Consider the following 69110-nt stretch of genomic DNA (forward strand, 5'->3'; position numbering starts at 1 on the left):
TCCTCCGTCGCCATGGCTTCTGGCGTCTCTTCTTACTCCGACGAGGCTGGTCTCTCATTCTCCTCCACAACACCAGCTGCTGTCACAGCGGTCTCTGCGACGTTGCTGTCACCAATCAAGAGCTGGACCGTCCGCAACAGATTCATACATCATTAACTTATTCAACCCACTTTTCTTTACATTACTTAAAACCCGAGCCATAAATAAGATTTCTATTGCAAAACGGATGGAGTACATAAAAATGATAATATTTCATACAAAACTTTAGTTTTACTATATCAAATTCGAACTATATATTTATATTAGCTAATATTATATTATATGAAAAACGTAAAAAGAATATTTTCAAGATTATAAAAAAATTATCCCAAAAGGTTTATAAGAATATATTTATTTTAAAACATAGTCTGATAGAGAGAAATGGATAAGAGAGCAAAATGAAAAGATAGAGATGTGAGAGAAGATATAGAAATGAGAATAAACAAATATAGTCAAATTTAGCCTTGAAGCTAAAAAGGGCAAAATGGAAAAGAACTAATTCTTTGAAATGAAAATTTGTATCAAATGAATTAAAACCAATGTTTTAAAAACCGGACCGGACTGGCCGGTTCGACCGGTCGGACCGCGAACTGGTAGGTAGTCCGATCCGGTGCACCCCTTTAAACAACCACTGCATTGAACCGCCGTGAACCGGTGGAACCGGCCGGTCGGACCGGTTGGATCGAGAACCGGAAACCGATTTTCTATTTTTTTTTTCAAAATTTTTTAAAATTTGTTGTTGGTAGAGGTTGAACTCATGACCTCTCTTCTAGTTAAGAAGACCTCTACCACTCCACCACATGGGCTCATTGAACAATTTGAACATTAAATATTTTTATACACTAACCATTAATTTTATCTACAAAACTAATAATTCATTTTAATTTTATTATTCTTAATATAATTGTTAATTATAATATATATAATTATCATCCTTTATATTTTAATGATGTTCTACTTACCACCTATATTATTATTAGTACCATATAAGATTCATTATTTACTATAAATAATTTTTTTATATTACATACTTAATTTATATACCCTAGCTATTGACATTAATGAATAATCTTATCTAAACTAATTAATAAGTACTTAATTCGTATTTAATTATATATTATTTTACGAAATAAATTTTCTTAAATTAATATAAACATTATCTATTTTAATACATGAAATATTAAATTTTTTTATCTAGACTAACTAATATTAAGTGTATATATATATATCTGAATATATTTACTAAATTTTAATATTATTTATATTTATACATCACCAATTATCTATAAGGTTTAATGTTTTGTGATATATTATTAATTGTAAATCATTTACTAAATTTAATATATTTTTATATATATTTGCAACAGTAAAACGGTTAGACCGGTGGTTCGACCGGTTGAACCGTGAACCAGTAACGTCGCCGGTTCGCTTGCCGGTCCGGTTTTTAAAACATTGATTAAAACCTTAGTTTGGAGACCATGTGTGCAATTTATTTTCGTAAAGTACCTCCGTCCACGAATTTAAAGCCTAGTTTGACCGGACACGAATTATAAGAAATATAATGAAATGTGAATGGAATAAGATAGTGAAAGAAGTCTTATTTATATATATATTAATTTTATAATAAAATATTAAAATATGAATGAAATACAACTTAGTGGAATGTAGGGTCCATTATCAAAAGTAATAAAAAACTAAATGAGATATTTATTAGTTGAAAAAAAATGTGAAAGTGAAATAATTATTAGTGGATGGGGGGAGTATCAATGTATCATAATATATTTATCAAATACCAAATTTGTACTTCACTCAATAAAAATCAGGAAAAAAATAATAAAAAAGAAGAAAAAGAAAAAGTAAAAGTAAAAATTCAAAATTCAAAATTACTTTAAACATAGTACTACATAAACAATTTAATATCATTTCATGTATTCACTCCAACAATCATAAATGTGCAAGTAGCAAATAGGAGTATAGACGTAGTTCTCCTTAAATAAATAATGTAACCTATTTCAGTCTTTTAGACTTTGTTTGATGAAATATTTCCTATTCTGCAATCTGCACTGTCCTAAATTGTGAAATTCCAAATATCTGAATGAATTTGAATGTGGAATTTTATACAGTATATCTTAATGTGAATTGTACGTATAAAATTCTATAAACAAAATGCATTTAGTCACTGTTTCGCAGATATGGATATTCGTTTATTGGAATTAATTTTCCATGAAAATATGTTGGTGAAATTACTAATTACTACTCCTATTTATTAAAAGTTTTTATGTATAGATCTCTCAGAGTTATACATAACTTGCATTAACTTTTTTTTAAAACTTGATTTATACACTTTATTTCACTTTTATATTACGAATTACGCAATAAAACTCAAAATGAGAGTATACATCACATAATTTGTTAATAGAATAATAATTTTAATATCCCACCAATACTCAGGATTTAGTACAAAGAATTAAATTCGTTGTTGCCCATAAACAATCAAGTCAATGGATGATTTATTAAGAGGAATATCATCCGACATATTAATAATTAATTTGGATAAGACGGACAGAAATTAAAAATAAAAAACAAATAAAAATGAGAGAAAAGGGTATTTTGGGAAATAAGAAATGGCAGAGTGGCAGGCGTAGTATAGCATTTACGAGCGGAATCACTTTGAATTATGTAATCCAAGAAAACAACTCATCTCTCTCATCGCCTATACCAATTCCAATTACAGTGATCCTTTCTTGACCAGTTGCCATTGTTTCTTCCTCTCTTCTCCCCTAATATATACGAAATCAAATGTCGCCATCTTTCTCCCCAAACAAATCCAAACTACCAGCTCAACTTCACCCTTACTCCCGCACCTGATTCCTTCCTCCTCCTACATTTCTCCCTGTTTTCATCGCTGATTTTTTCATTTTGTTTTTTTCTTTCTCCAGAGAGAGACAGAGAGTGTGTGTGTTTATGTGTTTCTGAAGAAGAAGAGAGATGGGGATAACATTAGTTGGTCAACAAAATTTCAGCAAAGTATTATTCAATTTTCTCTCTGTCCTGGCTTTTTTCTTTTTTCTAGATGTGTTTTGATTAAACTTTTCGGTGTTTATCTGCTACTTTACCTGGAACTTCCTGCTGATTTAGACTAATTGTTTTTTGTTGACAAAATCGCGAGGCGAATTTTTGACTCGTGCTGTTTTGGAAACTACTGAGATTGACGATAACGCATGAATCTCCCGGTCTATTTGTTCCGCTGTTGTTTGTTGATTATCTTGTTGTTGTTGCTTACACATTTATTCTTTTTCGACGTTCTAGACCCCTAATTCACAAGTTGCATATCTTTTGTTGATTATTTCCTCATAGAACTGTGTAACTGTCATGCATCTGCAGCGCAATTTCATAGGCATAATTAAAACCAAGGGCTCCGCATTTATGGTCTTGAGATCCTATCTGAAGATTATTTGATTTACTAGTTTTTCATGAATCATTATTGCTACTGTCTTGCAGTCACATGGACGGATTAGATAATAGGGTTGAGGAGGTTGAGTTGTAAAGAAAGAGATGGAAGGGGAATCATCTGGCTTAATTATCGGGTTATCGATTGGAGTGGTGATCGGAGTGGTTTTGGCTGTAACAGCATTTTTTTGCTTCAAGTATCATAGGAAGAATTCCCAAATAGGGAATAGCAGCTCTAGGAGGAATGCAACGATCCCTATACGTACAAATGGGGTTGATTCTTGTGCAACAGATTCATCGCTTGGCACTGAATCGCCTAAGTCTGTGATGCCGAGTAGTATGCCCTTGTGGCTTAGGGGGCTTAAGAAGGTGAATTTAGTCACTGCAACAGGCATACTGGAGTATTCCTACAAGTAAGTGTTCTCACGCTGAATCAATTGCAATATGATCTTATGCAACAAAGGTCTGAATAGTGATTCGAAGTTGAGTCTTTAAACGAAGATGATTTGCCTGTAATCATCTATTCCGTATTTGTATATTCAAAATATCATAGATGTATTTACCATTTAGGAACTAAAAGGAAAAAGTAATTTGCCTCAAGATGAAATAGCAAAATTAGTGCCTGGCATAAATAGTCTACATGGGTATTTTATGTACATGTCATTGTTTTAGCCTTTTTCTAATGATATTATTTTATTAATCTACGAGCAGGGACCTGCAGAAAGCAACATACAATTTTACAACTTTAATTGGTAAAGGGGCTTATGGTTCAGTTTATAAAGCTCAGATGTCTGCTGAAGAGACTGTTGCTGTTAAAGTGTTGGCTACTGATTCAAAGCAGGGTGAGAAAGAGTTCCATACAGAGGTACTTCCATTTATCAACTAACATAGTATATGGCAGTCAAAATGTGCTTTATTTTAGACTTTTAAATCAACATAATAATCTTATAACTAAATTATTAGCTATACCTCCCATTGAGTTCTAAGAACACTAAAAGGCTTACTCTTCCCTGAGACATCATTCCTCTTGTTTAATAGCCACATATCACTTATGTTTAAAAGCAGATCGGCAATTGCAATGTCAATGTAGCAGTGTAGAAGGTTGTGTCGATAATCTTTCCCCCGTCATACTTCTGTTCATATAATGTACAACTACATATTACCAGCTTCAGTTCCAACTCAACAAATGGAAAATAGATAACATGAGAGCCGAATAATAACTATAACGAAGTTCTTTGTTCAAGATGGGGTGTTAAACTATAATCGTCAATGAAATATCATATAGAAATGGTTGGATGGGAGATCAAGAACAAATTATTGAAAAAGAGGAAAAAACACTATATGGCTTTGATAACAATGATAGTGTTTCATCATGTCCTTCTCCAGTGAGAAAGTTGTACGCTGCTATTAGTGCATGATTTGAAGATTTTTTGTGACTACATTACCATATTTATTCTTTATCTTCTCTTGTGCTCAGGTTATGCTATTAGGAAGGTTACATCACAGGAACCTTGTGAATTTGGTTGGGTATTGTGCAGAGAAAAACCAACATATGCTTATTTATGTATATATGAGCAGAGGAAGTTTGGCTTCGCATTTGTACAGTAAGTGCCTATAACATTGCTTTCAATTTAAGAAATGAAATTGTTTTTGTTCAACAGTATGTTCAATGTGCTATTTGCTCCCTAAGCCCACACCTGAGCGGCTGAGTCATGATCTTCTATCCATGGCTATGCCTAGGGTTTTCAGTATTTGATGAAGCCCACCTGGGTCTATCTCTTCAAGTCTTGTCTTCATTGCTATCTGGATCTTGATGCAATTTTTATGAATTCCTAATTTACAATATAAGAAATTTGAAAATGGAATGTAACTTTTGTTAATCAAACCACAATGTCTGTTGGGTTGGAAACTAGATATTTGAGAAGATAACTTGTAACATAGGTAGTTCCAGCAGACTATGAACTTAACTTTTGCATCCTTTGCCTGATAAGTTTTCTCTAAGAATTTGATCCGCATTGCTTAAAGTATATGATACTCCCTCCGTCCCACTCGAATTGTCTCATTTATTTACAAATGAGCACATGTATGAAAAGGTGATTAGAGTATAAAGTGTATCGGCTAACATGTGTTTTTAGAGAGAGAGAGGAGTGAGACAACTCAAAAAGGAAAGTGAGACACTTTGAATGATATGTACAGAGTACTCTTTATTGTAACTTTAATCTGCTTCTGGCTCAAAGTAGGCCGTTATTTACTACACATTTAATATTTTTGTAGGCATATTTTGGAATTTTTACTCTGCCTGTGTCTTATATATCTTGTACTCGAGTAAATTGAAAATCATGAACCTGTCAGTATCCATTATCTAAATTTGCGAATTTTTACTTGATGGTACTTTTCCATTATTGCTGAATCATTACCTTTTTTTCGCATGTTCTTTTAGATGAGTTACTTCAGCCTTTGAGTTGGGAATTAAGGGTTCAAATAGCCCTCGATGTGGCTAGGGGCTTGGAATATCTTCATGACGGGGTAAGTTGGATAACTTATTTTTATGCTCGCAACAAATACTAGTCTTTTATGGTTATGCATATGTTTGCTGCCTTGTTGTCACAAGCTTATCTTCTGCTTTTGCAATTGCTTACAGGCAGTTCCATCTGTGATACATCGTGACATCAAATCCTCAAATATTTTGTTGGATCATTCCATGAGAGCCAGGGTAATTCTTTGTCAGTATTCCATTATTCTTATAAAAAGATGTTCAAAATTTCTTATGACGTACAAGTGCGTTTTTAAGATGTTCATACTATGCATGGGCTATTTCATAGGTGGCAGACTTTGGACTTTCAAGAGAAGAGATGGTTAACAAGAAAGTCACTAATATTCAAGGGACTTTTGGGTATCTTGATCCTGAATACATATCAACCCGGTCATTTACAAAAAAAAGTGATGTTTACAGCTATGGGGTGTTGCTTTTTGAACTTGTTGCGGCAAGAAATCCCCTCCAGGGTCTTATGGAGTATGTTGAGCTGGTAAGCTGTCTCCATAGTCTTAGATTGTCTCACAATCTTATGATCACACCGACTTTTGGCATATCACATGTTCCCCTCGCATCATTTATGTTTTCTGTGTTTTCACTGTTACTCTTGCACTGGGAAATTAGTCATGCAGGAATATGTTTTCCATATTTTCTCAAGTTTCATGCATCTTATATAATAATCGTGGATCTGCTTTTTGATTTCGGATAAACGAATCTTTTCTTCTTTTCTCTTGTTCCTCTGCCAGCATTGGTGTCACTCTATCTGCATCTTTTGTTAGATCATTGTTTTCTCTAGTTGATTTTGGTGAATATATATGATCACAGGCAGCCATGAACACTGATGGAAAAGTTGGATGGGAGGAACTTGCTGATCCTCGTCTAGATGGGAGAGTTGATGTGGAAGAACTCAATGAAGTGGCTGCCCTCGCACACAAATGTGTGAACCCTGCAGCTAAAAAGAGACCAAGCATGAGGGACATAGTTCAGGAGCTCTCAAAGATTCATAAATCCAGGCATGTTAGGCGGAAGCAGAAAGAATCCAGGACTCCTAGGGCAGATTCTGTCATTGTCAACATGGAACAATTAGATCGTCGCAGCCCAACTTCTCAACACCAAAGAGTGGAATCACTAGACAGCACGGCCGACTCCATTGATGTTTAAAGGGCTTGCTTTTCTTTTATTCCTTTCTTTCGAATTTAGATTTTGATCACACCACAATCCTTAGCTTTTGCTCAAACAGCGCCCAGCTGCTTCAGATAGGCCTTGGGATATCTTTTTTCATTTTCCTTTGTGTATAGAGTAGTAACTTCTCCAGATTGACCTTTTTTTTTCTTTCATCGCTCTAGTTGTATATCTCCACAGGAATTTTTGATCTAATGATTATGAAAGCAATCCATGTTGTACATATATGTTTTACTACTAGTATTTCTTTTCTTGGGAAATTCCGGACTAGAATTACACGTCCTCATAGATTTACTGTTTCTTTTCGAAATTGGGGCGAGAAGCCAAACAAAAACTATGTGCCAAGACTTATACCTTTGGTTCTAGCATTCATTTTAGCTAATTTTATAGTCGTATGATCAAGTGTGTTCGGTCGAGTAATAAATTTTGTTGGACTAAAGCTTTGATACTGTCAGCCATGTTAAGATGTTAAATAGGGGTATATAAAATGAGATATTCTCTTAACTTTTTCATCCATTTTTTGTATAAAATCAAACAATTTTTTTAAAACAGAGTCAAAACTTGGAAATTAGGAGTATTAAATTTAGTACATGTACCATTATTTGTTTTTAAATCATAATATTACAAAAAAAATATGGCATTAATGAAACAGTCTTGATTTGTTGAAAGTAATTGCCAATATCGTTAGAGTGTCCACTATAAGGCGGACACGCCCAATAGCTCCGCCCCAGTTTTGTTGTCCATAGCCCCAGTTTTGTTGTCCATAGCCCCAAAATTCTATTTCCGCCACTATAGTGACACCTCCAATAGCCCTCAAATTTTATTATTAAAATAATCGCAGTGTAAATAAATAGAAAACGAGGTAATTAGGGCCGAATATTCGTTGTATTGCAAACCGGTAAAATTATACAACGAATAATTAAAATAAAATACAACTAAAAACTTCGCCACCGTCTACTCGGTGTCGGAGTCGGCTTCCTCGTCGTCTTCTTCTTCTCCTCATCCTCCCTCGCTGCTGCCGGCCGCGGTTTCCCCAGGATCATTATCAACGCTCCCCAGTCGTCTCTCAATCCGAGTGATGAGCCGCTTGTAGACGTTCCTGAGGTACGGGTCTTTTTCCCCTGCGTATTTGCTGCATACATCTTGCAGTTGTTGCATCAACGTTACGTCTGTGTTATTGATCAATACCTCGTGGGGTTGCACCGTGGGATGTGGGATTGGGGCAGACTGGGGGATGCGCGATCCGGACTCGGCCGCCCTTAGGCGGGAGGCACTTCTACCCCTCTGGCGCTGCGGATAGAGGCCTGTTGTCCCGGGGGCCGTCGTCGCCTAATGTGAGTCGCGGCTGGCTCTTCGACTTGCTCGTCGGACTGCTCGACCTCGTGCGAGCCGCTCCCACTGCTGTATTCCCGGGCAAGGTTGTGCCTTGTGCGCTTCGGGCCAGGAGCTGTGCCCACCTCTTGCGCCACGATCGACCTGAATTTCGGACAATCCGCGAGGACAAGATACTCCTCCCACAAGGTGAACTTCGGCGCGCCCGTCTTGTGGTATTGGCCCTCCGATAGGGTCTTCACATCTGCTACGCTTCGGCCACTCTCGGCGTGGCGAAGGTTGTTCTCGTATATGGACGCAAACAGCTTGGTAGCCCGCAGAATCCTACCGAACTTTTTTCGGATCTGTTCTGGGTCGCGCTTCTCGGCGCCGTCGGGCTTGAATTCCTCGTATGCCATCATGACGCGCCTCCAAAAGCTCCCTGACTCCTGATCGGTGCCCACCACGGGGTCCGAAGTGATAGAATCTCACGCCTTCGCCACGGCAATGCTCTCTCGTCTTTGGTGTATGGCTTGCCGCGGCTGGAACCCTCGGCCTGATTAGAGCCACCGCTACCGCCGCGTCCACTGTGTCCACTATGGAGTGGACGCGGCTGTAGCCACGAGGGTGGGCGAGGGGGGCGAGAGGCGGCGGACGCGCGATAGCCGGGTGCGGGGCGAGGACGCGGCGGGGGGCTATAGCCGCGCCTATAGGCGCGGCGCCTATAGTGGGCGACATAGCCGCGGCGAATTAGCCGGTTGCGGGGAATTTAAATTTTTTTTACACTCCCTCTATAAATACCACACCCCCTACTTATTTTTCACCATTTTCACAAAATCCATCCACTCACTATCCACACAACCACTCTCTAAAAAATGAATCGAGGAGACGACGACTCACCCGACTCTCAGGAATCGGGATATGACACCAATACATCACACCCGTCGGGTTTTGCCGGATATGGCACGACTCCGTCCCAGTATTGGAATTGGAATCAATCTCCCCCACCGTGGGCATCGAGTCCACCCCTTCCTCCATCTCAGCCGTGGAGGTCTTCTCCAACGCCGCCACCTTTACAGCGGAATCTAAGTCGTTCCGCATTTGGAGATTACAGACCCAACCTAGACACGCTTCACCAGCCGCGGCCGGGTTCCCCTTTCCAAGTCAGCCAATCTCCGATCACCGAAGCAGATCAAGACGCATTTGATACTATGATGGGTCTGCTCAGTTCCGACATCCCAGATATGCCGGCAGCGCGGGTGGAAACGCCCGTTCCGACCCGAGGAGGTAGCGGCAGTCGGGGCACTGGTGGCGGTAGGGGCGGAGGCGGCAGTCGTGGCACCGACAACGTCGGTGGACGCTCGGGCAGCTGGCCTGGCATTGCGAGTAGCGAGGGCAGTGGCGCCAGCGGTAGCGGTGGCTCTAATCAGGCCAAGGGGTCCAGCCGCGGCAAGCCATACACCAAAGACGAGAGCATTGCCGTGGCGAAGGCGTGGGATTCTATCACTTCGGACCCCGTGGTGGGCACCGATCAGAGTCGGGGAGCTTTTGGAGGCGCGTCATGATGGCATACGAGGAATTCAAGCCCGACGGCGCCGAGAAGCGCGACCCAGAACAGATCCGAAAAAAGTTCGGTAGGATTCTGCGGGCTATCAAGTTGTTCGCGTCCATATACGAGAACAACCTTCGCCACGCCGAGAGTGGCCGAAGCGTAGCAGATGTGAAGACCCTATCGGAGGGCCAATACCACAAGACGGGCGCGCCGAAGTTCACCTTGTGGGAGGAGTATCTTGTCCTCGCGGATTGTCCGAAATTCAGGTCGATCGTAGCGCAAGAGGTGGGCAAAGCTCCTGGCCCGAAGCGCACAAGGCACAACCTTGCCGGGGAATACAGCAGTGGGAGCGGCTCGCACGAGGTCGAGCAGTCCGACGAGCAAGTCGAAGAGCCAGCCGCGACTCACATTAGGCGACGACGGCCCCCGGGACAACAGGCCTCTATCCGCAGCGCCAGAGGGGTAGAAGTGCCTCCCGCCTAAGGGCGGCCGAGTCCGGATCGCGCATCCCCCAGTCTGCCCCAATCCCACATCCCACGGTGCAACCCCACGAGGTATTGATCAATAACATAGACGTAACGTTGATGCAACAACTGCAAGACGTATGCAGCAAATACGCAGGGGAAAAAGACCCGTACCTCAGGAACGTCTACAAGCGGCTCATCACTCGGATTGAGAGACGACTGGGGAGCGTTGATAATGATCCTGGGGAAACCGCGGCCGGCAGCAGCGAGGGAGGAGGAGGAGGATGAGGAGAAGAAGAAGACGACGAGGAAGCCGACTCCGACACCGAGTAGACGGTGGCGAAGTTTTTAGTTGTATTTTATTTTAATTATTCGTTGTATAATTTTACCGGTTTGCAATACAACGAATATTCGGCGCTAATTACCTCGTTTTCTATTTATTTACACTGCGATTATTTTAATAATAAAATTTGGGGGCTATTGGAGGTGTCCACTATAGTGGCGGAAATAGAATTTTGGGGCTATGGACAACAAAACTGGGGCTATGGACAAAAACTGAGGCGGGGCTATTGGGCGTGTCCGCCTTATAGTTGACACTTATGAAAAACTTGTTGAAACAAATGTAAAATTACGACTTACTGCTATTTATCATCTATATTCAGGAGAGACACGACTCTTGAAGACAAGTTTCAACTGTAGAAACCGGACTGCAGGCCACTGGATAGAAAGGGGTTCTGCAACATTATCTCTATCTCTATCTCTATCTCTATCTCTATCTCAAGTCACTCCGCCTAGTCAGACAAATCCAACAATGGCCGCTCTTCAGAGCTCATTCACCTCGCTAAATCTCGGCACCAGTTCCTTCCTCGGAAAAAGCGTCGCTCCCTCCCTTCACCTGCCTCTTGTATGTTTTTTTTACCGCTGTATTATCTATTATCTTCGTCAAATCATCCAATAAATTCCTTCAAATTCAAATTTTAATATGCTAAAGTGAGAAGGAGGTTTAACAGAACACGGAGTTATAAATTCGCTGTGTTACTCCGTGTGTCAAAACCCTGGTTGACTTATTTGAACTCTTAATGAATTGAATAGTGTTATGATTGCTATCCCCATTGTGAAATGGCTTATTTTCGCTTGTGATAATTGATTCTAGTGTTTCTGACTAAGCAATTGAAGAGTTCCTGATGTTATCATGTTTGAAGGTAAGGAGTGAATTGTTGAAGAAGCTGAATTGACCTCAGTATGCTTCTTTTAACGCATTAGGCTAAGATGCCAATGCACATGTATGAAGCATGCTTTGTGAACTTGTGGAGTTGTTTTTGGTGCAATGTGTGAGCTTTCCCGCTATTATTTTGTACTATTCCAGAAGCCTTGGAACAAGATGCATATTTGGTTTATTGTAATAACTTGTGCTTCTGCTTGCAGGTTAAGTTAACAGAGCAGCCGAGTTCAATTGTCGCCAAGGTTGGTTGAGTTTGATCATTTTACACATCATTTGTTCCTAGTAGTAGAGAAACGTATCTGACTAAGCTGCACATGCTTATTTAGTTTTCATTATGTTTCCCGAATTCAAAATCACCGTTTCCTCTTTAGCTACACTACATTGTAAGATAAGTTTATCATAGTCTCCCAGTGCATGACATGCATATTCAGTATAGACCGATGAAGCTTCTTTTTTATAGGTAGTCTAGGAATGGACAGGAACAATTCTTGCTTCCAGTAGTTCTCCTTTAAAGAAGTATTTCATTCGTTCTATTAAAATATGTCTTGATAATTTTTAAGAATTACCTTTTGGTTCTTTGCTGTTTGTTTGACTGCTTCCTGCATCTAAACAGTTGCACTTCTACTATGCCTGCTATTTCAACATTTTTGCTGTGTAATGCATCTCTGAACATTCCACATATCTGAATTTTATCTTCAAAGTTGCAACCGTAGTTCCTTACTAACTAAATTCAAATCTCACCAACAGCTAAAACGATGGGAGAGGAAAGAGTGCAAACCAAACAGTTTACCAGTGCTACATAAAATGCACGTTAAACTAGGAGATACTGTAAAAGTCATTTCTGGAAAGGACAAAGGTAAAGTCGGTGAGGTTAGCAAAATTATCACGCATAACAGCAGCATTGTGATTAAAGATATTAACTTGAAGACAAAGCATGTTAAGAGCAAGGGAGAGGATGAACCTGGACAGATAATCAAGGTTATTTCTCTTCCCAGCTTGGAGCTTGGACCTACAATTCCCTCTTGAAAATCTTATGTGGTGATATGCAAGTAAGGCTGAAGTCATTGCACTTATTAACATGTTTAATGTTTTATCTTTTTTCAGATTGAAGCCCCTATTCACAGCTCAAATGTTATGCTTTATTCGAAAGAGAAGGAGGTGGTGAGCAGGGTTGGTCATAAAACCTTGGATGATGGTAAACGTGTTCGTTACCTAATAAAGACTGGAGAAATCATTGACAGTGCGGAGAACTGGAAGAGAGTGGCTAAAGAAAAAGAGAAAGCAACAGAATTAGCTGCTGGCTCTTAGGAGACCAGGTTCTTTAAATCCATTCAATATATCCCAGCAATGTAACAATCTAGGATCTACGATTTGTACTCCATTTATTCTTTGACTTACATTCAAAGGACACACTTGCTCCTTCTCAAATCCTAGTATGATAAAATTTTGTTGGATGTGAATAGCAATATCTCTTTCAGTAAATGATGGAACTCTTGCATTCTCTTTTCTTGGTATCATGCAGCAAGCTGCTGCTGATCAACTATGCAAAAGGTTAAACTTAGGTGTTGCATAAGAAACAGTTTTAGATGATTATTCAACTATGGAAAAAAATATACGGAATCTTGTAGTCTTCTGTCTAGTCACGATGTCTATTTGCAGCTGAGATTTTTTTTGGCAGGTGTTCTTTTACTCTCTTCTCTTTCATTTCCTTTAGAGATTAGGGTGGCAACTGGAAGATTTTTCTGTTGAGTTGTTAGCTAGATTTTATTTGGGTCTTATGTAGGTTTTGTAGTAGTGGTATATAACTAGGTCTCAAATTCTTGCTAAAATGCTCAATTGTATTATTTGGCATTTAGAAGTTACATTGAGGAATTCAAGCTTATGAAACTTTAAAGTTTCCATACGATTAATTGAAAATTTGAAATGCACAAAATCAAGTTCGTTTGCGAAGTGCACACTTTCACATGCTAAGAAAAAAAGAGAATAATGGAATACATAAAACAAGACAAGTCACACGGCAGTGATGATTTGAAATTTGAATCATATCAGTCTGTACATTAACAAAAGATCTATCTATTTCTGGTAATCTAATGGAAGCTCTGCAAGAAACAACATAAAGCTACAAACCCAAGTGGGAAGATAATACAAAGTTTTCCTACATATTCCAAAAATCATCAATGCCCAATTCCACAAGGAGTCATCATCCTAATTAAGAAGAGATGCTACCACTTTCTCTTGGACATCAACTTGTTTAACAATGAAGAGGTTGCATTAAACTAAGATGAGGCTTTCTTGTACTTGCTTTTTTTTTTCTAATTTAAGTAACATCAGCTCTTGTCCTCGTCTTCGTCTCAACTATCCGGAGGACCCTCCTTCACAGTTGATGCACTAGTAGGGCTCTCTTCTTTAGTAGTTGATGTGTTTGGCTTGTCCTCTTCTTTAGAACTCGAATCCTCTGAACTACCGGGATGCGTATTAGGTAAGGCTGGGACTGGAGGTGTTGGTTTTTGAGGTGACAACTGAATCATCTTTGGTAGTTGATGTATCCTCCTCTGAACTTGAATTGTCTGACTCATCTGAGCTATCCGGGCTAGCCGCACCTCCACTAGCTATGGCCTCTGGGGGCTGAACCGGAGGCGCAGCAACTGTATCCTCATTCGGAGCTGATGTATTAGGCTTCTCATCTTTAGGCTTTTCCTCCTCTTTAGGCTTCTCCTCTTTCCGTTTTTGCTCCTTTGGCTTTGCTGGTGTGGTTTTAACTTCAAGGCATACCTTATCTAGTATCACAAGGAAATCGCGAACGACAGAGAATAATCGCAATCCTTCATCAACCTTACCTGAAGATCCATGAAAGTAATCCGCAGTGCTCTTGATGAGCGCGGTTATTCGTTTCTCTTCCTCTAGCAACCACCTGACATTAGGCTCAGAATTCTCCACAAAACTCCTCAATGAGGCTTGAAACCCCCTGTCTTCTCCCTCTATCGTCTGCATTTCCGTGTTGAGGAAATCCCGCGCTTTCACAAGTGCATGACCGAGCCTTCCAACTGTCCCAGTTAAGTTATCAATTTCTAAAACTGCAGCTCTTTTCACAACCTCGAGATCATTCCCAAGACGCGACACGGCCTGAAGACCGAGGCTCCTTAAATTCTCATCTGTATCTAGGACAGGACCGTTGTCAAGATCTTCAGACACAACGCTGGACATGCTTCGCATCTCTTGTGCTGCTCGAGCAGCTCTTATGCCTTCCCCTCGGATGATTTCTTGAACGACAAAGTGCAGCAACGTGGTTTTTCCGTCTAGTCCTTTCACATCCGATAACTTTAGAAGCGTGTCGAGCTTAAATGCTTGTGCACCACCACGAAACGTGCCACTGTTCATGCGATTACCAGTTTTCAGAACTGCTTCAAGAAGTTTGAGAAACAATCTGTTTTTATGCAGTTCTGTGCATGCAGCCTGCAAAATATGGAGAAATCATACAATTTTGGACACTTAACTGATTATAGTGTATTCATCTCAATTAGGCTTTCTTAATCCCTAGTTAGAGTTTATTAATCACAACTAGGATTTTGTTAGGCGGGTGAATAGAAGTGTGCCTCTATATTTATGAGTTCATCAACCTAACTAAAAGACCAGTTTTTACCAATGGAGTAGAAAATCATCATTCAGTCTTCTCTGGTTATTCGCTCACTAGCTTACATAATACGACAGGATATATTGATCCCGTGATTTCAGCGTTCATAGATGACGAGCAACAATATATCAGTAGCTTACCTCCAAAACCACAAAAGAATCTTTTAGTGTGGCTGACTCCTCCTCAAGGACGCCCATGAAAGAAAGACATTCCAGCCTCTTATACGCGTATGGAATATCAACTACGACCTTTAGAAAGCGTTCTGCAGGACCTAGCAGGGTCAAGTCACCCGTGAAGAGTCGCAGTTTTAGTTCTTCTTCAGAAGTAGGCGCCATCTTTAACAATGTCAGAATAAGTTCTGCAGGAAGCTCGTTACCTACATAATTCGAAACAAGGAGATCAATGAGGAATAACAATCTGTAGATAGTTTATCACAAGCTCGGTACCTGCATAATAATCTTTATTTCCATTTATACAAATGAACAGAGACAAGGGGAGGCAAAACAACCTTCTTCGAGTGCATCTCGGACTTCATCTGTAGTCACGCATAATGCCTTAAGCATAATCGACAGATTCTGTGCTTTCTTGGCATCAATTATTTGAATGAACTTAGGAGCCTCTTGGGCAGCATCTTTCTTTGCCGGAAGCTTGTTTTTACTAGCTGGAGCATATCCAAATAGGGTTTCGATCATCTCTTCATTGAACCTGTTGAGACGTCGTTATATGTCAAACGACAAGTTCACGGAAAAGTACTTAAACAAGCATTTAAATGGCTGAAAAACAAAACTTACTGGAAGGATCCGCCTTTGAGCTGATTCCAAACCATTGTATCATCAGCACTGGTATTCACCTTGTCCCAGAAAAAAGGTTTCAGCTTCGTCATAGAACCACCAACATCAAGATTTCCTGTGGAGGAGCTCGGTGCATGATGTGCACCCCTAGGAGGCCTCACGCCAGGAGGCTGTGGAGCACCTCCAACACCTGGAGGCGGTGGAGGTCCTGGCGCGCGTGGACCACCCCCCCTGGGGCCGGGTGGGGGTGGAGGTCCTGGAGGATGTGGACCACCGGGAGCTCTAGGAGGTGGGGGTGCTCCAGGAGCATTCATGGGAGGTGGGGGTGCTGGAGCTCTAGGATCTAGTGGACTCGGTGTACTGAGAGCTGCAGTTGGGGGCTGGGGAGGAGCCGAGCTAACTGGAGGAGGAGGAGGGTTGACAGGGATTATTCTTCCAGGAGGCGGCTTAAGAAGTGGAAATACCTGAGCAGAAATTGCTGTGGAGTTGGCAGCATCGTCTGCAGAGGTTCCGAGCGGATTCTCTTTTTTGGAACTGCTCAGAGTAAGTGCATCATTCGGAGAACATGCTTCGTTCGACTCCATAAATAAGTTTCCGCTGCTACTGCTATGGTTCAAATTGCCCAAAGACCGCGATTCCAAGTGTAAGGTCCTGCTACTTCTGGTGCTGCTGAAAGACTGACTATCGAGCTTTTCTTCATTTGACGATGTTCCTAATGTCAATGACTTCCGCGAAGAGGCTAAAACATTGAGGAAACAAGCATGGGTGAGAAGGGAACCAGTAAAGATAAGCCAAAAGATGAGTTATGACAAGAAAAAGCATTATATACCAATGGAACTGTCGCTTAAGGCTAAGCTGAGGAGAGCTCTCTCATCGGTTCGACCTGCTGCAAAGCTACCCCCGCAGCAGAAATAAAAAAGCAGAATAGAAACAATAAAGGTCAGGGACGCAGTTACACCGACAGCAAGCATGATGGTTGGGACTGGATCGGCTGGTTCTCTGGATTTCTCATCTAACTCACGCCGTCTGGGAGAAGATGGTAAAGATCCCAAGTACTTGGCATTGGAAGTTTTCAAATCCTTCTTCTCTCCTGTGACAGGAAGCACTAGGTTTTTATCCCATACACAATCTACAAGGATTTTCTTAACCTGAGGGCACATGACATTGCGAGCATCCTGGGTCTTTACTCTCGACGACCCATCATAAAGCTCCTCACGACGAACTGACCTCTCTTTTGTGAAACATAACTCAATATCCTGCAAGGTTTTCTTGGCGTTTGATAGCTCGTTCATGCAGTCACTCTGTAGTGATTCTGCCTGCAGCAAGAAAGTCTTTTGGATCAGGATCATTTGTGCAGCACATCGACAAAACTATATTTCACAGTTGATGACTTCTTAGAGCAGTTATTCCCAATGGGGGGAAGTTTGTATAGAGGTAAACTATTACAAGTGTCACATTAAGTTAACTTCCATTAAATATCATATGATCAAGATGAATAGACATCTATCATCCTTGAGCTTATAATGTGCATGACTGCATCCATGTGTATGAGGAGATCTCTCACCAAACTTCACCTTTAAGAGGAAAGTGAGCAAATGTACCTTAAAACCCTTGGCTTGAGAAATAAACAGAGAAGAACAATCTCAATCCATTAATCATAAACCAAAATTTTCCCCCATTTGGCCTAATCTTTATACTATAATTCATTCTTAGTCTGCAATGCGGTGAAGCAAAGTTGTAAGGACATTCAGGATGAAAAACCAGAGAATGAATTATGACAAAGCAAACTTGACAACTTTCCAAATTAGGATTATGATGATAAACAAGAGAGTTAATTTAGAGGTGGGTACCATCTCTTGATTGATCTCCCCTGCGTCCATCAGAGAAGAAAGTAAGGTTTCTTGGTCCTTGCTTTCCACACCCATCACCGATGTAATCGAAAGCACAAACACAAACGACATATATATAAAATAAAACCTCCTCTTATAATTATCATTTGAAACCTCATATTCGCTATTCTGCAAAATGCTTCTCATTGCATTACAACAATTTCATATTCTGCTCCTTCAAAGATTAACCACATTTCGATGATACTTCATTCCTCAAGAACGGATTTTTAATCCTTTTCAAATCTAGGCTGCCCACCTCAATATTTCCACCAAAAAAATCGGAATCATGCACAAAACCGAAATGATCAACAATCTTGATTCTGACTTGTACAAAATGTGGGAATTTCCGAGCAAATGCTCCAGTTTGCATGAAGCAAAAGGAGGAGCCGGAAAAATTCCAAGAAACAGGGCGATTAAATAGGCCCAGAAAAATGGAAATGAAATTATTGAATGTGAGGTGAGGGGTTTCGTGATCAACCAAATGGGATTGAAACATTAACATTTACGAATTGATGTTTAGTTGATGAAGAAAAAAATGGATACTTTCCCTGTGCGTGGAAAGGCGTCAGACGAAATCTGACCAAAAATGGAGGGTATGTTTGTTGGTTCTTTTCTTGTTTCTGGTGCACGAAATTTTGTTGCGAGTTTCTTTATGTTATGTCATTTTTAGCGCGAATATGATATACCCTGCCTTGCTTTTTGTAGTTTAAGATTTATCAATTTACTCTTTCAAAAATGAAATGAATACGTGATGGAAAATCTTCATTCATTCATATCTATCCTTACATTCTTATAAGGAAATTATTACAAAGTTTATATACCATATTTACATACGTTTATGCATATATGGTAGGACTCTCATATAAAAGATTAAAAATAGAGTTATCTTACAACTTTAGTCTTAGCTTATGATTTCTAACATAATGAATCAGTTCATTTTTATCCTAAAAGTGATGGTATCGTTACATTTGATTGTAAAAATGATTTTGACCCAACGAATAACATAAATACTAGTAGGACGTACATTAACACTTCAACTAGACTAAAGTGCATTTTTTTTCTAAATATATTAACATTTTAATTACATTTATCTCTTAAACATATGAACATTCTACGATTTTGTTCTAGAACATTCTGTTGGCTAGTTGTGGGTCATAAACATTGTTAGTATGCCTTGAATCCGTATAGTTTGCTGCTAGCTGAACGGGGGGTCTCGCTATAACATGTTTCTATTTTAGGTCTTAATTTTGTATTGGGCCTAGCCCGTCGTTTGTGTGCCTATTTATATAGAAGTAGGGCGCATAACTTTGTAGTATGAAAAACAATCTGAATACAATCGGTTCTCGGTTTCCGCCCGTGGACGTAACCATAAGCATGAAATTGAAGAATTGATTGTATTAGCATTAGCTTCAAAATGTATTGATTGTTTTTATAAAAAAATAGTAAATGACAAAATATTTAACAGATGCATGATTGAATTTAAAAAGTCGTTTTGCTACGTGGACAGTTTCACGATTTTGTCAGTGTTTTATGACTAGAAACTGAAAAACAAAAATTATCACTTGTATACAAACTCAAAAATTAAGTACTATAGTACTGTGATATGACTAATATTATTTTTAACACGAGGTATTAGTTAAAAATGAAATCCAATAGAATACAACCATCAAAATTTTATCTTTATTCATCCCTTGATTAAATTGGAAGTGCTACATCACTGTCAAATCAAATACTCGTATTATATTCAACTAAAAAAGTAATAGTAAAATTATAAAATATACGTCTACCATAAAAAAAATAAGAAAGAGATTTCTACGGTCTCAATTCAAAATAAAATAATTATCAAGCTCCTTAATAGAAACAAAATACAAATGAGAGTTAGAATAGTTAATGATCTTCAACTAGAACATGCTTTTTGCTTATTAATCGGAAGATGTGAAAAGCAAAATATTCGATATCGATGGCCACAAACTTGAACAGATTCCCACGGAATTGATTCTCTGCTTTATAATGCAGACAGGTGTAGCCAAGTTTCCATCGTTTCCCCATTACACACGACCTTAGATGAGTAGCAAACAAATCGAGATCCAATTCGAAGACCCCAACCCCCACAAATGGTGCCAACCGCTGAAAGAAGATGCGTTCGCTGCCCTAACTACGCACAAACCAGGATCGCTCTTCAGCCCTTCCTTATTCGGTAAATTCTTCGATCCCTCAGATGCCTTCCCTCTATGGGAGTTCCAATCCGACGAGCTGCTGCCCAATTCCGCTCACCGCAGCGTCGATTGGTGCCAAACTCATACCGATTTTATCCTCAAAGCAGATCTCTCTGGTTAGTAGCCATTTCAAATCACCTTGTTACTTTTTGCCCTAATTATTTCTGAAGAGAATTGTGTGATTAGGTAATAGGCATAGCAGTGTTGAAGTTGCAGTGGAAAATGGGAAGATTATGGAGATAAGTGGGCAACAAAAAGAGAGTAAGAATAGGAAGTGGAAAAGCAGCCAGTGGTGGGAGCATGGGTATGTTAGGAGGATTGAACTGCCTGAACATGCAGATTCGAGGAAAACTGAAGCTTATATCAACAATGATTCTCTGCTAGAGATCAGAATCCCCAAACTTCCCACAGATTCTGATGCATCATCAAAAGGAACTTAATTTAACATATCATCAATTCTCTCTCTCTCTCGTTTATAATTTATTTCATGAAAAATCTCTCGTCGAGTGAATATGAATATGAATATGAATATGAATATGAATATGAATATGAATATTGAATAGAGACCACCTTTTTCTATACTGAGCGTTTTTGTATAGTATAGAATACAAATTATCGAAAGCCCACATTTAGAAATGGAAGCCCATGCTAGTAGGTTATAGTCTAAATTTTGAGAGCTTGAGCATAAAAATTTAATGTCCCACATCCAATTTTTGGCCAACCAAATTTAACATATGTATTTTCTTAATACACTGTGCATGAATCGAGTTTAAAATAGTGTCAAACATGCCCATTGCCTGACCCATGACTCTAAAAGCACGAACCATTATATACTGATAATACACAATAAAATAGGTTATTAAAATGTTTGGTTAGTAAGCCCACCACAACAAACAGACCTTGGGCCATAAAATAACGGGCCCAGAAGGCAGCCCAATATTTGCTTTCAGTAGCACTTTTTAAATAGAAGTGACTAATTAACAGTGTACAAATTCATTGTTGAAATGTATGACTTGTAAAAATTGGAATTTTCGCCCTTTGAACAAAGGTCAATAATTCATTTAACACTTAGTATGATCTAAACATTAAAAATAATTATTCATTTCTATTTTTGAAAATTTTCCATCAATATAAATATCTCTAAAAAGTTGTTGAATCATATTATATAGTCCGTCAGTCCGATAAGTGGAATGAGCTGTGCATCTAACCAATTATGTAATAATGTTATGACGTTTATTGCTATCACTAACAACAATAAATTATTAATACAATGCATTCGTTGGTCTGATAGAAAATGTAAGTTTAATCAAACAATATTCCCAATTAGAGTTTATAACACGCAAATTTTTCAAACAATTCAGATTCTTTGGGATACCGGATACTATTGGACGACAATATTTGGATCCAATTATCTAAACATATACAACATTTTTACAAATACAAACAAAATTATTGATAGAAATAAAATATAACTCATGATTTGAAATTGCTGAAATTACTATCGATCAGCTTATTTTAATTATACCTATGTTTGTTATTATTAATAGTACCTCATCGAATATATTCGATGTTGCATGAGTGAGAATGCCAATATGCCATTATATTATTTAATTTTATATAGTTAGCAAATCCCCCAAAAAAGTAGTGTAAGTAAGAAGTCATTCAGTCAGAAAAGGGCAATAAGTGAGCATCAATAAGCAGTGGAGTGTGTGAGTTGGAAAGTTAAATCTTAATTCCCATGAAAGTAATGCACAAGCTGAGAGGCGTAAGTGCGTTTGTAAAGAAGAAGCATCCATCCATCCATCAGTTTTTCAGTAAAGTTGAAAATAAAGAGCTTCAACAAACGAAATAGATAGATGAACAACTCTCTCTCCCCTTATTAATTAATTAAATTAAATTATTCTGTGTTTGTGTATTAAGTTTCCACTCGTGAAAAAGCTGAAAAGTGTAAATTCTTGTCACCCTCTTCAAGCAAGGGGAAGAAGAGCAAGGCATGATGAAATGATAAGATTTTGCAATTTGGAAATGGTTTTCGATTCAGTAAATATGCTGCCACTGTTATTACTCATTTTATGCAAATGATTTTATATCATCAAATAGTATTTTTTTTATATAGAAACAAATATAAATTTAAAAATTGTTTCATATTTTTTCTCTCTATTAAGCTGGCATGAGAGGGGATTTAAAGGATATATTATAAATATTACTCCTAATTAATTTGCTTTTGTATTAAACTATCGGGAGAACAAACTATTTATTTTACCAAAAATATATAGTAGTACACCTTCATTAAGAAGCTATCTATGATTAGTATGATAATGAGCTAATGCGATTGGGTGATATTTCGACGTCGCATGTTTGCTGAATATAAATGATATTGCAACATTGTTTTAATTTGTTGTCATACCTTGTAATAAAGAGGTTGTTTATCATGGGCACATGTTGTGATATCAGAGCTGTGTATCTGAGCATATGCGCATGTATTATATTGTACAATGTGATTATTGAAGAAAAATGAACAAATATCATTATTCAGGTTGAAGAAGATACTCCCAAACTTGTCAAGCCCAGTCAATGCAATTAACCCCACACATTAAGTTGCACTGTCAATAATTCGCGAATACCTACGCTATCGTGAGTCATCTCGCGATCCCGTCACCCACGAGCAACTTCAACAAGATATAATCGAATACATTTGGAAAAAAATGACTACAACATGTCTAAATAATTTACAAGATACTCCATAATAAATTGAGAAATATAAAAACTATGTTGTGACGCTCTTGAACAGAGTAGTGGAAAAATAAATTTAAGGAATGAGTCGTGGATGACCTGATATTTCCACAATTGATGTTGGCCATATGTGTTGTGGATCGGCAGGAAAGTCTGAGTTGAAGTCAAAATCGGGCCCGTTAAAATCATAGATCTTGTTGTGCAGGTAGTACAATTTATTCTCCAAGTCAAAATCGAGCCCATTAAAGTCTGACTTGATGAATGCGACCCGATTTTAGATAATAATTTTCTCCAAAGTCACTTTATTCTTTTTCACATACGTGATTAAATATGCAGGGAGTACATTTTATTTAATTAATTTGTTTATTTATAAAAACAAAATAAATTTATTTATTAAGTTAATAAAATAACATTTCAAAGTAACAAATATTAATATAGTTAAAAATATACTACTACTTTTGATGACCAGTTTGATTAAGAGCATCCACAGTGGTGCGGATGTCCCGGCGGACGTCCCAAAAACACCTCCTGCCACGTCATAAGGACTTCTCACTGCACAGTGGCAGACATTCCCAAAGACATCCTGACGGACTTTTCACAATAATAAAAAAATTATAAAATAATCGGGACATCCGCACTGACGTCCGTGGAGTCAACGCAATGGCGGACGTCCGCAAGGACGTCGCGACGGACGTCCCAGGAACGCCGCGGAACTCCGGTGTCCGCAGCGGACATCCGTATCCGCGTCATCGTTGCACAATGGCGGACGTCCCGCGCGGAACTCCGGCATGCCGGCCGGACGTCCGCCATTGTGGATGCTCTAACAAATGGGTCAAAACTTAATTGATTGTAAAAATTAATACTAACATCTACGTAACTCTTTGGACTAACTCACTAACATTATACTACTGTAATTCGAAATTTGATTATATGGATTCCGTGCCCATGGGCATTTTCGTCAAGTCAAATTTACAACGGATCTCTCTCTATTGAATCAGAAACAAATTTCAAATGACGCTTACCCTTCTCTCTCTTGCATTCAATTCTTCCTCAGTTAAGCTTCACATCTCAACATAATTACCAGTTTATTACTCAACCAGTGACAATACCCAAATTTTCCTTTCCTCCAATTTTTACAATCTAAAGCTTCTGAAAACGAATCAAGAATTTTCACTGCCAAAATTCTGTAGTTCGACATTCCAATTTCTCCTTTGGTGTTTTGTGTTTTGAGTTTTAAACCTTTTTCTATTCTGATCCCTGCAATTCATAGCAATAATGAATTTTTTGCCGTAGCTTCCATTGCAATAAACCACGGTCCCACCAGCAAATTAAACCGTCCGCCTCTCGCTATCTCTCTCTCTCTCTCACACACACACACAACCTCTACATACGCTCTTCATTCTAATGGTTTCTAGGAACCAGAACAAGGCTCCTTCCAGTCCTTCAACAGTGAGTTTCTCTTCCATTAATGTAAATCTCTTTTTAAAATTTTCAAATTCGTAGGTTTTCCCCTTTTATTGTTGTTGTTGTTGTTGCTTAACTTCTCGATTTTCTACATTTCTGCATATTTTGTTTCTATATAAATTCCGTTACTCTCTTCGCAATTTTTGAGGGAGGAATTTTCTGGGATTATTCTGTTCTATTCTTGCTGTTGTGGTTTTGTTTTTGTACTTTTAAGTTTTTCTCTAGTCATAACTTAAACGATATTTCGGTTTAATGTTATTGTTGGGTGCTGATGGTTTATGCAGAGAAAAAGTAGTAGTATCGATGAGGGTTCCATAGAGAAGAGGAGAGGGATTGCTAGCACAAAAATGGCACCTAACACTGGAACACGAACTCAAACTCGTCAAGCATTTTCGGTGGTAAATGGGGGCCAAGATCTACCACCACTTAGTGCGCCGCCAAGCAATATTGGCTCTGATTGTGGTGCAATTGAGTTCACAAAAGATGATGTCGATACCTTACTCAACGAGAAGTTGAAGAAAAATTTGAACTACAGGGTACGTTGCAGTGGAGATTTCAGTTATTAAGTAGTAGTACTCCATATGTTTTTGGTTGAGTGCTTTGGCAATGAGTTCTTTTATTATAAAGTTTCATGCTTGAATTATAATGTGTTACTCTTGTGTTTCAGGAGAAGAATGACAAAATGATTGATTTCATCAAAAGACTTAAGCAATGTATCAAATGGTTTCTGCAGCTTGAAGCAAACTATGTTGAGGAGCAGGAAAAAATTAAAAAACTGTTGGAATTGGCAGAAAAGAAGTGCAATGATACGGGTATGTTGGTTCTTTGTCTTCTCATCAACATCGTTCTGTTCTTACTTCAGAACTTATAAATGAAGTCCCAAAATTTACATAATTGTCCCTTTCCAGAGTCGATGATGAAGGCCAAGGAAGATGAATTGAATTCTATTATTATGGAATTGAGGAAAAATTTGGAAGCATTGCAGTCAAAGTTTGCAAAGGAGGAAGTTGACAGAGTGGTACGAGCCTTGACATGCGTTAAAAGTAGTATCGGTTTTGTGTTTTGGATTGTCATACTAAACTGTAAAATGAATCTACTAGGAAGCATTAGATTCTTTGGCTAGAGAAAGAGACTTGAGATTGGCCGCAGAGAAATTACAAGCTTCTCTTTCTGAAGATCTCAGGCGAAGTCAATTGGATAATGCTAGTGCTAACCAGAAGGTAAGTAGTTAATGCTTGTAAATTTGAAGTATGATTTCAGAATTGATTTCATCTTAGTGTAACAGTGTAACACTAAAAATTGTCATCATGTGTACTTCCTTCTGCAGATTCAGTCACTTAATGATACATACAGGCGGTTACAAGAGTTTAATACGAGTTTGCATCAATGGAATACTAGGCTTCAATCGGATCTTGAAGCGACAAATACTACGCTCAAACGTGTTCAGGAAGAAAAGGCAGCCGTTGTGGAAAACCTAAGCATTTTGAGGGGCAACTTTACTTCTCTGCAAGAGCAGCTTAGTTTGTCACGAGTAAGGTTTTTTTTGGGGGGGATTGTGCTCTTGGTCTTATTTTCATTAGATCTGTTCTTTTCATCTGATATGAAATGCTTAGGAAATTCATCATGTTCCTAATATAAAGAAGTGGAGTTTAATTGCTTTAAGGAAAAGCTCAGTTACTCTTAGATCTATGTATTTGGGTAGTGGAAGATTGGTCTGAAGCATTGCGTTTCATAATAGCCTGTGGGTGGCTTTTGGTGTTTACCATATTATGTCACTTTTGTTGGGGAATATAGAATTAGGAAATCCTATTAGAATGACTTGGATAACTTAGAATCGTGTAGAACACTTTCAGATCAAGTATTTTGAGTGTATCAAAATCAATGATCGGATAATACTAAGTTCTTAGATTATTGTTACTCATTTCTGTCATGTATTTAACCAAAAAACCAACAGCCAAAGCAGTTACCACTAAACCGCCAAAGCAGTTAACTAATCAAACTGATCCAAAACAGTTACTAACTGTCTCAAACTGCCAAAACTGTTGCCACCAAAATCAGATTAGAATAGGAAAATTCAACTGAATCAACCGAATTAATTCTCAAGAATTAAAGTGCTAACACACTAAGAGTGCTAATACACTAAAATTCCAACATTCCTCCCCTATTTTAGTGTATATATAAGCTTGATCAAATAAACAAAACAGAAAACAAAATTATGCATAAATGAAAATATCTCAAGGATTGAATTTCCATTTTAGTATAGTAAAGTACAAATATTCGAATTATAAGAGTGGTCTAAGACTTGAACTCTTACAATTTCTTTGAATATCAGTCTTAAAATACACATAACTTTCCAACTAATCAATCTAAACCTGACACCTTAATAACAAGTCTAGTGTCCATATCCTTCAATAAACATTTATAAAACTAAGTCCAGAGCTTTATTGAAACAACTTGGATTCCATGTTTATATAGGTAGCTTTTCATCTTGTCCTGCCAAAACAATTTGTCAAAAAAGCCATTAAGAAGCAAAGCTTCAACCTCTTTTAAACTGACAGAATAATACACATACCTCGGATGGTTTGAACATGTGTCAATCTCACATGTTTAGGCTTTCCACATTGAATTCCACATCTAACATCAAGTTAAAAGGGAATTGGGTATCCCAAACAGATAAGATTAGATAGACTTGAGCCCCACCCTTTTAGCAGATTTGATAGCTAAATCTTTTGCCAAGCCTTTGGTTAGATGGTCTGCCAGATTTTGTTGTGTCCCAACAAATTCAACTGAAATGACCCCATGAGTGATCAGCTCCCTAACCATGCTATGTCTGACACCTAAATGTCTAGACTTCCCATTGTAAACTTGGCTATACACTTTAGCCAAAGTTGCAGCACTGTCACATCTTATTGAGATAGGTGATATAGGCTTAGGCCATAAAGGAATTTCATATATCAAATTCCTAAGCCATTCTGCCTCCTTTCCAGCTGCAGCAAGTGCCACAAATTCTGATTCCATAGTAGAATTTGTGATACAAGTTTGCTTCTTTGAAGCCCATGAGATGGCTCCACCTCCCAGCAAGTAAATCCAACCACTAGTAGAGGAATGATCCTCTAGATTTGTTATCCAACTTGCATCCGAATATCCTTCCAAAATTGAAGGAAAATCACAATAACACAAACCATAGTTTATGGTTCCTTTGAGGTACTTGAGTAACCTCCTCACTGCCTGCCAGTGATGTATACTAGGATTATGAGTAAACCTACTTAACCTTCCAACAGCAAATGCTATATCAGGCCTAGTGTTGATCATAGCATACATTAAGCATCCAATTGCTTTAGAATATTCCAATTGGGAAACTGTCTTACCTTTATTAGGCAAGAGTTTACATTAGGATCTATAGGAGTGCTTACAGAAGTACAATTTCCATAATTGAACTTCTTCAAAACTTTCTCAATATAATGAGATTGTGTAATAGAAATCCTGTTAGGTGCTTCTCTTTTTATCCTAATCCCCAATATGACTTCAGCCTCACCTAAGTCTTTCATAGAAAACTTAGATGATAAGAACTCCTTTGTTTTATCTATTTGGTCTTGGCTAGTACCAAATATAAGCATATCATCCACATAAAGACAAATAATGACTCCTTTACCAGATTTGTCAAGCTTTGAATAAACACACTTATCAGCCTGATTTAGAAGAAAACCATTTGATAAAATAATGTCATCAAACTTTTGATGCCATTGCTTGGGTGCTTGTTTCAAACCATATAATGACTTAATCAACTTGCACACCTTGTGTTCATTTCCTGGTAAGGTGTATCCCTCAGGCTGCTTCATATAAATTTCCTCATCCAAATCACCATTCAAAAAGGCTGTCTTGACATCCATTTGGTGAATGAGGAGTTTATAAATAGAAGCCATAGCCACTAGCAATCTGATAGTGGATATTCTAGCCACAGGTGCATAGGTATCAAAATAGTCTATGCCCTCTTTTTGTCTAAATCCTTGAATGACAAGCCTAGCTTTGAACTTGTCTATGGATCCATCAACTTTCATCTTTCTTTTAAAGATCCATCTACACCCCAATGGTTTGCAGCCAGGGGGTAAATCAGTTAATGCCCAAGTGTTATTTTGGAGAATAGAATCCATTTCATCATCTATAGCCTCTTTCCAAAATGAGACATCCCTAGATGACATGGCTTCTTTGAAAGTCTTAGGATCCTCTTCAATAATAAAACAATAGGGGTACTGGGATTGCAGCTCATCCCTTGATCCTTCAATGAGATGGATTTGAAATCCTTCATCCAGGTTACTTTGATTCCTTGGCCTAACACTCCTTCTAACCCAATGTTGAGTTGAAGGTTCCTCAGATTGTTGTTCAGAGATTACCAATCTGTTTTCAGAATTTGAAAACAAATCCTTAGGCCTTGAGATAGATGTGAATCTATTCTCATCAAAGATTGCATCCCTTGACTCTATTACAGAGTTCACAGAAACAGACTTATTTGGTTCTAGAACATAAAACCTATAAGCCTTGGAATGATTTGCATATCCAATAAAAATGCAGTCAATTCCTTTTTCACCCAATATCCTTCGTTTAGGATCATTGAGTCTTACCACTGCTCTGCAGCCCCACACCTTAAGATAGTTTAAGTTTGGAGGTTTTCCAAACCACAACTCATAGGGTGTTGTTTTACTTTTCTTATTTGGGACTCTATTCAAGAGGTAACAAGCAGTTAATATAGCTTCTCCCCAAAATCCCTCATTTAGTCCAGAATATGAGAGCATAGACTTAACCATTTCTTTCAAAACTCTATTCTTTCTTTCTGAAATCCCATTCTGCTGTGGTGTATAAGGGGCAGTAGTTTGGTGGATTATTCCCACTGATTCAAAGTAATGAGGATCATAATACTCACCTCCCCTATCTGACCTAAAGACTTTTATACATTCACCCTTTTGTACCTCAACTTCTGTTTTGTACACTTTGAATTTCTCTAAGGCTTCATCCTTAGAATTCAGCAAATATATATAACAAAATCTAGTTGAGTCATCAATAAAAGTAATGACATACTTTCTATTTCCAATTGATGGGGTTGAATGAAAATCACAGAGGTCACTGTGAATCAACTCTAGCAGTTTTGATTCTCTCATAACATCACTAAACGGTTGCCTTGTTATCTTTGTTAACATACATGTTTTACATTTATCTTTGCTAACATTAAAGGCAGGGATTAGGCTACTTTTAGACATTTCAATAAGTCTTTTATAATGAACATGTCCTAACCTCTCATGCCACAGATTTGAAGTTGATTGTTCATTAGTGGTGATCACATAAACAGATTTATCCTCAAAAGGTGATTCAATGTTTAATCTTAACATTCCATTACATAAATAACCAAAACCAACAAACACACCATGTTTAGATAAAACATATTTATTTACTTCAATTACTTGTTTGTAGCCTAGGTTATTTATTACAGTACCACTCATTAGATTCTTTCTAATAGTGGGAACATACAATACATCTAATAGCAACAATTGTTTTCCAGAAGTAAACACAAGTCTAACATTTCCTATTCCTTCTACTGATTCACTAGAGCTATTCCCCATCCTGATCACTGATCCATCAGAGATCATCTGCAAAGATGTAAACCATCTTTTATCCTTGCATACATGGTTTGTAGCCCCAGAATCCACCCACCAAGTGAGTTCATCATCCTGTACATAGAATGAACTTGGTGTTTCAGAAACATAATTCTGAATAGAAATGTTAGAATTAAGTATGTTCATACCTTGAGGTACATTGAGATCCTTAGATCCACCAGGTCCAGAATTGGAATTTGGAACCACTGGTACTTGTTCCAGTCTTGAATCCCTTCTTTCCAGACCTACAATCTTTCTTAAAATGGCCTGGTTTTCCACATTTCCAGCAAACATACTTTTGTTTCTTATTATCAGAGGATTCTCCTTGATTCATATTCCTTTTCCCTTTAAACTTCTTTCCATCTTCTATCATGTTGACAGACGATGAACCAGCAACACCCTTTTCCTTGTTCTTTTCCATCTCCTGAATCCTTAAAGACTCTTCTATCCGGAGATGAGAACCAAGTTGCACCAAGGAAAGTTCTTCCTTTTGATGCTTTAGAGTGTGTTTGAAGTCTTTCCAAGAGGTGGGCAATTTATCAATGACACTAGAAACTGATATGGATTCATCCATATGCATCTGGTGTTATTGAAATTGTCCAAGAATCCTTAGCAATTCATTGTATTGTTCCATTACTGGTCTAGAGTCTAGCATCTTATAATTATTGAAATTACTAACAAGAAATTTCTTGCTAGAGGCATCCTCTGCCATATATTTAGACTCTAGAGAATCCCAAAGTTCTTTGGATGATTCAACATTTTGATAAATATCGAAAAGAGAATCTGGCATACCATTAAGGATGTGCCCTCTGCACACATAGTCATCATTTTCCCATTTCTGCCTTCTTCTTGTCTGTTCCAGAGATTCCTCCTCTGCAGGTTCAGGCATTGTGGTGGTGAGAACATGAACAACCTTCAGGGTGGTAAGCAAGAAGTGCATCTTCTTTCTCCATCTTCGAAAATCCACTCCTTCAAACTTCTCCAATTTTGTGAATTTTGCAGTCATATCTCTAACAGAATCATGTCCAGTCATCTTCTAAAATACTTGATCTTTGTTGGGGAATATAGAATTAGGAAATCCTATTAGAATGACTTGGATAACTTAGAATCGTGTAGAACACTTTCAGATCAAGTATTTTGAGTGTATCAAAATCAATGATCGGATAATACTAAGTTCTTAGATTATTGTTACTCATTTCTGTCATGTATTTAACCAAAAAACCAACAGCCAAAGCAGTTACCACTAAACCGCCAAAGCAGTTAACTAATCAAACTGATCCAAAACAGTTACTAACTGTCTCAAACTGCCAAAACTGTTGCCACCAAAATCAGATTAGAATAGGAAAATTCAACTGAATCAACCGAATTAATTCCCAAGAATTAAAGTGCTAACACACTAAGAGTGCTAATACACTAAAATTCCAACAACTTTCACAACAATGTGGTCTGTGGATGGGTTTTTTTGGGGATATGTGATGGCCAACCTCTGTCATACACTAGAAAAGATGATATTGGTTGGTCTGTCACATTAGGTTATTACATGTTGTGCTTTATTGCTGAAGTATCCTTTTTGGTAACCCTCAAAGAATTTAGTATTGTTTATTATAATTTTCTTTTTTGCTACTTTTTGCATGGTTTTCAAGCTAGGTTTAGTTCCATCTGTACATCTTAGAGATAATTCCTGTTTTAGTTTAGTTTAGTTTGTTGCCTTTAGTAGTCTCACATGAGAATGCCAAATGCACAAATAGTTGTGTAGAACATTTTTTACTTGAGATTGCATATAGTGATAGCACTTGTAACACATCCTACTTCATTGAACTTATTGATATCACTTGCTCAATTGGTTTGTTATGGAACTGTTACTCAAAAAATCTTTTGGTTGCCAATCACTAGAACACTAATTAATAGCAATTGATCGAACATTATCTGAAAACGGCCCATTTCATACTTGATTTTCAAAGGCATCCCAAGATGAGGCAATCAAGCAGAAAGAAGCACTAGGCAGTGAAGCTTCACGCTTGAGAGGCGATCTGCAACAAATGAGGGAGGACCGTGATCGACAGTTGGCACAAGTTGAAGGGTTACAATCTGAAGTTTCAAAATACAAGGAATTTACTGGAAAGTACGCAGCAGATTTGGAGACTATGAGCACTAAAACAGTGAAACTGGAGGTTTGCTTTTCATTTGATGTTTCTCAGTTGAAGGCTTGAAATTTTTTTGCTTATTGGATACATTAATTTTGTTTCAGTCAACATGCTCGGATCAAAGTGAGCAAATAAGAAGATTACACGAACAACTTGCTTCCGCGCAACAGAAACTGCAGGTTGTTGATTTTTCCTTGCTTTGTAATTATACCAAGACCTTTATAATGTATGCATAATGAACTTTATTTAACAGAAATACCTTTGTTTTTGTTTAATCCCGCCATTTCCTTTTTTCCTCTCTAGCTTTCTGATCTATCAGCCATTGAAACAAGATCCGAATTTGAGGTGGACAAGGCAATGATTCTTGAGTTGAAAAGTCGTCTAGCTGATGCAGATTTAAAGATTGTCGAGGGAGAAAATGTTCGCAAGAAATTGCATAACACTATTCTGGTACCTAATTTTACAAAAACTATGTGATGTTATATAACTAGTTTCATATTTAAAATTTAAGATTTTATCTTTTTCAAATATTTATTTTTTTGATATTCTAGTCTAATTAGAATCCTTGTTAATGCAGGAGTTGAAAGGGAATATCCGTGTATTTTGTAGAGTGAGACCCCTGCTTTCTGATGATGGGGTTGGAAATGATGTAAAAGTTGTTTCATTCCCAACATCAATGGAAGCGCAGGGTCGAGGCATTGATTTGAGCCAAAATGGTATGCCCATTTTCCTAAATCTTTGTAATATAATATATATTCTTAGTATATTAATAGTTCTCGTATCAATATTTTCCTCTCAATTTTCTACGTTTTGTTTTCTTGCAAGGGCAAAAGCACTCTTTCACTTTTGACAAAGTATTCGTGCCTGATAACTCACAAGAAGATGTTTTTGTGGAGATATCACAACTAGTTCAAAGTGCGCTTGATGGATATAAGGTAGTACTGTTTCTACTGAACTCAAGGATCATTTGCTCTTAAATTTATAGATACCTAATATTTTACTAGAGTTATGGTTGATCACTGATAAACTGATAAGAAAACTCTACCAACTTATTAGTAAATTTGAACAGTCACTGATATGCATGTCAAAATTTGATACAGTAGTTTTTATTAGGACTTTGGACTCTTCAAAAGGAACTATACTCACGTTGTGAAACTTCATTTGCCTAAATGATGGAAGTTGCACATAAGTGCTCATTCACAACCTATTATTAATTTGATTGTGTTTCATACCAGGTCTGCATATTTGCCTATGGGCAAACAGGGTCTGGTAAGACGTATACAATGATGGGTAAGCCAGGACTACTAGACCAGAAAGGTTTAATTCCACGGTCATTAGAGCAAGTATTTCAGACAAAACAAATGCTTGAAGCCCAAGGATGGAAGTATGAGATGCAGGTGTGGACGAAACTGTGGTCTTTCATTTATGCCTTCCAAAGAATATGTATATACATTTTGGCTAAAATATTTACATGTTCAGGTGTCAATGCTTGAAATATACAATGAAACAATACGTGACCTGTTATCAGCAAACAAATCAACCTTTGACGCATCACGAGTAGAAAATGCTGCGAAGCAATATGCTATCAAGCACGATGCAAATGGCAATACCTATGTCTCTGATCTTACAATTGTTGATGTCCGCAGTAGCAGGGAAGTTTCCTATCTCCTAGAACGGGCAGCACAGAGCAGGTAAAATACAAATGCATGTTTACTATCTCCCTGTTTCTTCCTTTTTCTTTTGAAAGACTGCATAAAAGCATTTACAAAGCTATATGATGGTTTTGGGTTGCTAATTTTTTAACCAAGATATTGATTTTGTCATACTTGCATCCTGAACTTATCTATTTAGGTCTGTTGGCAAGACCCAAATGAACGAACAGTCTTCAAGGAGCCATTTTGTCTTTACCCTAAGAATAGTCGGTGTTAATGAGGTATTGCTATTTGCTCCAAAATATGCCATTTATTCCTTTTTGCAAGTTGCTGATACGTATTATTGTGTGGTTTAGAGCACTGATCAGCAAGTCCAAGGTGTTCTGAATCTCATTGACCTTGCTGGTAGTGAGCGTCTTTCCAAGAGTGGATCGACTGGGGATCGTCTTAAAGAAACTCAGGTATCAGAAGCAAGAGCTGCCTTCAGTTATTCTTGCAAAGTTTCTTCCACTATCAGACTAATATTTTGTTATCAACAATCGATCAGGCCATCAATAAAAGTTTATCATCACTAAGTGATGTCATTTTTGCCTTGGCCAAGAAAGAGGAGCACGTTCCATTTAGGAACTCCAAGCTCACTTATCTTCTCCAGGTACTTCTTTAGCCTTGCAGCGAGACAATATTATTGAAAAGCCCATGCATTTTAAGCATTTTTGCCATTTATTAAACACTTGAACTTTTGATGTTGTTCATATACAGCCTTGCTTAGGCGGGGATTCGAAGACTCTGATGTTTGTGAATGTTTCACCGGATCCTGCATCTGTGGGCGAATCACTTTGTTCGCTACGGTTTGCTGCAAGGGTGAATGCTTGCGAGATTGGCATCCCAAGACGTCAAACTAATCTAAGATCGTCAGATTCTCGATTGAGCATTGGTTGACTGACTTTTTGTTTATGGGATGGGATTACACTACATTTTAGATTTAGGAAAATGTGTTTGTTTTGAAACTCATAACAAATGACTGAAATCTAACTGCATTTGCATTTAGTTTGTAAGGTTGAAGTGATTGGCTATATAACAGATATAGGGATAATATACAGCATCAGCCATTCTATTTATTATTCATTTGTATATTTATCAAGATTTTGTATGTGCTCTTCGCAGATGTTCTGCTTATTATTGATTAGGGTTAATTCTAGTTGTAATAAGATTTTTGAACATACATGTCAAGTATATAAACAAAACCATTAAACAGAGTATTAAATTATAAGCTATAAAAAATAGGTATAGGTACGTAGAATCAAATTTGTAAGGTTACTACCAAATTCTATCAAATAAGACTATTTCACATAGATGAGTATATCCTCTTTCTTGAATATTTGATTGTTCTAATGGTAATGATGAAATCACAATTACTTTGTTCTAGAATTTGCTAATGATAAGAGCAATTAGAGGTTGATTTTAACCATTCTACTTATAAGACAGGTGCCACAAAATCTTGCACACGCTGAGGTAGACATGCATCTAAAGTGAGTTGAAAACATCCCACATATTTAATTAGATTGTGACTCAAAAAATACAACGGCGATCATTTAATTCATGACTGAAAATATAGTAGTAGTAGTAATAATAATTTGTGTTGTAATGTAAGATTTCCATGCATCAAGCCAAGTCTCCACTGACCACTAAGAGCACCCGCAACGCGTGCCGCCAGCGTTCCGCGTGCCGTTCCGCCGCGGAACGCATTGCGGCGCACCATTCCGTTCCCATTCCGTGCCAGGTGCCGACGGCACGTAACGCGGCACGGTTTGTGCCGCCACGCGCTGGGGCGACGTGGCGCTCCCCGCTTCGTGCGTGCTTCCCACTCGCCGGCCCGCGAGTGGGACACGTCAGCAGATGAGGCAATAATTAATTTTTTTTTAAAAAAAAATTGATTTTTAAAAAAATTTTTTAACGGTAATATTACCGTTTTTTAAACTTTTTTAAATTTTTTTTTTATTTTCTTATTCTATAAATACACCTAATTTATTACATTTCACACACAACTACACATCTACTCTTCCTAAATCAACATCAATTCCTCTCCAATTTTCTATTTCAATCTCCTTCACAAAATGTCCGGCGACGGGAATTACGGCGGTGGCGGCTCCGGTGGGTGGGATCTCAACGCGTTCGGCGATTGGGAGACCATGTACAACACACTTGGTGGTTCCGGGTCGTCGACGCCGGGCACCCAGGGGTCGGCGACGCCGGGTGGGTACCAACCACCCACTTTCGATGTGGATGCCTACGCTCGACCACCCGGCTCGCGGCTTTCTCAGGGTTTGTCCCAGATTCGAGAGGATATCCCCGTTGAACCCACCTAGGGAGGAGGCCGAGGCGGTGGAAGCTCTAGGGCTGCGTCTGAGGCACCCGAGGAGGAGGAGGAGGAACTGGAGGATCTGGGCCGGCATCCGTACAACAACGAAGAAACTAAGGCGGTGTACACCGCCTGGCTCACCGTCTCGTACGATCCCATCGTCGGGAACCAACAAGCCGCCAAGTGCTTCTGGGAAAAGGTCCGTGATGTCTACCACCAGACTAAGCCAAAAGGGGCCCGGAAGCGCAAATATACAATGCTCCGTGCTCACTTTGGCCGAGTCGACGTACAGGTCAAAAAATTTTGCGGCATCTACTCGGCCGAAGCGGCAAACTACCAAAGCGGAGCTTCGGGCGCCGACATTCTGAGGGCGACTTTGCGCGTCTTCTACCAGGACACCGGTCTACAGTTCAAATATGTTGATATTTGGCAGCTCTTCAAGGACGATGAAAGGTGGGCAGGCGGTGTCCGCTCGAGCTCGGGCTCAACCTCAAAGCGCACGAAGCACACGGTGAGCGGCAACTACTCGTCTGGTGACACCGGTGAGGCCAGCGAGGGTGAACCGCAGGTGTTTGGGGGTACGGGGGATCCAACGCCCGACAAATACGGGGGATCCAGCCGTGGGCGCCGTCGGCCGCAAGGGACGAAGGCGGCTAGAGCGAGGAAGGGCCGAGGCGAATCAAGCCAGTCGGCCTCGGGATCGGGCTCGCGGGGAGGCTCGGACACACTTATGGTGGAGTACATAACCGCCACAATGGCGGACACTTCCCGCTTCTCGTACGCCCAATTCACGGCCTGGTGGAACGGAATTGTGCATACGGCAGGACTACTTGGTCTTCCTCCTCCCCCTAAACCTCGACCGCCTCCGGAGGATGATTTGCCGGCGGAGTAGTTTTTTTATTTTCCCACGTTTAATTGTGTGTTTTTTATTTTGTGTTTTTTATTTTTTTTAGGATTTTAATTGTGTGCTTTTTTTATTTTTTTAAAGTTTAAGTTGAATTTTTTTTTAATGTTGTGTGCTTTTTAATAAAGTGTGTTTGTTTTTTATTAAAGTGTGTTTATTTAAATTGAATTGGGTTGGAAATAAAAAAAAATGAAATTGAATGAATAGTAATTTAAGGAACGGTTAAGGAACGGAGAGTTGCATGTTCCGTTCCTTAGTTAAGGAATGGAGTAAAAAAGTACAGTGGGCCCTCAAATAGTGGTTTAAGGAACGGTATAGGAACAACGTTGTGGATGGCCTAATCATAAAAGATGGGATATAAAAATTTATTTCTTTTTTAGTTATTCAAAATTTTACTCTTTATACCTAGGGATAGAGAAGTTTTCCTTTTTAATTTTTCCTTGTGTGTCCATATGGCAGATGTAATTGAAACCTCTAATTATCATTTACTAGTAGTAAACATTATTAGATTCAAATATGAAAATTTAACTATTCCACACTCTAAAATAGTATTATTCTCTCGGTACAATTTATAGTTGTTCAAGTGGTATACATCATTCCATGTCAATTTAATTTTTAAGAGCATCCGCAGCGGTGGCGGTTGGCGCCACCGCCGTCCGTGCCAGCGGCAAGGCGAAGGACCGCCACCGCTGCAACCGCGCCGCTGGCACGGCGCTGCTCGATGTATCGAGCACGTCCGTGCCAGCGGACGCACACGTGGCGGTCTCCCATTCGCCAACGGCATAGCCGTTGGTTTCAAACATTTTTTTATTTTTTTTAAAAAAAAATCGGATTTTTATTAAAAAAATCGATAAAAAAAAAAAAAATTCACTTCCCCAAAAAATTATATCCGTTTATAACCGTTTTTCCCCACTTTTTAATTTTTTTTTATTTTTTTTACCCCAAAAATACACACTTTCATCTATAAATACCCCCAATTTCACTCCAAAAAATTCACACTTTCACTACACAATTCTCATCATCAATCTCTCATATCCATTTTCATCTTCCTCTCACACCCTACAACACCACTATGTCCGGTAACGACGACAACCCAAGCGGCTCTCACGGTTGGAACCCCGAATGGTTCGGTTCGCAACCGTTTCATAGTCCGGAAACGGAATATTCGGCCCCTCCTCTCACCCAAGATTCGGGCGTTCCGAGTGGCTACCGGCCATACCCAATCGACGATCAAGGTGCCTCCGATGGGCGCTACGGGTGGACACCGGAGCCTAGGCCTCGCGCCCCTTCCCAAATGCCGAATCCTCCATCTCGCGCCGGTGTCCGCACACCGTACTCACCGGCGGAGATGGAAAGATTGTTCAAGGCGTACTTGGAAATCTCCGAAGATGCGGTGGTTGGAACGAACCAATCCGGCGATCACTTTTGGTGGCGCGTCTCTAGCCGGTACAATGCACACCGGCCGCCGGGAACGATCGAGCGCAACGAGAGTATGGTGCGCAACTGCATCGGCCGAGCCAACGAAGAAATTGGCAAGTTCAACGGCTATTTCATCCAGGAGTCCCGGAATGCCGGGAGCGGCCGAAGCGAGGTCGACATCATCACCGCCTCGCTGAGCACCTACCAATCCATGAACGGTAAAAGTTCAAATATCTTAACGTTTGGCAGGAGACGCGGACGCACCCGAAGTATAAGGGAGGCATAACATCCTCCTCTAGCGGCTCCTCCAAACGCTCACGGTCGGCATCCCTATCCGACGCCGGCGAAGAAGTGGCTAGCCAACTCGCCGAAGCTAACTTGGGTAGCCCCGATGCCCAACCAAGCGGTTCCCGACGCCGACCGCAAGGTAGGAAGAAGGCGGCGGCCGAACGACGTCGCGCCGCGACTCCATCTGCCCCTGCTCCCGAACCCGCACCCTATGTTCCACCTCCACCCCCGAACAACTCGTTGTGGGCCCTTTTGGCCCAACTCAATATGGCCGATAGGTCAACTATGACCCCCACGCAACTTCAAACGCACGAGTCCATGATATTGGGTCTCCAAAAACAATTGGGGTTGGTGCCGCCGGATGCGTAGTCTTCCTCGGGTTATATTAGCCAATAATTATGTAATTTTTAATTTTTAGGAGTTTAATTATGTAATTTTTAATTTTTAGTATTTTAATTATGTAATTTTTAATTTTTAGGATTTTAATTATGTCTTTTTATTTTATTTGTAATTTGTTATTTTTATTGTGGTTTTTTTAATGAATTTTAGTATTATGAAAATGTTTTTGTGTAATTGAATTTTATATTAATTGTGCTCGTCCTTGCGGAAGAGCACAGTTGTGGGTGTTGTGCTCTTGTCAGAGAGCAGACATGAATAGTACCGCCCGGGCCCACAACCGTGCCGCTGGCAAGAGCACGGTTGTGGATGCTCTAAAAATCGTGTGGGACTTCGTATTCTATAAGTGATCAAGTGAATGTCTGTCTATATCACAAATTGGGGTATTTTCTATTCATTTGTGTTCGTTCATGTTCAATCTAGTGATGGAATATTGATTATTATCCGCCAATGGGATCTGCACACATCAGCATCCTCACCAACACAATATCCTCGTAGTTTTTAGCTCAAACAACACATCGAAAAAATTCGGTGGAAAAATACCACACCTTTTTAGACCATATATACTATTCTGATTTTTAGCCTTTTGAATATATATATTAATATTCTCTCTTTTTGAAGAAAGTTGGAGCAAAATTTAGTGGGTTGGTGGATTGTTTCGTGGATGTTGGGTGCTTCACTCAAATCTAAATTATTACCCAAAAAAAATTTATTCGAAAGAGATTAAATTTTTTTGCTTTGAGCAATACATTAATATGCGTACACATGCCACGAAATACTATATAAAGAAACACCGGCGGAACCATTCATTATACAAGTATTTCACAACTTTCTCGACAGTATAACTCAAAATATTATAGATTTCTTAATTATATTAATTTTATGACAGAGATATAAAGATAAATTGGCCATAAGATTAAAACTCCAACATGAAATGGATTTGTAATCATTAAATTTAACCGATCAAATGCCCAATTTGTTTTATGGAATCACCAATTTTCTATTTATAGCTCTCAAATTAATATAAAAAAAATTCTGATTAGATATTTTTATATTACTACTCTTCATTATTTAAATTTCCACCAAAAATATAAAGGACTTTTGTACCTAAATATTATCACTTTCAGTATATTTTAGTTTTGTGGAGTAGTACATTAATTTAGAATATTGTCAATCCATACACATAGGGATGTCAATCGGGCTGGCCCATCGGGTTTCGGGCCAGCCCTACTCGGGTTGCGGGTCAATCGGGTGCGGGCTAATCGGGTTGTGAATTCTTTCGGGTTATGAACATTAAGTTAGTGTATTTATTGACAATTTCTAAAGTTTTTGTACAGAACCCAAATACATTAAAAAGAATCTGTATTTATATCTTGAATTACTCATTTCATAAATGTATGTTGGAAGTTTATACTAAACTAAAACCACCCACTCCCCATCAGTCCTAAGTTTATAGTTGGAGAAGGTAGTGCTCTATCGCCATATCACTTATGCATTTATTAAAAAGGATATGAATTCATTATTCAATTGTTATTTTTGCAATTGGTATAGAGTATAAGAGCATCCACAATGGCGGCAAGCGGACCGGCTAGCCGATTCCCGGCGCTGGCCGGTCAGCTCACCGAACCATTGCAGCCGGTCAGCGCTAAATCGGCGAGCGCATGCAGATTCCCGAGCGCTGACCGATGCGCTCGCCGATCGGCTGGCCGCCATTGCAGGCTCCCGATCGGCCAGCCGATTTTTTATTTTATTTTTATTTAATTTTCGAAACACTATATATACGCGATTTGCACGTCATTGGGAGTGGAAGAACTGCCCCGCTACCTGGAAAGGGTTCTACGCGACCGGCTACAAGGGAAAGAATCTCATGATGATCCTCGAGGTTGTAGCTGATTACCGGCTGTGGATTTGGCATGCATATTTTGGGGTAGCCGGGTCGAACAACGACCTCAACGTCCTCAACTCGTCGCCCCTTTTCAACGAGCAGTGCCACGGCGTCGGTCCGGCCATCAGTTTTATCGCCAACGGGAACCAGCATGATATGGACTACTACTTGGCGGATGGGATATACCTTAGGTGGCCCGTCTTTGTGAAGACGATCAGGTGCGCATCAGATGAGAGGAAGGTCTACTTTGCGGAACAACAGGAGTCGGCGCGCAAGGACGTGGAGCGTGCATTTGGTGTGCTCCAGTCTCGATGGGCGGCAATTAAGGGTCCAACGCGTTAGTGGCATGTTGACTGCATTGCTGATATAATGTACGCATGTATTATCATGCACAACATGATTGTCGAAGATGAAGGTATATAACTGACTAGTTGGGCCAACGACGATAATGAAGCCGGTCCAAGCCACGGCGTGGCCGCCCCCAACATACGAAGTGGGGTACCTCACGATGAAGTCGGCTGCCTCCAAGCACATGCCGACATGCGCCAAGTGGAAGCTCATATTCGACTCCAAAAGGATTTAATTGAAGAGTTGTGGGCGCGGAGGACTACACTGCGTTAGTTTTTTTTATTATTATGTAATTTTTTTAATGTACCTTTTTTTATTTAAATAAAATTATTGCATTTTCTCGTATCTGTGTCGAAAGTTGAATTCCGTATTTTTTGTGATTGTTATTTTTATAATTTTGTTTATTGTGGCTAGCCTATGGCTAGACTATTGCTTGTCCAGTTGCTTGTCCTGATGATGTGACAGGAAGAGTTTTTAGTGCTGATGATGTGGCAGGAGGAATTTGTGGATAGACTATGGCTGGGCTATTGCCAACGTGGATGCTCTAACAATATTCAATTGGAATAGTGCGTGACATAGTCGCGTGGAATCTTTCCATTTGATATTTTTATTTGATTATAAATGTTGCCCAAAATCCATTTGCATCAAAAACTCACAAATCACATTTCTTAATCCAAATAGCAATAAAATGCCCATTTACCCATTTCAACACACCTGATTCTCCTTTTTCGAAGAATCCTTCGCTTCTCCCTTCCTCAATTTGATCTTCTGTTTTCCGATATGGTTTCGCCTGAGAACACGAATTGGCTCTACGATTATGGATTCGAGGATATCACTGCTAATTTCGCCGCTCCCAGTTCCGGATTTTCTTGGCCGGTTCAACCCCTTACTGCCTCCACCAATGCCAGGTGCTGTTTTTCAACTTCTTTTTTACTCCTATTTTCAGATTCTTCAAATTGCTTTCGGTGCTTAGCTTCCTTTTTCTTTTCCTGGCTCCTGTAATTTGCTGGGATAAGGAATATTTGTAATTTTGTTATTTATACCTCTTATTTCTTCTTTCTCCATTAATAAGTTTTGTAGTGGTAGGTGACTTATTTAAACCTGTTTAATTAGTACTCCTATCAGAGAGAGAACAATTATTAAATGCCAACTTTGATTTTGTGATGCTCCAAAATTTGGGCGGTGTTCTGGTTCTTTTTAAGTCCTCGCAAATCAATAGCAATCGTCCGAAGTTCTCATTTTGTTTTTGCGGTTGCTATATCCAAGCCCATTATTTGAGGCTGGTATCGATTTTGTTAATTTTTGGAGTGGATTCTCATGTCCCCTCTGACAAAGTCCTCCCATTCACCGCACATGCAGAAATGACATTATGGGTGGGACCCACTGTAATATTTTTCACGATCACGGATTCACAACTATCTCCTACTAATTGAATACACCAATTAAGGAAAAAAGAACGGGTTGAATTGAAATCTGAGGTTGGTAGTAGCATTGTTTCTTCTACTTTTATGGTTTGTTATTCGAAGAGTTACCAAACTGTAATAAATTGGGTTCTAATAATTTGAGATGGTGAATTTCAAGAATTGGTTGTTTATTGGAAAGCTCTTGGACGTTTATCTTTAAGAGGCTTTAGTGGCGCTCATTGAGTACTTTTTGGGGTAACTCTACCAACTGGCCAGCTGTGCCTAGACTACTTTTTTCTATGTTTCTCAAATCATGGATTTAAGGACATTCTCTTGATTGAGTTAATTTGTTTACTTATTATACAGATTTTGTAGTGTTATTGATGATTGTTAGAATAGATGATTTGCTTTGCATTGTTGTCTAATGCATTTGTTTTATTAGATAGAGAAACTTACCATAGACAGGGACTAATTTTTGGTGGATGGACCAACATGGAAAAACATTATATTTTTTGTTGACGGAGGGAGTATAGTAGTTCACTTGAACTTTTGTCTTTACTTCTATTGGAGTATTGTCCTCCAAACATGAATTAAGTTGGGACTTTGAGGGCATAGGAATTACTGTGGAAATGACTTCACCATGGTTTATGAATTTACGTTCATGCTATGTGAATACTGGGTGTGTTTGTTTCTCTCTCGCTTGAAGAGCCAACTGCATTGCTTTGAGAATTGCTAAGTTTCATCTTAGAAAATTCAACCAAGTCATTTGTTCAATTTCAAATATATTGTTTCTACAAATCTGTAATATGTCAATGAATTTAGGTACGTACTGTTGTTGGTTCCTAAGAATCTTGTTTGTATGCTGCAGCTTTATAATTTCTTAGCTAATTAGCTTGCTTTTGTATGAATGGTCCTTATAGAAGTTCTGATGGTTCAATATAAATATGGAAATGCGGTCTTCTTTTGTTTCTGCAAATCAACTGCCCAAATGAAATTGAAATAATTAACGCAGAGAACTTACTGAACGGATAATATGTTTAGGATATGAGTTGAAAGGCATTTTTGATAGAAGTTTACTTTATAGGCCTGTTTATTTGATGCCAAGGGCACTTATTTTATGTGTTTGTGGATGTTTGTCTATCTCTTTATACACTGCTTATTTGCTTAAGACGTGCGGCTTACACTGCTTATTTGCTACTGATTTATTATGGCATTTTTTATTCATTCATAGTGTTGAAATTGATGGATCATATGGAGAATCTGACTCGCAGAAGGATAAGGAAACAGAGTCCAGAAAAAGGTATAAAGCTCTCCTTGGACTGAGATTGATTGGTCTGAATTTTTGCCAAGCTTTTGCATCTAAGTTTTGAATTTCACAAACATGTACTGTACGAGATGAACTATTTCTTCCAATACACTAACATTTTATATTTTTCACAGAGCTAGAACCGAGACATGTGCTATATCAAGCTCCAAAGCATGCAGGGAGAAACAACGAAGGGACAGGCTAAATGACAAGTAACTGTATACATTTGTTTGACCATGATGTTTTTCTCCTTGTGGCTTGTTTCCTCCAGTAACTTTGGTGCCCTCTTCTCTAGGTTCATGGAATTAGGTGCTCTTCTTGAGCCAGGGAGGCCTCCTAAAACTGATAAATTGGTCATCTTGATCGATGCTGTCCGAATGGTAACTCAGTTAAGAAGTGAAGCTCAGAAGCTAAAAGACTCGAATTCGAATCTACAGGAGAAGATCAAGGAGCTCAAAGTAAGGCACCTTTTTTCAGTATTTGATTGTATCTGAACACTTTATTTTTTGGATATGGTTAATCATGTTGCTCATAATATACTGTTCCATGATGTTTATAGACTGAGAAGAATGAGCTTCGTGATGAAAAGCAAAGGTTAAAGGCGGAGAAGGAGAAGCTGGAGCAGCAGCTTAAGACAATGAGTGCTCCCCAACCTGGCTTTGTGCCAGCTACCCCAAGCATCCCCCCCGCATTCGCTGCCCAAAATCAAGCTGGTGGTAACAAGCTGGTGCCGATCATCAGCTACCCTGGTGTCTCCATGTGGCAGTTCATGCCACCAGCAGCCGTTGATACGTCTCAGGATCATGTGCTGCGCCCACCGGTTGCCTAAGAGGACGGTTGAACCCCTCTGTTGACACTCTTATTGTGGTTAAATTGTTGTCATGTAGTACTTGACTATTTACTTTTTGTTGAACCTGGATAATGTTGGACTAGAGATTGTGATTTGTCAAACTTTTTTTTATCATAGTGAAGTTATTACTTCTCCTGATACTGTAAATCTGTATAGATTTTGTCTGTAGTTTAAAAACAAGTGTAGTTTTGAAGTCGAATATCGGATTGAGACGTGGCAAGTTGTGAGGCTCATATTGTCCCTTGCTTATCTTCTCTTTGATTATTACCAGTTTTTTCACTCTCTTCAACTCCCAAAATGGCTTCCAAACTCCAAATCCATGTCCGAAACATCAAGAATTCAACTCTCAACTACAACTACCTACAAACTACTCCCTCTTCATCAATTTCATTCACCAAACATCTCTCTCAACACCACCTACTAATCTCTAACACACATGAAAAAACCCCTCAGCATGAATCAAGAATCTCTCCGAAATGCTCTCTCTCATCTCCCAAGCCACCAACCACCAAAGAAGAAGCCATTCTCCAAGCCAAAACGTCGCTCTCATCCACCTTAGAGAGGCCCCTCAACAATCCCAAACTCCCTGGAAAGATGAAGAAGATCAAGCAGCCCAGGCTCCGTGTCGAGATTCCAGTCGTTGATGACTCGCCGGCGTCGCTCTCTGTGCTAGCCATCCAAGTATTTGCAGAAATGCCAATAAGAAGAAAAGGCCCACAAATCAAGATTCTTCTTTTATGGCCTAGCTATGGCTTAATGCAGGCTGCCACTGAGGCCTTTGCTTCTCGCTCTTCAAACATTACCGTACAGAGCATTGACATGTCATCAGTTCTTGATGAGGATGTCAGAACTATGAATTCTGCTGATGTGGCGGTGTTCTTCGCCCCCGAGGCGGCTCAGCTGGCGATCATGAAGACCGTTAGTGACAGTTTGAGTCCTAGGCCTGTGGTGATCTTCAATCCTAGGTGGAGTTTTGATGAGGAGGCTGATTTTGGAGAGATGAGTGGGTTTTTGGGATCATTTGAGGTGGTGTATTCTTTCATGGGGTTGGAAGTTAGGGGCATTTTGAGTAAGAGGAAAGGTGTGATATTTAAGTGTGTGAGAGATGGGGTTTTGAGTGGTGAGAGATGGAATATTTTAGTTGAGGAAGAAGGAGGAGAGATGAGAGTGGTCTCGAGCTTCAAATCGAGGCCATCGATAGTGCAAGTTGAGACCGTGTTGTACAATCTCATGGCTATCAATTCACCAGTCACCAAATCTGCCAAGTTCTTGAAAGATTTGGTATCAAATGTGACTGGGAAGAAGTAATGTTTGATATTGTTGAAAAATGAATATTTGTGGGCTATTTGTGCCATGAGATTTTTTGTGCGAATCTTGATAGTTTGATCTTCATTCTTGTACCGATACAATGCATGATTTTGTATTGAAGATTGTGTTTTCTTGTGTAATGTGAAAGATGATTATTATGGATATATATAATTTAGGAGATTCTGCATCTCAACACATACACACTTTCTACAGGAATGAATCATTCCTTTGGAGAAATTGATAAAATGAAAAAACACTGTATATGTTGAGATACATTCAAGAACTCAGAAGCAAGAGGAGAGTTCTGAAAAATTTGAAGCCAAAATTGGCTTCTGTCATCTCTCTGCTTGAAAATCCTCATGAAGAACTCTCCATGTGTGCTTCCCCTTCTCTGATTTACAGGTCCAAAACGAATGATAAAACATTTTTGGGTCGTCAAATTTCTTTCTAAGATGCTCTTATGTGGCAGTTCTTGATGAATCTATCAGAGAAGTTGAGGTACTTTGTCCAAAGAGGCCGCAGCTGTGGGAATGCTATGTCGAGCCATGGCTTTGCCCGGCCATTGAAGTGGATGACGCCAGCAGCTTCAACATCACCAACGGTGGTGTTGTCTTGATACCCTAATCCGAGCATGTGCCAAAACGGATTGATGGTGTGGACATGGCCGCGGAAAGCTATCAGCCCAGGAGGTAACGTCCCAAGCTGCCATAAACTTAGGTCTGATTTAAGATTCTGCAGAGAATCAATGTGTGTGTGTTAGTTTTTTCATATATCTTGAAGAAGAACCATGTTTTGGTTTTGGAATTTTACTTACCTCTTCAATCCAGTAGTAGTATGTTTGGCTGATGTTTGTATTCCTCCATTGCTCTAGATCAAAAATGTTCATACCATAAGCCCATGCACACTCATTAGGATCAAAGTTGCTTGCAATGAGAGGGTGAGAAAAATTGAGATAGCTTTTGAATCTCTTTGACATCACATATATGTCTTCCCCTCTACATGTCTCCACCGCTCCATTCACCTTCCCGTTCATGTCGATATCCCACAGAGGCGCAAGGTCTGTCTGAATGACGATGTCATCATCTAGGAACACTACTTTGTTCAAACTAGGAAACATCTGCAGATAAAAAGCACATATTTGAGATTTCCATAGTGTGTCAGTCAGTTCCACCTCGACTTGGAAATGATCCTACTTCAATATATGAGTTTGAAATCAGACCTCTGGCAAATTTATTCGAATGTGGTTCATGAGTGAGTTGTATTTGGGGCTGAGAGCCTGCAGTTTTGCCGCGATGACTTTAGGTTTCTCAGTGTTGTTAGCCACGATGGCCGATGACCCTCCCCTGAACTGTGCGCGCACCTTCTGATCCTTCTCCATGGCTTCCAACACTGGGACCTTCCCCTTTGCAAACCAGTCGAACTGGTGGAGTGCCTTGACTTCAATGATGGCTGGCACCAGGGGGTGCAACGAGAACCAAGCCTGCATTGGGGCGTACGTCTTCCTGTCAGTTATGACATGCAGGACGACCTTCTCAGGTTGCAACGAGTTTTGCACGAGTGATGATGCAACCACAGAGGCAGCCAGGACATTGTCTGAGGCAAGGACGAAGTGGAAAAAGGAGTTGTCTACAAGTGCTGGGACAAGCTCTGCTGAGGGCAGCTGCAGCCTGGCATTTGCATTGGTCGAGTGCTCGTTGGCCAGCCGGAGAGTGAGGCAATGCAGCTGTTTCGGGATGCTACTAGAGGCCACATGACGGTAGAGGTACTCCTGTATCTTTGCAGTTCTAGTCCTTTCTTCAAGGAATGTTACCTTCAAGAGAGAGAGAGATCATTTGATTACTACAGCTAGCATTATATACAGTGCAATCATATAGTATTAGGGAGAGAGGGAATTTACCATGGTTTTGAGCTTGATGGCAAAAGTCTTGGCATCAGGAAGTTCACTCTTCATTTCTGCAACAAACTCTTGCAATGTTTGTGGCCCTATTTCTTCCTCATTTGGATTTGTGTCTTCTTCTAGCACTTGGTATATCACTTCAGGCACCTGCTCAAAAACAATCTCATTCTCATTCACTTGAATATATTTAATTGTGATGCCAGTTTAGGCCATTCAGTTTTCCTTTTTTCAGATTAGAAATTTCCAACCATAATCCAAGAAACTTGGTGAAAAAAGGTAAGAAATTACATTTGGTTGATATCTTCTTCCCAGAATTCTTGGTCCCAACCTTTTCCCTAAACAGCCTGCATTTCAAATTTGAGCACATAAAACTCCAAATTCATTACATACTACATGAAGAAACCATAGGGGCATTGATTGATGCAAAGAGAGTATAGATATATACCTATGGAGGAGCATTTATTCTCTCCATCAATGGCATCAACAGCAGTGAGCACGAACACGAAACGAAGAAGAAAGGTAATGAACAAAAGGGAGTAGAAAACCATGCGATACGACAGCCTTCTTGATCCGATCTTCACCTTGCACAACTCCCTAAAACCTTTCGCAGGCAGCACGGTGATGTGCCTCAAGCTCGGCGATATGTGCAGCTGCATTATCTCAGACCACAGAGTTAGATGAGAGGAAGAAGCCTTATGTGGTGAAAAGAGAAAAAAAGGAGATGAAAAAGGAAGGTTAGAGGGGTGTTTGGAGTAGCTATCAGCCACCTAAACTTGCTTAGGAAAGAGGTTATTGTTGAATGTGTGTGTATTTGTTATGTACAAAAATGCAGGCTTGAGAGAGAAGGTGAAGAGAGGTTGTTTGGAGGAAAATGACTGCAGACTGAGAATTTATAATGTAGTATTCAACAAGGGAGGGTTGGATTGGAAAAGAATGTGCTTTTTTTCAAAAAAAAAATTAATGTTAGATTGATGAAAAGGTATATTAAGGAAGCTGGAGTTATGTTGTTTGGTGCAGCTCACTTTGCCTCCACATCAAGTATATTTCAGAAATTACTATTGTTTGTGGGCTGTGACATAACATAGTTTCCGAAATGGAAAAAGACGTCTTCATAGCTTCTTTTATTTTATCTTAATTTTTCTTTCTTTCCATTTTTAACTATTTAGGATGATAGTGATTGTTGATTCAATTGTATAGTCATATATATAGTAATGACAACGTATGATATGATATGAATTGTAGCAGTTATCATTTAAAGTATAATATGGAGTAATAGTTAAATTCAAATTTATTTTGTTTTGTTGCATATACGGGCGGACTTAAAAAAAAATATTCATGTTGGTAGGGGCTTAATTAATAGTATTTTAAACAATTTTAGTTATTCTATTTTTTAAATCTAGATATAATTAACTCAACCAACAATATAAAATCTAATATTAATTTAATCTTAAATAAAATTCGATGAACCAAATACTACCTCCATCCCCAAAAATTTGTCCCACTTTGACCCAGCACGGGTTTTAAGAAATGTAATGGAAAATGAGTTGAAAAAGTTGGTGGATTGTAAGTCTTACTTTTATATATTAGTTTTATAATAAAATGTGAGTAGGAATGAGTTAGTGGAATATGGGGTCCACTACCAAAAATGGTAAAAAGTGAAATGAGACAAATTTTGGGGGACGGATTAAAATGAAAAAATGGGACAAATTTTCAGGGACGGAGGTAGCAACAAAATAAAATTCAATATTAATTAGTCATAAACATAAGTATCTTTAACTTATCCATACTCTATTTTGCTTCTATTACTTTATTTAGGAAACCGAACAAGAGAACACCACCTAATCTAACTTGATGAATATTCATGTAAATACTTTTACCTTTTATTCCTTATTTTTATACTGTTGTCTTTCAAATCAATCCTTTCCAACTATTTTTCTTTCTCTGTATCTCATTTCAGCCCCTCTTAATCTGTTGATGATTTGGTCTTCATTTCCATCAGCTTAGTAAGAGCTAAAAATAATTAAGACAATTTCAATAAGATTAATGATAGCGTGTACTCCATCCGTTCCATATTAATTGTCTACTTTTGTCATATTCATTCATCCCCGTTAATTGTCCATTTTCATTTTTTTACTATAAATAGTAAGTAGGTCACGCATTCCACTAACTCATTTTACTCACATTTATTATAAAATTAATATTTAAAAGTGGGACACATATTCCTCTAACTTTTTTAACTCACTTTTCTTTATATATTTTTTAACACCCATGTCGGAACTAAAATGGATAATTATTGGAAGACGCATGGAATGCCATTTTTAGATACTGGTCTGTATATGTATGACGATTTTGGTCTAAGTCGATTCTGCAATCCAAATTTTAAGCCTTAATTTGGAATTTTCTGATAAAAATAAAGTAAATAAAATAATAAAACACGTTGAATTCGTTTACTTTACGGCTTTACCTCTATTTTTCCTTATTTATACCTCCACCAACAAGAGCCCCCACCTTATTTATAATTTATAATACCGTATAATGTTGGCCTAATCTGATTCCACATTCCTCAAAACATTATCTTTTAATGCAACAAAGAATCATAAAATGAAGGCACTTGGACTACAGTTGCATAAATGACTCATTACAAATTAGTATATGCCCAATTTGGAATCAATCACTAATCACAATATTCAACCAATATTTTTCTTGAATACCACATTACATGTAAAAGATTTCACTCATGATTAATGGCGTATCGAGTTTATTTATGTGTGTCGTTTTTATTGTATAATCTTTAATTATTATTGAGACGCACATTTGATAGCAATGTGTACTATATGAAAACAAATTCGAAATGTGAAAGTATGACACCTCTCCTTCTCTAGACTCTAGTTGATTGCTATTGCTATTGAAAATAAAACATAAAATCATACTATGTTTTTCAACTCAGAAAGCCTCTCGAATCACGACTCACCTTGGCCACCTACTTAATCAAGACAGAAACATTTCAACTTAGAATGTGATATATTACAAACATTACCCTTTTTTTACATTTCTATAAGCAAATGGTAGTAGTATTATTATTTCTCCTTTGATAAAAAAAAATATATTTCCTCTATCGGGACATGAAACACAACGGCAATACTATCATGATCCCATCTCCAATTCTTTTCATGTGGCTCCCAATAAACAAGATCCACATCATATCCAACATTGGAAAAAAAATCTAAAACAAAAACATGGTTATGAGGTTATCGTAAGAGTCACACCTTCCAACCACAAGAGAGGTGAAAATGAATTAAATTCCTTAATATTTTCATATGAACGAAATAGAGAAGATAGCAATACATTGCAAACATCAAGTATACATGCATATTTTAGCAGGCGGCTATTATTGAGATTATGATCTGATAAATTTTCTTCACATCTGCTGTCACAGAATGTAAAATGACAAAAGGTGCACACTTCCACAATCAATTTAAAGCATCTAGTGTTTGCTTCTCACTGTATACCTGTATTCCGCCCACAACCATTTTTCCACGTAATAAAAGAATATCACCACACCTGAGGAGACACAACAGTAAAGATTAATCAGGTCGAGCCTCATCTCCCCAACAATCCCCCGTTATGAATTCCAGCTTGAGGTGGATCAACATGATAGGGCCACAGAAAAATCAAATTTAAACAAACAAGCACAAATCTTGATGACATACCTGATGCTGGGCAGGACTGGATGAATTACCTCAGCAAAACCCGTCATCTTCTTCAAACTGGTTTTTCATGTTCAAGCCATCTATATTATTTACAGATCCAAGTTGGCTCTCCCTCTCAGTGTTTGCTCTAGTATATACAGTCTCCTCTTGCTCGGTGTCAGTTGTTGGGGTATCATTGTTATTTACATGTCCCCTGCTAGATTCAATTAACATCTGGAGACCATCTTCACCGTTTGCTTCAAGACCATTGTCTGATTCATTCTCCCTTCCAGACCCACAGTTGGTAATAGAATCAAGAGAACCCAAAAGATGCCTGCCAGGAGTCGTCCCATACTCGAAGGAATTAGATGCCCGAGGCTGAAAGTGGCCATTACTGTCTACACTACTCGTAGAAATCCTGAAACAGAAACAGAAACAGAAATTAAAACAAAAATACAGAAGCATATCAAGGCTATAATTCTGCCTCCCAGAAATGAGGCTCCACCAAGCAAAACCCAATTAAGCAAGCCATATTAATTATTATAGGCAAAACAATATACAGGACCAGATCTATCATTTAGGCACACAGATTTTTAGGTTTCAAACATACCTCCCCCCGCGTTGAACTTTGGAATTTTGAAGATAATCATAAACTGGAACTAAGTCTTTAGACCTTGCTCCAAGCATACGAACAGGGAATCTTTCGATTTCAATTTCTCCACCATGATCACCTTCAGCTAGATCAACATTCTGCATCGACTGAAAATAAATCTGCTCACACACATATGAAAGAAGATGATATTAGCACGCTAGCCTAATTTCCAACTTAAAAGAGCAGTAACTCAAATTCAAAATAACAAGGGCGTACCCCAGGTCTGGTCCACACCAGGTTCTTCTTTTGATGCATTTGAAGTTCAGCTTCAGATATATACATATGATGTTTTTCTTCAGAAATTATATTTTTATTTTTTGTTGAACAAGAAAATTTAGAAAATGCGCCATTTTCATGTTTCGTTATTTCCGGATATACTTTACTGCTATCTGAGTTCCCATTTTCACCATGCATGTCAATGTTATCTCCACGTTCCTTTCGGTTATGTTTTTGACAAATATTCCAGTTCTGCATTGCCTCAACCATTACTCTTGCATCATTATCAATACCAGATTCAGAAGTGAGACTTGCTCCAGGCGAAGCCATCCAACCAACCAGAGCAGGACAAGAGTGCAGAACATACTGTATCACACATCCAGATGGAGAGAAAACAAGCATGTAATAATTTTTCATCAGCAAACTCTGATCTCCATAAATACCATCGTCCTTGCAGTTGTGGAAAACAGATGCGACTGCACCAGATAGTGAGCTAGACCGCCCAGTTGCAGCTGCGGCAGCACCACTCACTGTATTTCTCCAACCATTAATTCCATTTCTTATTCGACTGACAGCATTAAGGTTAACTGGGGGACCAGATGCACAGACGCTCTGTTGAGTCAGCACCTGCAATCCCGAATTTGGTGATCCATGAACTGCAGGCTTTGTAATCAAGCTAGATACCCTGTTTCTTGCACTAGAATAAGAATCAGTAGACCGAAAACTAACTAATCCCCCGGAGAGAGAGGTAGCAAAAATATGACTTGTCCCTCTTAAGGAACTGATCACAATCCATTGGCTGTCACTACTAAAACTTATGTCCTGTATAACCTAAAAAAGCGATAACAATGTATTATATTTTTTACTCTAAAGAAGTTTGCAACATTAAAGAAGGGTCCATCTTACAGCGTTGGTCAGACCACGTTGCAGCCTGTAAAGATGGACATGAGAAGCAGCTCCAGATGAGCCAGGCATAATCCGAAAGACATTAATGTTGTGACCCTGAACTGAGGCAGTCACTAAGTGAAGACCACTTGGATCAAAGCACAACGACGAAATGGGGCTTTTATGTGCCTTGAACTGCGCTATTACATCTTTGCTGACAATATCTCTGACGACAACCTGTATATGAAAAAGCTAAAACTATAAAAAAGTGCAAGCATTGCGTATCACTGCAGATATATCCACCTAAACCAGTTCCCAAGACACTTATTAGATATAAACTTAATACAGCATACCATCCCAACATTGTCATCATCAGGTGAATGTCCGTCAGCAATGCCGTTGACCTTCAGACGACCACTCCCTGATTGAAAATTGTTGGTTTCAGGATACAGCTCAGAATAGTACCTTGATAGCTTCTTATACCCCATATCACCCAAAGTAACAATACCAGCAGCAAGCTGTTTGCTTGACTCTCGCGCAAGATGTCCAACAAGACTTCCACTTGAGGAGTGAGAAAGTAAACTTGGTGAAGGAGTTACATGTTGAGGACTCACACGGCGAGCACTGGAAATTGCAACTTGGCTCCCACTGTAAGCCATCCACCGGGGTCCCACAGCAAGGGGTCCAACACCTATATTTCCAGATACAGTTGGCACTGGATTTGTAAGAACTGTATACTCTCTCTCAAGTGAAGAAGCATTAAGACAATGTATCTGCAACAAAATCACATCAAAGTTCAAAAGAAAGACCAAGGAGAATATGCTTGCAGCTTAACATACAAAATCAAGAAAGCTTTGGCTGAGTAGAAGTTGTGGAGCACACCTGATTTGATTGTAAGACAGCAACAACACGAGAACTGCATTGCAGTAAATGGACAACAGACCGAAATCTTAAGAGATGTACATACGACCGAGATTTGAAGGAATAAAAGCAAACTACCGTTGGGATACAAGTACCATTAACAGAACCCTTGCATTGTTGGCCCATCTCATTACCAGGGGCTGATCCGTCATGAACTTTAATATCTCCAGAGAAGGATCCATCAGTACAAATAACCAGCAATGGGCGACTGTCTGCAAATTTGTCCCCAGGTTGGTTTGATGCTAGAGGTTTTGGTAGCACTTGCATATATGAAACAGGGCCATCATGCCTTGAAACTATATTATGCACATTATCATCATCATCAACATCCCAGATCTGAAATCTATAACTGAAGCCCAGCAAGAGCACTCGACGTGAATTATCTTTTTCAAGCTCTAGTTTGTCAAACCCAGCCCAGGAAACCTCGAATTCAGAATGTGTAAAATATAATTAAGTTACTTTTACCAGAAAACAATCTCCACTATATAAAACCCAAGACCACTGACTTTAAAAAAAATAGGATGAGATTGAGAACGTTGTTAAGAGCAATTAAGGAATATTAGCGTGGAAATCCTGGAGATGGCATCCTATGTAATCATGGTGACAACTTAAAAAAAAGAGTAGGTCATCTCCACAACAAGTTGTGTTAGGATTAACAGATTTGACATTGACTTTCAAATTGGAGCCTCACAACTTAACAAAACTATTCATTAACAAATGATCAAGTCCCATATTATGTAGTATAGTAGATACTCCCTCCGTCCGGCATTAGGAGTCCCAGTTGACCATTTTCTTCCGTCCAGCATTAGGAGTCCCGGTTAGACATTTCCATAAAAAGTGAAATAAAAATATTATAAAATAAAACACTAAAAAGCACAAGTAAAAACACATCCAAAAAATAAAGCAAATAATAATGCAAATGGGTCCCACATTCCATTATCACACACTCCAATTATTACACACTCAAACATTTCTTAAAACCCACACCCAACTCACCGGGACTCCTAATGCCGGACGGAGGGAGTATAAAACATCTATAACAAACAAGAGAAGAGCTATATTTTGATTCTTGAAAATCAAGGATTTCACAATCGGACACTCTAATCAAGACATAAAGAAACAAACAGAAACAGCTTCGAAACAAAGATGACTAAACAGGACAAAGAGACACTGAAGCTTATTTTCATATTTTTCATTCCTTATCTTAATTTCGGATCTACTTCTTGCTAGAAAATAAGTTTATTGGAAAATCTGAACAATCATAATTTTTTCTAATAGCTACTACGAGAACAGCAAGTTACCATAGAATTTTAATTAAAGTTAATATAACAATCAGTATCAGATCAAGAAATATAACCTAATTCTAATAAAATTAGATTTACTATTAAATACGATCCGACAAAGCACGGGATTATTATTATACCCTTAAACAAGAACTAATGTCGCAACAATTTTGGAAATTTAGTTAACGACAAAAATTACATAACGGTCGACAAATGCTTTACGAATAATTCAGATGACAACAGAAGTTCCACCTGCCCAACCAGCCGCAAAAACAAGAAAAAGCATGAATTTCCAAACTACTCAGAGAAAAACAGCAGGTTTGGACAAGTCAAATCATACAAATGGAATTACTTTAGCCACTCATAGACTGCAAAACACTGCAACCGCAAAACTAAACAAAAAGGTAAGTTTATCATATCAACAGCTTACCGTACCTCTCGGCCCAATTGAAAAGAAAAAACAAATTGACCCACAGCATTGCGAATGACGATGGAAAAAAATTTTGCAGTAAAGAACAAACCTTGAGGTACATACATAAACGACAGCATAACAGAAAATCGAGTAAGATTGCTGCAAATGGAACCTATGGAAGCCAGAATAGTTATTTTTGGCATTTTTCTTTTTCCTTTTTCCTTTTCAATTTTTTCTTTTTCTTTGGTGGGTAATTTAAATAGCATAAAAATTAACATCAGTATTCATATGTCCCAAGAGATCATTTCTTCAACAGTATGTTTATGAGGTTTTACTTGTAGAGAATGATATTCGACACAGAAATAAACATGTTCAAAAATTGGAAAACACCCATGCATGCCCAAATCAATTCTCAGGACACGACGGTAGCATCTATATACAACACACAGGAAATCAAACTGCTTTGAATGCATGTATGCATGCTTCAACAAAATTACAAAACCACTAGATGCTGCTTCATTCTTGTCTCTTGATCCTAAAAACCAATTGTTAAATAGTAAGCAATTTCATCAACAGTTACACAAAGGAAGCAGACTGCAACCTGCCAAAGTTACAGCTCGGCTATGTATCTGATAATTAATCGAGCAAGGATTTTATCTACGAGTACAACAATTTTTCATTCAACTACGTCTACAAGTATAACAATTTTTCCAACATGTAAAGCTTTTGACCACACCAAAACCACAGAAAACAAAATATGAACATTGAAAAAAATCTATAAAAGCCTCACCTGATCATGGTTGGTGTCACCATCCCTCTCCACAATGGCTGAAGCTGCAGATGCAGCAGACCTCACAGTGGAAGCAACGGTAGAGGCACCAGAGGAAACAATCTTAAGGTAGCTCGAAAAGGTCCTAAAATTGGGAAGTAACCCGTTATTAACTCTACCCCGCGGCACCACTGATCCACCATCACCACTTTTCTGGCTATCATTCCTCATCCCCAAAAGGAACAACCAACGAAAACAACCCTAAAAAGCCAATCCCCACAACAAAAAAACCGCGCATAGATGCTCAACCACTCTAATGATAATAACCTCCAGCAATGAAAATTAACACTCACAGTTATGATCAAAGCCCTCGACTTACAGGTGTCTGCTTCATCAGTTTACAACTCAAAATCCATCCAATAATCATGCAAATCGAAACAAAAAAAAAATTAAAGATGTGGTTCGACTACACTTGTTATTTCGCTTCTTCACATTAATCACAACCACTACTTGCCGAAATAATTCAAAAGCGGCGGGATGCATACAGTTTCAACTACATCACACAACAAAATCCCTCAAAAAACTCCTTTGTTGCGTGTGTTCTCTTTTTTTTCTTTTCCTCTTAAGAGCTATTTCTACCTATATCTATGACCAACAAATTAATAGAAAAAAATGAAAGAATTTCTATTGACAATTTATAATACAAAGAATACGAGGTTGGGCTTGTTGATATATACAAATTTGAATCAAGAATTTTGAAAGTTTTTTTATACAAATTAAATTCTAAAGGGTTTCGATCATATTCAGATTGAGGTGAGAGAGAAAAATGATTTGTGTATCGCGAGAATCTCGTAACTCTAGAGAGAGAAATGGAGAGGGAATATCTAAATTCGATTTTGGTTTTATTTTTTATTTGAAAAGACGACAATCCGCCTCAGGGATGTTGAATTAAACATATAAACATTTTTCGATTATTGTTTAAAATATTTTTTTTTGTTTATTATGAGTTCTGAAACATTATGAATTACTCAATTTTTTTGCCAAAAATTGATGGATTTGTTAAATACTTAAATTTTAGAGGTATCGGAGTTTCACTCACGATAGCTTTTTACAATTTTGGTCTAAAATATTTTACCACTCATTTGTCCGTCATTATGAGTCTCGTTTGAGTTCGACATGCGTTTTTTAAAATATAAAGGAAAGTGGATATAAAAAGATAGTGCATGTGTGACCTATTTTTATATATTAATGTACCTACCATTTATAGTAAAAGTGAATCGGAACTCCTAATAGAGGACATACTAAATTGATAAACCGGAACTCCTAATAGCGGACAGAGGAAGTATTTGTTAGCTTCGGATCCTAAACATTACGAATTGTTTATTTTTGTCAAAATTTAACAGAGGTGATAAATTTTGAAGGCTACGGTTTTATACACGATACGAACCAAAGGGCGATAAAACCTTATGAATTACTCCATAATAGTACTCATTTTACAATCTTCAAAATCATTCTGGTGTCCGCCCATCAAATCGTACGTTGGCATCGCAATTTGGAAGGGAAGCTACGTTGCATGTGATGTCGTTTTTCCTCAAAATTTACAACATTGTTAATAAATAGTTAAACATTACTATTAACTACTCTAAGAAAAATATTTTACAAGAAAATTGAGATAATTTTAAAATTTAAATTTTGGATGATGAACTTTAAAATACTTACTATTCCATCTGTCTCATAAAAATATGTCATATTTTATTTTATTTTTCAATTCTAAATGGTTTTTTAGACCAATTAAGTATTTTATGCGCCAAAATTTATGTTGGTATTTTCGTAATATACATTGTAAGAGCATCAGCAGTGGCGCGGAATTCCCAACGAAATTTCCCGAGGAATTCCCAAAAACACCTCTTGCCACGTCGCACAGACTTTCCACTACACTGCCACGTCATAAGGAATTCCCACTGCACAGTGGCGACATCCCCAAGGACATCACGAAGAACTTCCCACAATTAAAAAAATTTACAAATTCACAAATTAAACAATTTCCGGAAGTAAGAAATTTACGGAATTAAATAGTCGACACGAATACAGAGAAAATGCAACCACTTTATTTAAAAAAAACATACTTCATTATGAATATATTTTTAGAGAGAGATACTCGTTAATACAAGTGGTGTGAATGAAATGAAGTTCAACGGGACGTATTTATAGAACTTAAAAAAATATTTAATGCAATAAACGGGAATTCGGCGCGGACGTCCGTGGAAGTCAACGCAATGGCGGACGTCCGCGCGGCGTCGCGACAGAATTCCGCGTAAACGCCGCGGAACTGTGGTGTCCTCGGCGGAATTCCGTATCCGTGCCTACCATGCACAATGGCGGACGTCCACCGCAAAATTCCGGCACGTCAATCGGAATTCCGCCGGAGCGAGCGCCATTGCTGATGTTCTAAATGAAAACTTAAAACAACTCAATGAATTACATGCAAAATAAGACAAAATTATACGACCTCCGTTCATAAGAGCATCCACAACGGTGGTGGGAGTGAAGGCCGCCGTCTGTGCCAGGGGCGAGGACGAGGACCGTCGCCGCTGCGCTCGCGCCGTGCCAGCGAGCATGCGACGTGGCGGCTTATGATTGGGCAACGGCATAGCCGTTGCCTTTGAATTATTATTTTTTTTATTTTAAAAATCGTTTTTAAATTATATAAAATGATTTAAAAAAAATTTCCAAATCCCAAAAATATGGCCGTTTTTTTTAATTTTTTTTATTTTTTTCCCCAAAATTATCTATAAATACACACATTCATCATCCATTTATCACATCAATTCATCTCCCATTCATCTCTCATTCTTAATTCTCATACAAACTATCAACACATTCATCCCTCATTCAAAACCTCAAATGGATTTCACCCATATTATGGCCGAAGCGGAACGCGAAGAACAAGAATACTACGAACAACATCGTGCCGCTTACGAAGCATATGTCGCGGCAAATACCCCCGCTCCTCCTCCTCAACGAACCAGATCAAATCGGCGCTACATTCATCGTGACCGGGAGGGAGCCCACGAAAGGCTCGTTGCCGACTACTTTGCCGACCAGCCGCGGTTTCCAGCAGATTACTTCAGGCGCCGTTTTCGCATGTCAAAGCGCTTGTTCATGCGAATTGTCAACACATTGTCCGCACGTGTTGAATTCTTCCAAACAGGTCCAGATGCAGCCGGCCGGCAAAGTATCACGCCGTTGCAGAAGTGTACGTGTGCCATCCGACAACTCGCTACTGGGCAAACGGCCGACATCTTCGACGAGTATTTGCATATCGGTGAGTCCACTAGAATCCTTTGTCTAAAGAATTTTTGCGAGGGCGTTAGTTCAGCTTTCGGGGATGAATTCCTTCGGGCACCCACCACCGATGATTGCCAACGGTTGCTTCGTATTCATGAATCAGTCCATGGCTTTCCCGGAATGCTTGGCAGCATTGACTGCATGCATTGGAGGTGGAAGAATTGCCCGACTGCTTGGAGGGGGCAACACTTGAGCGGTCACAAAGGCGGTGGCCCAACGCTTATCCTTGAGGCGGTCGCCGACTACCGCCTATGGATTTGGCATGCATATTTCGGCGTTGCTGGATCCAACAACGACTTGAATGTACTATATTCTTCACCATTCTTCACTGATGTGATGAATGGTGTAGCACCGGCGATCGACTTCACCATCAACGGAAATAGCTACCACATGGGTTACTATCTCGCCGATGGTATCTACCCAAGGTGGTCGACTTTCGTGAAGACGTTCAACAACCCGCACGACCCGAGACGGGTTCTTTTTGCGCAGCGTCAAGAGTCCGCACGGAAAGATGTCGAAAGAGCTTTCGGGGTCCTTCAAGTCCGATTCAACATTGTGAAGTCCCCGACTCGGCTATGGTACGCGAATAATATCGCCGACATCATGTTCACGTGTATTATCTTACACAACATGATTATAGCCGACGAAGGGCCGAGAGCGGCTAGCTTCTACGACGAGGACGAAGCCGGAAGCTCAACAGCGAGGTCTCCCCCACGCCGAGACGAGCATACGACGGTCGGCCAAAGAATTGAGACAAGGCACACAATGCGCGATACCCGAATCCACAATCAACTACAAGAAGACCTAATCAAATACATGTGGGCGAAATTCGGCAACGCGTAGTGGTTTTTTTAATTTTTAGTATTTTAATTATGTAATTTTTAATTTTTTAGGATTTTAATTATGTCGTTTTTATTTTATTTGTCATTTGTAATATTATTTAGGTTTTTTTAATGAATTTTAGTATTATTGAAATGTTATTATTTAATTGAATTTTAAATTAATTGTGCTCGTCCTTGCGGAAGAGCACAGCTGTGGGTGTTGCTATTGCAAGAGAGCAGGTAGAAAAAGTGGGGTCGAGCTCACAACCGTGCCGCTGGCAAGAGCACGATTGTGGATGCTCTAAAAACTATACAGTAAAAAATAGTGTTAGTGAACTATGAACACACCCAAAATAATAGTAGTGAAATTAGTCAATTTTTTACACAACCATCGGTTCCCTACACCCAACACCCACGCCGCCGCCCTGCCCCTGTCGTCGCTTCTCAGCCGCGCAACGCCGCCGGTACAGGTCGCCGTCCCCTCGTCCCCTCTTCCTTCCAATCTTCTTCACTCCCGCTCTGTACACACACTAAAAAATTACACACACACCGTTGAAACATACAAATTTCCGGCACCCTCTGCTTCGGCCACACCGATTTTCGATCGGCGCCGCAGTTTATCTGTTTCCGACGCCGTTCGGTCTCCATCCTTCCGTGCCATTCCTCCCTTCCTTCTCCGTCAGCCGCACTCTCTCCACTGCCGACCGTCGCACACACTGTGCACATATATAGGTAAAAATCCTGCCCTTTTCCTTAAATTTCCTTTTATACATGATTTCTAATAGATTTAAGTTTGAATGATGAAGAAATGTTGGATCGAAGGATATGAATAGTAGCCGAGAATTTGGGAGTTACTTGTTCATATACTAGAGTCTGCCTAAATTAATTTCGTTTATGTTTCATTAGGAGTTAATTCAGTAGTATTAGATTTGAGATTTGTTAAAAGAAATTAATCTTTATGCTGGACACATGAGAACCAAAAGCTTTTGGACTGGTTCTGGAACTGTTATAGCTCACTGTAATTAAGTTATACGCACTAGTGCGTGAAGTTAAGAACTGTTGAGCTGGAATTCAGTGAAAAAAGAGGGGAGGTGCTGATCGAAGTTTAATACCTTGAAATCCCTAAGTTATAGCTAAATACTTAACATATGTAGTGTTCGATTTGTAGCTCAAGAACCGTTTAAATATGATAGAGATTGAAGTTAATGCAACATAAAAAAAATGAATTGAGTATGGTTGAAGATTAAGGAAAAGTGGGTTAGAGATTCATCTTTTGCAAGCTTGAGGGTTCCGTTTTATTTCTTCAAACTAGCTAGCTATTGGATCGTTGTTCCAAGTATAAAATAAACCTATATTGTGAGATAAAGAAATAGTGAAGGAAATCAAATCCCACCATAATTTTTCAAAGTTACTGAAAGTCAAGTGCTTTGGATTTTTTGCTTACTTGTATGACGTGATTTGAATTAAAATTGTATAAACATAGGGTGTTACGATAGGATTCTGACAGAGAATGGTAAGGGAAAATAGACCTTGTTCTAACCTTAATAAGGACTGAAAATTATGCTTTTAAATGCATGTAATTTAGTTGAAATATAACTTATGTATTGGTTGAATTACAGTCCAGAGGATATTTAAACATATTATAGGCTGGGAGTTTAAACTAGGGTGTGATGTAGGGTAAAGTAAAGACGAGGTTGAAAGGTAGACCTTGATTTCTTGATCTTTGGATGTTTGATGCTTAGGTATTGGTTTAGGGGATAGATGTTTATGAACTAGTCTGGAAATAAAGCAGTTTATTATACATTTAACACTATCACAGCCACTTGTTTCCAAAAGCTTATTTATTGGGTAAGCTTTTGGAAATATATAAGCTGTAGCATGCAGGAACTTGTAGTGTGTTCTTTTGAGTATTTTTAGTACCACTCAAATTTTTGTATAAATAAATTGAGGCCATTTCCGCGATGGTCTATGCATTATAAGTATTTTGGAATTCAATGAGATATTCTTTTAATTTATCAACTTAAGAGTGTCACCTTTTAATCAAATACAATTTTCAAAACACAAATTAAAATCTTTGTTGTGTGCTAGTAAGTTGGAAACGGGAGGATATTAGAAAAAGAAACAAAATTAATCTCAAAAGTCACATCAATTAAAAAAAAGAGTAAAACATTTTTTTATGTGACATCACTTTTCGATTCTTCGGTAATAAAGTAAGGGGTGTTACAGTTTAGCTGATACTGAACCGAGTAGAAAAGCCGAGTTGAGCTCGAGCATACAGATGTTCGAGTTGACACTCCTAACCTAAACCCTAGTTTGTGCATGGACTTATAAACTGTATGATTGTGCCTCCATATCATCTCCATGCATCAGCATTGCATTTTAAGATGCAAATTTTGTTGAGATAGTACTCTGTCAGAACATTGTTTTGTTATTCTGGAATTTTTCCAGATGAAAACTCTTTACCAATAAGTGGGGTCATATTCATAAAGTCAAAGAAATATAATTATAGTTTGGACAACTTAACGAGCAGCAGTTGGTGGCATGGAATTTGGATTAACAAATATGTAGGGTTAGTTAGGATATAGAGGAAGTGCGTGACTGATAACTGCTCATAATATGATACAGATACATTGATTATTTAGTTAACCCTCTACTGTTATAGAGCTTTTTCTGTTGGTTAATTAAATTTCTCTGTGTCAGATAAGTATGGGATTCTTCGACCGAGGAGTAATTACTGATAAGTGGTCCTCTAGGATCCTTTGGCTCACTGCATTCGGAAGTGCAGCAGGTATGCAGCTCATTATGTATAGTTTATGATTTTTATTGTTAATAGTAATGTACTAATGTGCTTGCTATGATTCTTAGTTTAGTTGAATCTTGAAAGGTCTCTATTTTTGTGCATGTAACTTAAAACTTGTTATTTGCCAGAGGTCTTATCTTTCTTATATCGTACCTCATGTTTTAATTTTATCTTTCTGAAATTGCAAGATATTGCATTAAAGGCAGTTTTCTAAAAACTAGATTCATATTCAGATAAATGTACCTTGTGTGTGGACTGTTGATGCATTTTATACTCATTAGATTTGGTTGTGGTTGCCAAAAAAAAAAATTTCAAATGCAAAAGAACATGGTAATAAAAATGAGAAAATCCATGACTAGTTGAGATTTCTTGCCTTCAATGGCGACTGGTAGAATCAGACAAGGAGTTTCTGTTCGCCATGATTCTGGGGTGAATCTTGGCAGCATGGCATCTTAACTGAGCTGAACCGAACCGAAAAAGTCGAAATGCCTAAATTTCTCCCACTGAACATAACCAAATTATACTTGTGGAAGATCCTCCACGTGGCAATAGACAGATCTTGGGAGTGGAGGCAATAGGGGTGTTATGCTGTTGCTAGATAGATACCTAACCTGACTAGGAGAACAATGATGATGATATTGCATGGAGAATGGATGTTGGCAGTGCTGTGATGGAACTAAAAAGACAAGTGATCTGACTTTTGGCCAAAACAAGAGCTGGCAAAAGGTTAAAAAGTTTGTAAGTTTGTTGGCTGATTGGGTTACTTGGTTTGCATGGGCTGTGTACCATTGGCAAACTTGGTTGGTCTGTCCCTGAATCTTTTCATGAGAATCAAAACATATACAGTAATTATTTTTCTTCAAGCTGGTTCAGTTTCTCAGTTCCTACGTGGTTTTGCCTCAAAATAGTAGTAGTAGTAGTAGTTTTCAGAACGTGATGGTGATCCCACTCAATTCTCAACATGGAGTAAGATGGAGTTTCGAGATAAAATACCTACTAAGATGTTGCTTGTTCTATGAATTTGAAGATTCTCCAAACCTGCTTCCTTTTGTTGTACTATATCTTTCGTCTTTTCTAGTGTTGGAGTGCTCTGCATTGGTTTAACTTGGTTACATTATCTACATGTTCAGGCCTTTACATGGTGATGGTTGAAAGACAGCTGCAAAATAAAGAACGACAGATGGCGGAAGCGCTGAGGGCTGCTGAATCTGGTGCACAGGATGGGAACCAAATCTGAACCTTAACTAGTCTGAATTTGGAGTAGGAATCTGTATGTTCAACTCATCGTTTCACATTCCTTGCTTTCAAAATTCTGGATGTTGTCGTAATACTGCATCATTCATGCTAATAATAAGAATCTTGCCATTATTTGGCCTTGAGATGTAAGGTTTACTATGACCAAGTGTCTTCATTTGAATTCATATAAAATGTCTTCTTTTCTTTTCTAATAAATAGATCTCACATTATCAAGTTCAAGATTAGACGACTACAATTTTATCTATCATAAGAGATGATGTTAGAACAGGAAGCCACGAGTTGATCAAATATTAGTATATTTTTGCCGCATTACATTCCATACATTGTTTATTTTCCACTCAAAGAATTTGGTCATAGTAAATACTAGTATTAGATTTGTAAATTTAAAATTTTGTATGAACTTTTACATTTTAACGGTGTACTTGTAATTCTGTTGGTAGTTGCAGTTATAAATATGCTATTGCGAGGGGATTTATAAAATATTTAATGTAATTTCGCCGTATTTGATCCATATACATAAAATAAAGGTAGAGATGAGCTATCAATGAGTGCATAGGAGCAAAGTATTCATCATTAGTGGACTGATTATAATAATAAGAGTAAAGGCCAAAATTGGTCCTGAACATATAGCCATTTTATGATTTTGGTCATAAACATTATCTTTTGGATTTTTTGGTCCTGCACATATGGACATTTGATCATTTTGGTCCTGCACATATGGAAATTTGATCATTTTGGTCCCCCGTCAACATTTTCGTTAAAAACTAACGGTCAACATTATCTTTTGGATTTTTTGGTCCTGCACATATGGATATTTGATCATTTTGGTCCTGCACATATGGAATTTTGATCATTTTGGTCCTCCGTCAACATTTTCGTTAAAAACTAACGGTCAACGGCCGATTTTTGACTACAACAATGGGTTGGGTCGGGTCGTGTTTGGGTTGGGTTTGGGTTACACGTTAAGAAAAAAAATAATTATTTTTTATTAATTAAAAAATTATAAAACTTTAATTTTTAGTTATTTTTGTTGATTAAAAATATTATAACGACTAAAACATGATGTTATTATACGATTTAAACATGATATTACACAATAAAATAAAAAATTACCAAATTAAAATAATCATTTTTTAATCAAAATAATAAAATTAAAGTATATTAATATTAAATCTATATAATAAAATTAAATAATTTAAAAATTATTTTTAATAAAATCTAAGCATAATATTTTCTTCAAATTCATGAAAAAAATAATTAAAAAAATACTATACTTTAATTTTATTAATTAAAAAATATTAATTAATTTTTTAAGAATATTATGCTTAGATTTTAACGAAAATATTATGCTTAGATTTTAAGAAAATATTATTTTTTTCTTAACGTATAACCCAAACTCGACCCAAACACGACCCGACCCAACCCATTGTTTTAGTCAAAAATCGGCCGTTGACCGTTAGTTTTTAACGAAAATGTTGACGGAGGACCAAAATGATCAAAATTCCATATGTGCAGGACCAAAATGATCAAATGTCCATATGTGCAGGACCAAAAAATCCAAAAGATAATGTTGACCGTTAGTTTTTAACGAAAATGTTGACGGGGGACCAAAATGATCAAAATTCCATATGTGCAGGACCAAAATGATCAAATGTCCATATGTGCAGGACCAAAAAATCCAAAAGATAATGTTGACCGTTAGTTTTTAACGGAAATATTGACGGAGGACCAAAATGATCAAATGTCCATATGTGCAGGACCAAAAAATTCAAAAGATAATGTTTAGGACCAAAATCGTAAAATGGCTATATGTTCAGGACCAATTTTGGCCTTTACTCTAATAATAACAGTGGATTCCTTTCAAAATAAAATAATGAATGAGTGTGGTTCTAATCTATCATGCCACTTTGATTATCTGTCATTTGAATAATTGAATGAAAGAATTAGAGAAGAATGTCTGTTTATAAAGTATTACTATACGGATACCTAACTTAGTTAAGTACGTATCTTTTTCTTGATGTTGCAATGATGAACTGACGTGTAATGTAGTTTCATTTTCAACATAGCTAGATAATGTGTTTTAATTTACGCCTTAATTTATGAAATAATTTCCCGTCTTAATCAATAAAATAATCTAAATCATCAAATTCATAATTTTTATCTTATTTTTTAATCAATCACACAATAACACTAATATAATATTTTTATCTTCGTCTTTATGTTTCTTCCTTATCTTAGAATTATTTTAGTAACACTACCAAATGAGCTTTGAATTATAATACTACATGTTTTGAAATTTCTTTAGATGTGTTTTTATTTATTTTTAATTTTAAAAATTTTAAATTAGATATTTAATTTCAGTATGATGATCTATTCATGTATTTAAATCATTCAACAACACAAAATTTATCAAACGTCACTAATTGTTATCATGTCAGGTTTGAGTTTAAAAATACACTCAAAATTATCACGATTAATTAAGTAGCTTGGAACACACACTTTTAGATATTAAAAGTTTGAACAAGATAAAATTATAGACTAATTAAAGCAATCCAAATATGATTAACCCGAAATTAACCGATTGACATCCTTAATATTACTAATCCTTTAATCATAGACATTAAAGTATGTTCTTCCAAGAGCGTATAGTACAATTACTAATCATAAATCTTTCATTATTCAACTCTACTACAATTGTTAATTTTTTCTGAGAACTAAATTGTCGGTTACTCCTTCCGCCTCTGAAAATTTGTTACTCTCCGTCTGCGAATAGGAGTCCCGTTTTTTCATTTTGATTCTTCCGCGAATAGGAGTTCCGGTTCATAATTACCATAAATGGTAAAGAGACCCCACATTCCACCAACTCAGTACACTCACATATCATTTAAAACTAATATATACAAGTGAGATTCATATTTCACTTTCTTCCATCCACCCACCCACTTTTCTTAACATTTATTAAAACTCGTGTCGGAATGGAATGAGACTCCTATTCGCAGACAGAGGGAGTATCTTTTACTTTTACCATTTTTTTATAGTAAACCTTATATTCTACTGACTCAATCTCATTCACATTTATTTTAAAACTATTAGTAATATACATATAAAAGTAGAATCAGCATGTCATTAACTTTTTCAATCAATTTTCTACTATATTTTTTAAAACTCGTGTCGGGTCAATGATGACAAATTATAAACGAGCGGAGGGACTAATTTTTACAGTTGACATAAAACACTAATTAATTCATTCTATATGATGTGCGAATCATAACCTTTATTATTTAATTTCTTACTACTCTTTACCTTAAAGTTTCCAAAATCAGATAGTGGTAATTAGATTTTAGATGTATAAAAAAAGACAAAAGACATTTGTCCCGCCGATTATAGCCTATTTACTGACAACCAAAAGCAATTCGAGATCCCGGGCTGCGATCGCCTGCATCGCCGTGGTGTGTACTCACAAAACAAAACATCCCACACCGGAACGACAGTAACTTACGCACGTGCCAGCCACTAAAAACCCTGCTCGCACGTGCCACCCCTTTTATTCTAAATGCCTATCATACGACTCCTTTTCTTCCTCTCTCTCTCCAATCGGATCCCACTTCTGATCTGGTGATCTCGTTACTCCGGCGCCACCGGCATCGCATTAAGCTACGATAATTTACATTAACGGCCGCCAGCCTCCGGCTACGATTCCGAGCAGAAATGGAGTCCATCTTGGCTCGAGCGTTGGAGTACACACTCAAGTATTGGCTCAAATCATTCAGTAGAGA

General features: G+C 38.3%; 10 protein-coding genes across 15 annotated transcripts in view; 7 read left to right on the top strand and 3 right to left on the bottom strand.

Annotated features, from left to right (window-relative positions):
• The first annotated feature begins 2710 nt into the window (after positions 1-2710).
• On the top strand, positions 2711-7464 carry LOC121805327 (calcium/calmodulin-regulated receptor-like kinase 1). The gene is made up of 8 exons (XM_042205135.1): positions 2711-3066; positions 3541-3902; positions 4201-4354; positions 4967-5093; positions 5930-6015; positions 6131-6202; positions 6312-6515; positions 6848-7464. Exons 2-8 carry the CDS (start codon positions 3595-3597, stop codon positions 7181-7183), a joined length of 1287 nt encoding a protein of 428 aa, XP_042061069.1. The 5' UTR covers positions 2711-3066; positions 3541-3594; the 3' UTR covers positions 7184-7464.
• Positions 7465-11207: 3743 nt separating this feature from the next.
• Positions 11208-13235, top strand: LOC121803317 (50S ribosomal protein L24, chloroplastic-like). The gene is made up of 4 exons (XM_042202998.1): positions 11208-11435; positions 11957-11995; positions 12501-12731; positions 12858-13235. The coding sequence occupies exons 1-4, from the start codon at positions 11343-11345 to the stop codon at positions 13059-13061; spliced, it is 567 nt and encodes a 188-aa protein (XP_042058932.1). The 5' UTR covers positions 11208-11342; the 3' UTR covers positions 13062-13235.
• A 565-nt stretch (positions 13236-13800) lies between these two features.
• LOC121803316 (formin-like protein 5) lies at positions 13801-18112 on the bottom strand. Its single transcript, XM_042202997.1, has 6 exons — positions 18026-18112; positions 17005-17491; positions 16176-16914; positions 15893-16089; positions 15525-15760; positions 13801-15206 (listed from the first exon to the last, which is right to left on the bottom strand). The coding sequence occupies exons 1-6, from the start codon at positions 18098-18100 to the stop codon at positions 14229-14231; spliced, it is 2712 nt and encodes a 903-aa protein (XP_042058931.1). The 5' UTR covers positions 18101-18112; the 3' UTR covers positions 13801-14228.
• Positions 18113-20090: 1978 nt separating this feature from the next.
• On the top strand, positions 20091-20859 carry LOC121802435 (21.7 kDa class VI heat shock protein-like). Its single transcript, XM_042202110.1, has 2 exons — positions 20091-20396; positions 20467-20859. The coding sequence occupies exons 1-2, from the start codon at positions 20129-20131 to the stop codon at positions 20718-20720; spliced, it is 522 nt and encodes a 173-aa protein (XP_042058044.1). The 5' UTR covers positions 20091-20128; the 3' UTR covers positions 20721-20859.
• A 3196-nt stretch (positions 20860-24055) lies between these two features.
• On the top strand, positions 24056-35068 carry LOC121805395 (kinesin-like protein KIN-14N). 2 transcript variants are annotated; one of them, XM_042205227.1, is made up of 17 exons: positions 24056-24483; positions 24762-25013; positions 25145-25289; positions 25386-25495; positions 25578-25697; positions 25805-26008; positions 32084-32293; positions 32371-32445; positions 32570-32716; positions 32844-32982; positions 33092-33201; positions 33502-33663; positions 33746-33957; positions 34118-34199; positions 34275-34379; positions 34466-34570; positions 34678-35068. In XM_042205227.1, exons 1-17 carry the CDS (start codon positions 24418-24420, stop codon positions 34855-34857), a joined length of 2424 nt encoding a protein of 807 aa, XP_042061161.1. In that variant the 5' UTR covers positions 24056-24417; the 3' UTR covers positions 34858-35068. The 2 variants fall into 2 exon arrangements, with proteins under 2 accessions (XP_042061161.1, XP_042061162.1); XM_042205228.1 differs by having other exon boundaries at positions 24056-24462.
• Positions 35069-42156: 7088 nt separating this feature from the next.
• LOC121804611 (transcription factor ILR3-like) lies at positions 42157-45223 on the top strand. Its single transcript, XM_042204217.1, has 5 exons — positions 42157-42425; positions 44152-44220; positions 44361-44438; positions 44522-44684; positions 44786-45223. The coding sequence occupies exons 1-5, from the start codon at positions 42298-42300 to the stop codon at positions 45053-45055; spliced, it is 708 nt and encodes a 235-aa protein (XP_042060151.1). The 5' UTR covers positions 42157-42297; the 3' UTR covers positions 45056-45223.
• A 135-nt stretch (positions 45224-45358) lies between these two features.
• On the top strand, positions 45359-46548 carry LOC121804610. Its single transcript, XM_042204216.1, has one exon. It carries the CDS (start codon positions 45374-45376, stop codon positions 46382-46384), a length of 1011 nt encoding a protein of 336 aa, XP_042060150.1. The 5' UTR covers positions 45359-45373; the 3' UTR covers positions 46385-46548.
• Positions 46549-46588: 40 nt separating this feature from the next.
• LOC121804609 (probable galacturonosyltransferase 12) lies at positions 46589-49216 on the bottom strand. The gene is made up of 6 exons (XM_042204215.1): positions 48727-49216; positions 48570-48625; positions 48282-48428; positions 47604-48194; positions 47199-47501; positions 46589-47116 (listed from the first exon to the last, which is right to left on the bottom strand). The coding sequence occupies exons 1-6, from the start codon at positions 48935-48937 to the stop codon at positions 46832-46834; spliced, it is 1593 nt and encodes a 530-aa protein (XP_042060149.1). The 5' UTR covers positions 48938-49216; the 3' UTR covers positions 46589-46831.
• A 2356-nt stretch (positions 49217-51572) lies between these two features.
• Positions 51573-58019, bottom strand: LOC121804612 (autophagy-related protein 18f-like). Of its 4 annotated transcripts, XM_042204219.1 has the most exons (9): positions 57130-58019; positions 54606-55067; positions 54232-54496; positions 54077-54144; positions 53745-53960; positions 52839-53669; positions 52581-52741; positions 51992-52388; positions 51573-51842 (listed from the first exon to the last, which is right to left on the bottom strand). In XM_042204219.1, exons 1-8 carry the CDS (start codon positions 57337-57339, stop codon positions 52022-52024), a joined length of 2580 nt encoding a protein of 859 aa, XP_042060153.1. In that variant the 5' UTR covers positions 57340-58019; the 3' UTR covers positions 51573-51842; positions 51992-52021. The 4 variants fall into 4 exon arrangements, with proteins under 4 accessions (XP_042060153.1, XP_042060154.1, XP_042060152.1 ...); XM_042204220.1 differs by having other exon boundaries at positions 52839-53465; positions 54077-54496; XM_042204218.1 differs by having other exon boundaries at positions 54077-54496.
• A 10862-nt stretch (positions 58020-68881) lies between these two features.
• Positions 68882-69110, top strand: part of LOC121804614 — an 8535-nt gene continuing 8306 nt past the window's right edge. For both annotated transcript variants that reach the window (XM_042204222.1, XM_042204223.1), the window contains exon 1: positions 68882-69110. This exon is cut by the window's right edge and continues 44 nt beyond it. In XM_042204222.1, the coding sequence (XP_042060156.1) occupies positions 69043-69110 (68 nt within the window). In that variant the 5' untranslated portion in view covers positions 68882-69042.

Source organism: Salvia splendens, chromosome 5, assembly GCF_004379255.2.
Source record: "Salvia splendens isolate huo1 chromosome 5, SspV2, whole genome shotgun sequence".
Taxonomy (NCBI): domain Eukaryota; kingdom Viridiplantae; phylum Streptophyta; class Magnoliopsida; order Lamiales; family Lamiaceae; genus Salvia; species Salvia splendens.

Bases quoted from the DNA above. Each gene is read 5' to 3' on its own strand.
- LOC121805327 (XM_042205135.1), top strand. From the start codon at position 3,595: ATGGAAGGGGAATCATCTGGCTTAATTATCGGGTTATCGATTGGAGTG. The intron at 3,903-4,200 runs GTAAGTGTTCTC...ATCTACGAGCAG, and splicing joins ATACTGGAGTATTCCTACAA to GGACCTGCAGAAAGCAACAT. The intron at 4,355-4,966 runs GTACTTCCATTT...TCTTGTGCTCAG, and splicing joins AGAAAGAGTTCCATACAGAG to GTTATGCTATTAGGAAGGTT.
- LOC121803317 (XM_042202998.1), top strand. From the start codon at position 11,343: ATGGCCGCTCTTCAGAGCTCATTCACCTCGCTAAATCTCGGCACCAGT. The intron at 11,996-12,500 runs GTTGGTTGAGTT...TCTCACCAACAG, and splicing joins CGAGTTCAATTGTCGCCAAG to CTAAAACGATGGGAGAGGAA. The intron at 12,732-12,857 runs GTTATTTCTCTT...ATCTTTTTTCAG, and splicing joins AACCTGGACAGATAATCAAG to ATTGAAGCCCCTATTCACAG.
- LOC121803316 (XM_042202997.1), bottom strand. From the start codon at position 18,100: ATGGGTGTGGAAAGCAAGGACCAAGAAACCTTACTTTCTTCTCTGATG. The intron at 17,492-18,025 runs GTACCCACCTCT...TTCTTGCTGCAG, and splicing joins GGGAGATCAATCAAGAGATG to GCAGAATCACTACAGAGTGA. The intron at 15,207-15,524 runs GTAAGCTACTGA...CATATTTTGCAG, and splicing joins ATTCTTTTGTGGTTTTGGAG to GCTGCATGCACAGAACTGCA.
- LOC121802435 (XM_042202110.1), top strand. From the start codon at position 20,129: ATGAGTAGCAAACAAATCGAGATCCAATTCGAAGACCCCAACCCCCAC. The intron at 20,397-20,466 runs GTTAGTAGCCAT...TTGTGTGATTAG, and splicing joins CCTCAAAGCAGATCTCTCTG to GTAATAGGCATAGCAGTGTT.
- LOC121805395 (XM_042205227.1), top strand. From the start codon at position 24,418: ATGGTTTCTAGGAACCAGAACAAGGCTCCTTCCAGTCCTTCAACAGTG. The intron at 25,014-25,144 runs GTACGTTGCAGT...CTTGTGTTTCAG, and splicing joins AGAAAAATTTGAACTACAGG to GAGAAGAATGACAAAATGAT. The intron at 26,009-32,083 runs GTAAGGTTTTTT...TGATTTTCAAAG, and splicing joins AGCAGCTTAGTTTGTCACGA to GCATCCCAAGATGAGGCAAT.
- LOC121804611 (XM_042204217.1), top strand. From the start codon at position 42,298: ATGGTTTCGCCTGAGAACACGAATTGGCTCTACGATTATGGATTCGAG. The intron at 42,426-44,151 runs GTGCTGTTTTTC...ATTCATTCATAG, and splicing joins ACTGCCTCCACCAATGCCAG to TGTTGAAATTGATGGATCAT. The intron at 44,439-44,521 runs GTAACTGTATAC...CCTCTTCTCTAG, and splicing joins AGGGACAGGCTAAATGACAA to GTTCATGGAATTAGGTGCTC.
- LOC121804610 (XM_042204216.1), top strand. From the start codon at position 45,374: ATGGCTTCCAAACTCCAAATCCATGTCCGAAACATCAAGAATTCAACT.
- LOC121804609 (XM_042204215.1), bottom strand. From the start codon at position 48,937: ATGCAGCTGCACATATCGCCGAGCTTGAGGCACATCACCGTGCTGCCT. The intron at 48,195-48,281 runs GTAAATTCCCTC...TCTCTCTTGAAG, and splicing joins CCATCAAGCTCAAAACCATG to GTAACATTCCTTGAAGAAAG. The intron at 47,117-47,198 runs GTAAGTAAAATT...GATTCTCTGCAG, and splicing joins ACTACTACTGGATTGAAGAG to AATCTTAAATCAGACCTAAG.
- LOC121804612 (XM_042204218.1), bottom strand. From the start codon at position 57,339: ATGAGGAATGATAGCCAGAAAAGTGGTGATGGTGGATCAGTGGTGCCG. The intron at 53,961-54,076 runs GTATGCTGTATT...TTTCATATACAG, and splicing joins ATGATGACAATGTTGGGATG to GTTGTCGTCAGAGATATTGT. The intron at 52,389-52,580 runs GTATGTTTGAAA...TTTCTGTTTCAG, and splicing joins AAAGTTCAACGCGGGGGGAG to GATTTCTACGAGTAGTGTAG.